The 72089-nt window shown below is 37.6% G+C and overlaps 3 protein-coding genes across 6 annotated transcripts; 1 reads left to right on the top strand and 2 right to left on the bottom strand.

The window, feature by feature from the left end:
• Window positions 1–35566: 35566 nt before the first annotated feature.
• On the bottom strand, window positions 35567–35980 carry LOC138894438 (uncharacterized). Its single transcript, XM_070179136.1, has one exon. It carries the CDS (start codon window positions 35978–35980, stop codon window positions 35567–35569), a length of 414 nt encoding a protein of 137 aa, XP_070035237.1.
• Window positions 35981–45560: 9580 nt separating this feature from the next.
• On the top strand, window positions 45561–51697 carry LOC104105414 (axial regulator YABBY 5-like). 3 transcript variants are annotated; one of them, XM_009613702.4, is made up of 6 exons: window positions 45561–45952; window positions 47693–47812; window positions 48729–48867; window positions 50554–50602; window positions 50708–50783; window positions 51325–51697. In XM_009613702.4, the coding sequence occupies exons 1-6, from the start codon at window positions 45872–45874 to the stop codon at window positions 51436–51438; spliced, it is 579 nt and encodes a 192-aa protein (XP_009611997.1). In that variant the 5' UTR covers window positions 45561–45871; the 3' UTR covers window positions 51439–51697. The 3 variants fall into 3 exon arrangements, with proteins under 3 accessions (XP_009611997.1, XP_009611999.1, XP_009612000.1); XM_009613704.4 differs by having other exon boundaries at window positions 45575–45952; window positions 48735–48867; XM_009613705.4 differs by having other exon boundaries at window positions 45729–45952; window positions 48738–48867.
• A 5935-nt stretch (window positions 51698–57632) lies between these two features.
• LOC104105412 (ubiquitin carboxyl-terminal hydrolase 8) lies at window positions 57633–69319 on the bottom strand. 2 transcript variants are annotated; one of them, XM_009613701.4, is made up of 13 exons: window positions 69048–69319; window positions 67452–67700; window positions 66628–66769; window positions 64974–65033; window positions 64801–64896; window positions 63522–63857; window positions 62944–63084; window positions 62649–62819; window positions 61169–61426; window positions 60820–60968; window positions 59496–60062; window positions 58600–58873; window positions 57633–58158 (listed from the first exon to the last, which is right to left on the bottom strand). In XM_009613701.4, the coding sequence occupies exons 1-13, from the start codon at window positions 69140–69142 to the stop codon at window positions 58042–58044; spliced, it is 2655 nt and encodes an 884-aa protein (XP_009611996.1). In that variant the 5' UTR covers window positions 69143–69319; the 3' UTR covers window positions 57633–58041. The 2 variants fall into 2 exon arrangements, with proteins under 2 accessions (XP_009611996.1, XP_070033705.1); XM_070177604.1 differs by lacking the exon at window positions 69048–69319 and adding an exon at window positions 68353–68545.
• Between the last annotated feature and the right edge of the window lie 2770 nt (window positions 69320–72089).

Here is a 72089-nt window from a genome sequence, read left to right as displayed (position 1 = left end):
GGGTTGTCAGTATTATTCACAAAATAATGTATAAGGGTCACGATCCTCCAAAACGATGGGTGAATTTGCCCGAGGCACACTCGTACCTCTTACAAAAAGCCAGGACTACAGGATTTACCGAGCCCAGCATGAAGGGGTAAGTGTAAGTGCTTAAATACCTCTCCGCGTGGGTAGTAATATCGTCGTTAGGTCCTGGGACAAACACGTATTTACCTTCCTATTTACAGTCCACTCAGACTATGGGAAGAGTATCTTTAGTGACTGAGCATACGTATCTCCATGCTCCCTCGCCTCGGTCTTGTTGGCTAGAGGCCTTCTCGACTTTGAAATCATCCACGATAGAGCAATCCCCGGGTATAAAGCTCTTCATGGGAGGCTCGTGAGCCACCTCGACGCCCATGGCCTGATGGTAAAACGAGGGAGCCGCTTGTTGCGGTACGAACTTGAAAGTTTTAGCCATCGTGATTTGGGAAAATATGAAAATTTGAAGGGAATATGAAGATTCAAAGGAAAAGTATGAAGATTTGAAGAAAGAGTATAAAAGTTTGAAGGTCAGAAATGGAGATATTAAGATCTGGGTTGGAAATCCAAGAAAACAAATGAAGGTTTGAAGGCCAGAGATGAAGATATGAAGGTTCAAGAAGCTGGGTATGGAGATTTTAAAAAGTTAAGCCGTTGGAAAATTTGAAGGTAAAAGCTAGGATCGGAAAGTGGAAGAAATGCAAAAGGTCGAAGTTCGTATAGGGGAAAAATAGTCAATGCGCGATGTTTCACATTCGAACACAGTCAGTCGGTGACTGACACGTGTCCAAAGTAAGAACGACGTGACTAACGGGACGTTTCGTCTTATCCGTCACCTCGGTAATAACGTAGGAAGGAAGGAACCGGGGTTCATCTGTCGTTTTTCATCATTTTGGCAAACCTACTTTCCGAAAAAAGAGGAGACTATCTGTATACGGGCGAAATTGGAGATAACGCACACCCCATTTTTCCGGTGAATAAAACGAAGCGAGGGCATGAACACACGAGATCGAAATCGAAGCTGAGAACTCTTTGTATCGAGACCCTTAAAAAGTGAACGAAGTACTTGCCATCGGACCTGATAAAACCACGCACCCCGGACTTAGAACAAGTTCTAAGACTTCGGAAATCACAATGAACGGTTATACACAACATATAGAAGGCCATGATATTCGCAACCAACCGGATATCACGGCGCGGATCTCGCTCGATGGCGGTTGCGGATCAGTAATTAATGAGAAAGGAAGATTTTTACCTTTTTTAGATTTGTACTAGGGGTGAAACTCTCTTACTATATAAGGGGAGATTTTATTTGATAACACACATTGTAACACGCAAACCAAAGCAATACAAATTTATTTTTCTGCTTTCTAACTATTGTAAAGTTCTTACTTCACTGTTTGTTTTTCATTCATAATTAGCTTCGAACTAAGGGTCCGATCGAGGACAAAACTACTGTTCAACCTAAGTTCGAGCTGGGTCATAACATTACATTTGGTTTGATTATTCATTTTGTCTTTAACTCATTTATCTAATATTCTTGATTATTTGTGTTGAATCAATTCGCATATCCTTAAAACCACGTACAAATTTAATTGTTATCCGTTTTAAGGGTAAACTGAGTGATCCGACCGAATCAGGTACTTATGTTTTTATTTGGAATTTGGTTTCTTTGAAAGATTAGTTTTGGTCTAGAATAAGTGAATTTATTATACAATAAAAAAAGAAAAGAAAATATGAAATGTGTTAGCTACTTAGCTTTAAGTAAGAGCAGTTTCTTCGAAATCCAAAAGATTCAAGACAACATTCAAGTTTATGTTCCAAGTAGTAGCTAGAATATAAGACATACATTATTTCATATACTCTCAAAAGTTCATTTGAAAGTAAACTATAGCTTTCGCTTCATTTGCTAATCTTTAACTATTTATGGACACTTAACTTTGATTTTTTAAGGAAAAACAAAAAATAAATTGTAATCAAATGCCACTGTAATTAAATTAGGTGTAACATGTGTGTGCTGTAAAATCTATAAACTTTGCTATTTGCATGTATGTTGTCATGTTTCATACGTTTCTTTAATCTGCTCAGTCATTAGTCTACATTCAGTTCATTTCTCGAACGTTTGTAGAATTACGCAACAGCATAAAAGTTTTGAACCAAAAAAGTAGTGAGCATGTCCTCAAACTCAAAGTCAGACTCCTCTTGGATCTTTGCACGTACAAATAGCCGATAGTATTCAAATTAATACTTCTTCGGTCACCCAAACTTACTTACTCGTGGCAACCTTTACTTGTTTTAATTATTTTCACTATTTTGGATTATCATCTTTTATTTCTTCATCTTTACAAATTATATAATACTAAATCCATAACATGTATATATAGCTTCTTTTTTTTTTTGGTAAACTGGATATTATAATATTATCACCAGTGCTGCAAAATTACATCATTAGTAAGGGAATCAGAGTTCCCTTGAGTAGTAGCAATACTAGTAAGTGTATCAATATTACAAACATTGACTTTACTCTTAAAAACAGTTCCTAAGATATCTGCCCACACTGCATCGTTAGCAAACACCGGAGGAACTGCCAAAAACTACGCCTACCACTTTATGTTCAGTATTTGTGAATAGACGACAATGGAGTAAAAGATCAACTTAGTATTTTCAAAGCTTCCTTTTTTTCTCCTTCCTTCGCGAGGAGGTCCACCACTTGGTTGTGCTCCCTGTAGCTATGCTCTATGGCTGGATTCCCCAGCTGCTCCATCATTGATCTGTAATCATAAATTATGGAGTTGTGAGTCAAATTTCCATTTTTATCATGTTTATTACCTCAGTGGAGTCAATATCAATCACAGTTGGAGATAACATATGATCAAAAGTAATTCTTAACCCCTGCCAAAGAGCTTGAAGCTCCGCTGTAATAGCAGATGTATTAGTTTAACATTTCATGCAGCCCATAACCCAGTCCCCTCTATTGTTCCTAAAGACACCCCATATACCCTTTTGCCCTGTTGAAACACAAACAACTCCATCAATGTTAAGTTTTAGTGTCTCAACCTCTGGTGGCTGCTATTTGAGGTATTGAGTAACTCTTAGAGGGAGTGGATTCCACATAGCAGCTACATGGCAATATTAAACCGCCATAGCAATTGCTTGTTGGATAGAGATGTGATTCTTTCTTTTTTCAAACACATTAGTGTTTCTGGTTTTCCAGATGCTCCATAAACAGAAGAGGAGCGGCATTTTTCAGTCAATACAGGCATTGAAAGGGATATGCTGAAGTCTTTGCCAAGTATCCTCCCATTTTTGCATTGTGAAAGCATTTTGGGGGAGGTTCTGGCCATTGGTGTTGGCCTTAACCAGGTTAATCCAGAAAGCTTTGGCATTAGGACAATTAAAGAAGATGTGGTTGATGTTCTTTACATGCCCACCACAATAGGAGCAGTTAGGGTTTATATTCAGGAAATGTGGTGGAGATAACTTCCAGTGGGAAGTCTATTTTGATACACCAGCCATATGAATAATTTGATATTATTAGGAATATTCAGCTTCCATATCCAACCATAGAGATCTTCATGGACAGAGTTGGTGTTAAGATTGTTGGCAATTAAGTTATAGGCTGACCTAGAGGAGAAACTTCCAGAGGGGGTGAGGTTCCAGATGAGGATATCATTGTCCCTTGCATTCAAAGGAATGAAACTGCTTTGGATAATGGTGGAGATGTCAAATAGAATGGGGTAGCTTATAGAGTTTAGGTCGCATATATCATTACTATGAACTATACTGGCTTTTCTGTTTAAGTCTGTCAGTTGCTAAGGCCCTCTTATGATAGAGCTAAGAGGTTGTAAGTTGGGGACCAAATAATCCTCTAGAAAATTAACCCTGTCCTTTTTGTGGACAACCCATCTGGAGGCTTTAGTACAAATTCTACAACCCTCTTGAATGCACTGCCATATTCTAGTCCTGGGGCTACCTCTCTTACCAGTTCTATTTCAGTGCTTACCCATGAGCACTCTAGCCCATATGGAGCTGGTGTTATTGTATATTTTCCATGCTAAGCTAGTATGACAAGTTTTATTCTTCATATGAGCTTGCTGCATCCCCACGCCCCCATGTTCTTAGGCTTTGTAATGGTGTCCCAATTATCCATGTGGAGTTTTCTCTTTTCAGCAGTAGTGCCCCATATAAAATCCCTTTGAATTTTATCAATCAGGTTATTTATTTTAGAGGGTATCTTAATGTACTGCATAACATGACTGAGAATGCTACTCATGCTAGCTTTAGCTAGAGTAGTACTGCCAGCCATATTGAGGAACCTTGTTTTCCAACCAACCAACTTGGTGTTAATGTTTTCTAAAATGAATTGGAAGTCATTGCTTGTGGGTCTTTTGTGAAATATAGAAAAACTAAGGTATTTGCCAAAAACTAAGCATGTCTTAAAGCTCAGGATATAGCTACAGTGATTGGCCCAATCCTCTCTATAGTTGGCACTGAAAAAAACCTTTGATTTTAAGAAGTTGACCCTCTGGCCAGAAATATTATTGAATTCCCCTACAGTTATTAAGATAGTATGGGAGTTCTTATTATTGGCCCTAGAAAATAAGGTTAGATCATCAGCAAAATGCAGGTGAGAGATCATAGGACCACTCCTACTGATGCTGATAGGAAACCAGGAGTTGTTCCTAAAAGCCTCATCTATGTTTCTAAAATGAAAGAGAAAAAGGGGAAATGGGTTTCCCCCTTTCTAATGCTCCTAGTTGGGTTGAAGAATTTGGTCTTGTCACTATTAACAAGAACGAAGATAGAACTGGTAGTGATACAAGACATAATCAAAGTGATTAGTCTATCAGGGAAATTGAAGTAGAGTAGGGAGTCCCTCATGAAGGACCATTCCAGCCTATCAAATGCTTTCTCAAGGTCTACTTTTAAGATCATGTTAGCATTTCTCTTTCATTTTCTGGAAGTGGTTAATGTATTCCTGAACAACAATGGCATTATCAACAGCTCTTCTATTAGAGAGGAAGCTAGCTTAAACGGGGCCAATGATATTGTTAAGGACATGTTTGATCCTGTTAACAATGATTTTAGTAATAAGCTTGTACATGGTATTGCACAGTCCTATAGGTCTAAAGTTTCTCAACATAGTAGCATTAGGACATTTGGGGATTAGGCAAAGGTAGGTTCTGTTAACCTCAGGGGGCATGATGCCAAATGAAAACACTGACATGCAGTAGTTATTTATCTGGTTGGCCAGGATATGCCAATGTTTCTGGTAGAAGAGAGGATGAAGCCCATCACGACTTGGAGCCTTCATAGGATTAAATGAGTTCATGGCAAAACTAATCTCAGACATCCTTAGAGGGGAATTCAAAGTTAGCTTGGCTCTGTTATCAAGGGCATGGGGTCTATCTTCACTATAGGAGGGGGTCCTACTGGATTGAATGTGTTCAGTGGTGAAGATATGGGAGAAATACTTAATGATAACTTCTTTGATAAATTGGGGTTCTTGGATTATGTTTCCTACCTCATCTTTCAAATAAAGGATTCTGTTCCTCCATCTCCTATTAAAGGTAGAGGTGTGGAAAAAACTGGTATTGGTATCCCCTTTATTCAATCAGTTAATCCTAGATTTGATCTTCCATAAGTCATCTTCATTCTTAAGGATATCATTAAACTCTTACTGAAGATTAGATTCTAGATTCTGGATAAAGGTGCTAAATTGGTAGTTATTAGATCTTTGAATACCATTTATTTTAGCAAGGATATGCTTTTTCTTGGGGAATATGTTGCCAAACACATGCTTATTCCAGCTGAATACCCTACTTTTAAAGATCTCAGTAGCCCTATAGATGTTATGTTCAGGGGAGAAGCTTTGCTACACAATGAGCAAAAATTCAGGGTGGTTACACCATATAGATTCAAACCTACAAGATCTGTTATGTGTAGTATGGTGGTTGCTCAGTAGGTTGAGAAGCAGAGGGCGGTGATCAGAATGAGTCCTAGGGAGGTGGGTGACAACTGTTTTAGGGAAGGGTTCTATCCAATTATCAGTAGCAAGGCATCTATCCAGTCTTTCCAGTATCAGGTCGTGCCTCTTAGTATATCTTTTATTTGTCCAGGTGTATTTGGAGCCCTTGAAACCTAGGTCTACTAGCTTACATTGATTGAGACGTTGTTAGAATTTATTGCTCTTATTGAAGTTTAGTCAGTTACCTCCAAACTTATCTCTAGCTTTCAGGATTTCATTAAAGTCACCACCAACTAGCCATCTGCCCCTATAAACAGAAGCTAAGTCTTCTAGGAGCTCCCAAAGTCTAGTCCTATCAGCTAAGCAGTTATTAGCATAAATAGCAGAAAATAACCATTTTGTGGAAGATGAAATTACCTGTACCATGACATGTATCCCTTGGGGAGAGGGACACCTCCTCCAACTTTAGCAAATTCTCCTTCCACATTAGCACAATGCCTCCAGACTAGCCAGTAGAGGGGGTTTGTAATTGAGCGTCAAACTGGAGTTCAGCAACGAGGTATTTGTGGTCTGCCATCCTAGTTTCAAGAAGGACCAACAGAGCAGGGTTGTAAAGTTTAACCATGGAGGCATAGTGCCTATGGAACTCATCACTATTAGCACCTTTAACATTCCATATTGTGAAGTTCATTAATAATAGATTTTGAGTAGGGGCCTTCCTTTTGGTTCCCTTCCCCTTGGCCACAAGGGTTGGCTTCATCACACCCAACAGGGGTTTTAGGGATAGTGCTGAGTTTCATGAGCCTTGAGATAAGGGAACTCAGAGATCTATTGAGCAGCTTGTTAGCTTTCTATATCATAGAGCAATAAGCATTTCCCCCAAGGGGTCTTTGAACTCTATTTCCAGTGGCTCTTGCATGAGAAATGCTTTTATTTTTAGGACCCCCAACTTTTCTATGAGATTTTCTAGGTCCACATTGGATTTCCTACGGTAACTCATTGTGTTGTTGAGTCCCCTGCTCAGTTGGTTGATGGGAGATGGTGACATGATGATTGGGGGGGGGGGTACTGGGACTATTGGTGGCCACACAGTGAAGTTGGGTGATGATGTTGGAGTTTCCAAGTTTATGAGAGGAAAGAAGGGCATCATTAGGTTGTTGATCTCATCCATGGACAATGGTTTTTGTATTCCCATGCACTGTGCCTGAAGCAAGGTGGACATCCACAACTGATGTCCAAAGTTTTCCAGACCCTTATGGAGTAGCTGCGTGGCTAGTCTCGCTAAGTATCGAGGGTCCTGGACTGTGATTTCCATGAGGATTGACCCGACCATCAATTGTAATTTTTGGCTGGTCCCCTGTAATGCCATCTCCAACCAAGAGTCCGACGTGTGATCTGGTGGTAGTGGTATGGAGGAGAGTGTTAGTGGGTTGGTTATTGGGGTTTGGGTGTTTGAGTTCGAGTTTTTCATTACTGAACTCAGCCTTGTTGAATCCGCAAGAAAGTGGTTATGAAGAATGAGTCATGTTGTTAGGACTATGGCTATAATCCATGACTGATTCATTGGGAGATGTGTCTGAAGATCTTGCTAGAGCAGTTAATATGTCTCACTGGTAACTATGGGAGATTGATGTGAAGTAGGTAATACATTACCTGTAGAGGGGGTGACACAATCGGAGAGGAGAGAGTGAGAGGGGGTGTGAGAGAGTAGTGGGATCAATGTGTAGGTTCCTTGAGGTGGGTTGGACCACTAACAAGTGGGATTGGGCTGTCAGCGTATCACTTTGAGAGACTGGGTATTATTATTCTGTGTAGGAATACCCGATTTGGGGGGTACAGATAGAAGTCCACTTAAGGTATCTTTTTTCCCTTTGCTGGTATCAAATTTGTGAGTGCGTGTGTCAGATATTATGCCCAAAGAGGCATATTTTATCGGTGCGTTGGGTAGGTGCCTTTTATGGCCAGAAAGTTTGGCGTGTGATGGGTCACGTGGGATACTCGTGTCCAATTGAAGATTTGGGCTATTTTGCTTCTGGGCCACAGAAGGCCATGTGGAGGAATCTAGCCCTTTTAAGTCGGTAGATCGCCCCCTTTGGGACAACTAATTCATTAGGTCATTTTACCTACGTTTGGGTAGCCGCCGTCATTGTCTCTTTCTGTTGCAATTGTAGATGCTTGTTTTCTTTTTTGGAAAGTGATGGTTTTCTATTGGCCTTCTCCGTTCTGAACTGTTTCTTCTCTGATTGGGGAGGGGGGGGGAGGGTATTTGTCTGGAGTTTTAGCGTTGAAGGAGAAAAACCTCATCGTATGCCCAATCCTCCCATAGGACATGCAAAGAATTCCATCTCCCTCATACAATATGAGATGGGTGTGAGTACCTATGGTTATTGTAGTGTTAACTAGGATTTCCAATGGCACTTGAACATAAATCCTTGCATACCTGCCCCTTACGGTGGAGGAGGTACATGTGTCGATCGTTAAGAATTTTCCGATTTTATTGCCAACTTGTTCAAGGATGGCCTTATCGTAAAATTCTATCGGCAATTGGGGTAGCCTGATCCACACAGCTGTTATATCTTAGATTCTGTTGGGACAAAATTTAGTTCCCATCGGCGAACCGATAAGAAATGTTCCGCTACAAATCATGGGCCCTCAGTCAAGATCCTAGTCATGCTCTCTTCGAGAGTGAATTTGACTATAAAGAAATTTCAGCCAAAATCGATGAGGGTGAGGGGTTCTATTGGTTTTCATAAGTGTGTCATCTTTGTTCGTAGCACTTGATGCGGAATTTTGCTCCCAAATTTTTTGATAATTAGGGAATATTTCCAAGGTTGGTAGAGTCTGACTTTGTCTTCATTCGTTAGTGGGATCGGGATGTTCCCAGCATTTAGTTCAAACAAGGGAGTGGAGGGTGATTGGTGCGGTAGTTGGTACAGGGCATATGAGAATTGGTTTGTCTCAAGGAGGATTTCCTTAATAGAGTTCTTTTGGGCCATATCTTCTTCTATGCATATATAACTTTCCCCCTCTTATTATGTCACATTTTTACTAATTAATTAGATAGTGATTTTCTTTCGAAATCTGTCGAGATCAGCTTGAATACAACCATAATAACAACGTACCCAATGTTTGAGATCAGAAGTTGCATTATCAAATAGCCCTCATGTTATTGTCCTTTTTTTAATGGATGATTTGGGTACACGCGCTGAGAAACAAGTGTAATGTTTAGTTAAGTGTTGTTTAAGTTTAATTTTGCATGTCTTTTGTTTTTTAACGTTGCCTCTCTCACAAGGAAGTAGGAAAGGTTAAGTGAAGGAAGAAATTTACTTGCATTTCCTTTCCTAAAATGTCCTTTAAAAGTTTTTAAAAGTCATTTTACATGCATAGTTAAGTTTTTGTTTGTGAACGTTACTTGATGTGATGGCATTTGTACTATAATACCAAGGAATGTGTAGAAATGGATTAGCCCTTGTTTGGCAATAGATTTTGTCAATTTTTTTCAATTATTTTTTTTGCAAATACCTGTTTGTTTATAGATTTTATCCATATTTTGGCAAAATTTTAAATCCCAAAACTCAAATCCCAAAATCAGTTCAAGAGCTGTTTTTTGCCTAAAATATTACCGTTTGGTTTTTAAAAAAAATTCAAAAATTGCCCTAAGCTTTTGTATTTTATAAAAAAGCTCACTTTCTATTATTATGACCCAACTAATCCATATCTGTCCGCTTTTTCCTCATTAAACTCACACAATTTTGCCCTTCTCTATAAGAAGAAGAAAGCCTTCGCCCAAATTGTTGTGCCAATCTGTGGCAATCCACCGCAAAGACAAAATTTGAAGGTAATTTACTAAAATCTGCCAATGTTTATATAAATTTTGTTCAGATTTGTTTCGCTTGTGTTTGTATGAATTTTCTTCAGATTTGTTTCGCTTGTTTTGTATGAATATGTTTTCAGAGTTGTTGGGTATTTTTAATAGTTTTTAAAACTTATGGGTATAAGTCACATTTCATATTTTTTTCAACAAAAAAAAAGTGTGAAATATGTTTTGAAAAGTTATGTCCAAACAGACTTTCATTTTCAAACTAAACTTCACCCAAATCAACTATTTTAAAATAAATATGAGAATCTATAGCCAAACGCGAGCTTAGATTCTTCCCCTTTAATTGTAAGTTCAACTATAAGTCTATGAAATGAAGAAATTCTTATTATTAACTATTTCCCCTTGATGGACCCAACGTGGTCTGAATTAGTTCGGCCAGAGCTTTAAATACCGAATGACTAAACAAAAGAAGATGACATTTGTACCACATATTAATACTTTAATTTAATATGTTACTTTGAATTTTTATTTATAATTTAACTTAGACGCTGATGAGTATTTGTCAGGAAATAATCTATTTCACCATTTAATTTAATTTTTTCCTTTTCATTCGATTCTATCCTTCTATTTTAAAAAAGCTCTACAAAATATAAACATAAAATAAAACACATGCAATTGTTACCTTTGACCAATAGATGCACTACATCAAATTGTCAAGTTGCTCCCATGAAATGAATCTCGTGACAGCAAATATGACATCACCTTGAGCCAAAGCTGTGGATACTATAGTACAGTGGCAAGGCCACCATCACTCTGTCTCTCTTAAATAGTTTATAGAGGCAGAGGCAACATGTTAACCCGAGAGTATTTCAAAAATAATCTCTCTATCTTCGCAAGGTAAGGGTATGATTTGAATATATTTTACTCTTTTTCAGACCTCATAATATGAGAATACATTTAGTATGTTATTGTTGTAAGCAACGAATAATATAGGAGATCAAGTAAACTTAGTAGATTTTCTTCGAGCTCAATATATATTAAGAAACGCATTAAATATTTATAAATATTTAATTATGAACTTAACTATTATTATTATATATTATTTTAAAGTCACCTACACAAATTTATAAATTTTAAATCCGCCTCTATACCGAGGAGTAAGGCCTTTAAGCTCTATCTTTTTCTCTCTATATGTATATCTAATCCGAGAAATTTTATTTTGGGTGAAACTCACCCAACAATACTTGTACGAGGTCATCCTCTATATTTGACAAGTGTGTTTGTTGGACCAGTTTACTGAAATCGAATTATAAATAAAGAGAAATGTGAACTAATTGAATGTGGGCCAAACTAAAGGATTAGATACAGCTAAAAATTAGATATAAATAAAAATAAAAGTAAAGTGGACTGTTGTCCCAATCTCGCCGTCAGAAATGAATTAAAGAATTCAAACACTTAAAATAAGAGCCTTTCGGTTTTTTTACCCGAAACAACTCCCAAAACAAAAAATTTCCTTAATACCATTTCCTCATGTGTATTAATGTGAAAACAATTCCGAGCATTTAGTTATTTCTATAACTTATAGTAATAATAGTTTGTCTTAGCTTGTAACTAAAATGCATAAATTTAGCAAATTTTTGATATAATAATAAAATAACTGTTCATTTCCAACTCTATATCGAAGTTCTAGCACGCCTTCAACTTCAAGTTGCGAAATATGTTTTGATAACAGTACATATACAAGCTCAGTTATAACTATCTCTTTGAACTGTAATTATGCTAGTATGTCCAAGTTATTATTTTTATATCTAAGCTGAATTTCGTTCGAAAACTGTACAATCTTAGTATAATTTATTCAGGCACATGGCCTAAAGCTAAATATGCATAAAAATTCAAATTGCGGAAACTGAAAACTAGAGAAGCAATTGTGTAGTGTATACCAATTTCGACCTTTTCTATAGTCAATAGGAATGAATTGGCATTAGCCTTAATGGATTTTATAGTGAGGGAAAAGTAATTTATAATGTATTTTATAGTGAGGGAAAAGTAATTTATTATAAGGGTAAAAAATTAATTCTGCCAAAAAACAATAAGTTAAGATGATCAAATTATAACTTTTGGCTTATTTTGAATTATTTTAGCTTAAAAACACTTGAATTAAAATTACTTTTTAGGTTTGTCAAATACTAAGACAAGCCATAAAGTACTTCTAAGCTAAATTGGCGAGCTATTAAGTCAATTCAAACACTCTCTTAATGAGAAAAATTTATATTGATCTTATTTTAATTTTATTGTAAATAATATTTTTAAAATGATACAATTTTTCTTACAGGTTAAATATGGTAGCAAATGCATCAATATGCAAAATTACTCAATGCTAGTAACCACAAATTTGTATTTCTATACCAAATGAGGAGTATTTTACTGATAAATTTGTTTACCCGTAAAACGGTACAGTTGAATTTATACGTAGTTGATAGATAAGAGAATTAACTTGATCCTAAAATAATAAATGAATTCGACAAAAATGTAATACTTAGCCTTGAGATGGAGATAAAATAACAGAAATAGTAATTCCGAGAGTAGGGCTTCCGGGGACAATAGCAACGATATCAGTAAACAAGAATATAAAATTATATTGAGCTTTGAATAGAGTGTAGCGTAGGTTCGTTCCCTTTACAATGATAATAGAGCTCACTATTTATAGCTGCAACTAGGAGACAAGGTCCTAGTTGCAAGGCCCTCTTTAATGTCAATTATGAGGGCCATTGAAAAATGTGTAACGATAGACAGTGAATGCCATAGTCCTTGTAACGGGCCGTGTACTTAATGCTGTAAAATATTCGTCATTAAATACTACCGGGTGGTAGGCATTTATTTCATCTTTATGAGTATCATTCTCTCTGGTAACAGATATGATCGTTGCCTTCAGATTCAACTATCTTCTGTCTTCGGCTCCACATGTCACTTCCTCATGCGATCATTTAATATAAACATATTTTACCCTATACAGATAGTCCCCCTGCTTTCCGGTGGTATAACTTTGTGTCACCGAGAAGTTGGTAGAAATACCTTTTTTGGTAAGAAATTCACTGACCCCCTCTGAAAAGTTTCTAACGGTTGATTAGATGTACGTCTTTCCGCATTTAATGCCCCGAACACACTTTATCCCACGATTTAGCATCACTTTTGCCGGTTATCGAGATAATTACGGCCACGATTTTAGCCTCATATACCTTACTTTACTTATACGCATCAACCTCCTTCATTTATACATCATAATACTCTAACTATTCTCAAATTTGCTTTACTCAACTCTTACTTCGTCTTTAATCTTTAACTTTCTTCTATGAGAGAAAACCTTCTTTCTCATAAACAATGGCCTCTTTTTCCAAAAACCCTAGTTCTTCAAAGAACAAGGGTAAAGCTGATGATGTTGCTTCTCCTACGGTGAGCACCATCATCCCAAAGAGTCTAGTCACTACTAAAGATTTTGAAGAGAAGTATCCATCTGCTCACCCACGTACGTGGGCTGTTAGAGTATACCCTTCTTCCATCTATTCTTCCAGTATCCCCGCTGTTAAGGAAGACTGCTACTGTCAAGATTTGGATATATCGCTCCCGACCTGGCGGAGCGGATAACCTTACCCAAGAAGGGTTTACATATTTTTACACGTATCCCTTCACTCTGGGAGCGTTCTCTTTGAGTGGAGAGCTTGACTCCGTAATTGTGGAGTTCTGCCTCCGCTACCAAGTGTGCTTGGCACAAGTAAGTTCTTCCGTGTGGAAGACAATCGCTTGTCTTCGGCGCCTGTACCAGGAGTCGGGAGAGGATCTAATCCTAGCCCGAGTGATGAACCTCTATTCCCCCAACATCTTCCGTGAGGGAATGATAAATTTCAGCAAGCGTGGCCACCATGCTCCGCTATCCAGCATGGATGATGAAAATGACCGTGGGTGGATGGAACGGTTCGTTTCAGTCGCCACCAGTGACATCATCCCGGCCACGACTCCAGCCTTTCCGGAACTATGGAACCACACTCGTAAGTCTCTACCATTTGTTTCTTCTTCTATTAAAGATCATTCCTTATCATTATTGACCCTTCTTCTTTTACTTATTTCAGCGACTCAGTGGGTTTCACCTAGGGTTAAAGGCTTGGAACAATGGGTCCAGAAAATTTTGGACGTTACTATCACGACCCAAAATCTGACATGTCGTGATGGTGTCTATCATGGTACTAGGCAAACCGACGTCTCACACACCCAACATATTTAAATCCCAAATATATGGAAATTGGTTTAAATAAGTAAGAATTTTGTAAAAACGGAATATAAACATCGTAACTCAGTACAAAATTCTCCCAAAAGATCCGGGTGTCACGGAGTACATGAGCATCTATATAACAACACGGTCTAACCAATGGAACACTGTCTATGAAAGTATAAAATAATAAACAAGAGTAAAAGATAAAGGAGGAGAGTCAAGGTCTGCGGACGCCAAGGCATCTACCTCGATGATTTTTGAACTTAAGAAATGCCAGGAATCAGCCACCACCGTGCCCGAAAATACCTGGATCTGCACACGAAGTGCAGGGTGTAGCGTGATTACAACCAACTCAATAAGTAACAAGTCTAACCTGTGGTCTGAAAGCAGTGACGAGCTCAAACAATACAGTTAGGCGTGTTCATAATTCGGTTTGGATCGATTTTTCCCTAAAAACGAAACCAAATCAAGTAAGTCGGTTCTTCAAATATTGAAACCAAACCAAACCAATTATGTCGGTTTTTTATCGATTCGGTTTTAGTCAATTTTTCGATTATATCAGTTATTTATCGGTTATTTTCTTAAATATGAGACATACACCACCAAACATATATTCCGAAGATTACATTTTCAACGTAACACTATCGAACTAATTGCTCTTTGAGAAATCTATTATTTACTAAGATATATTGATGATAATTTAATCAACTAGTGATGAATAATTTAAGTGCTCAATTAAAAATCGATTATTTTTAACATGAAATAAATTCTTGTACTTAACAAAAGAAAACTATCAATCAAACTAGAATGTAAAGGCAAAAAATTAGATTATTATAATAGCAAAAAACTAGAGTAAAAATATAAACGACTAATATGTACCATAAAATTTTAGAAACTGTATATAAAAATATACATATATATAGGTGTAATAATAAATTTACATAGTTACTTCTATAGTTGGTTTGGTTCGGGTTTTTTCGGTTATTGTTTGATTAAAACCAAAACCAAATCAAATTTGATCGGGTTTTAAAATTCAAAACCAAAACCAAACCAAACCTAAAAAGTATCAGGTTTTTTGGTTGGGTTGGTTCGGTTTTCGGTTTGGTTCAGTTTTAAGGGGTTTTATGAACACTCCTAAATACAGTAAAGATACAGAGTTTAACAATACAGAAAAGTAGGCATGCTTCTAGGTTCAACAGTTAAGTTTATCACAGTTAAAATATGCCAAGTGTGACTGATAAGAAGAGTATGACGTCTCTATAGCTACATGCCAATGTGAATACTGTATGTGATGCAACACAGTGAAATCCCAAGTACTCACACTCTTAGAGCACTCAATTTGTCCGTCTCAATTCCCGCTCGTCACGCTCAGTCACTCAGCACTGTACGATACATGCTGCGGCGTGCAGCCCGATCCACATATAGCCATAAGGCATGTTGTGGCGCGTAACCCGGTCCACATATATATAGCCATAAAGCTTGTTGCCGCGTGCAACCCGATCCACATATATATAGCCATAAGTCTTGTTGCGGCGTACAACCTGATTCACATATATATAGATATCACTCACAGCACGACACTCAGGCCCCAAATCAGTCACCATTCTCTCCATCTCTCGGGCATACAACACTTACGCTAAACAACCCTAATCAATGATACGATATGTGACAATATACGATAACAGAGACTGAGATATGACACGTAAAGATGAATCTAACTGAGTACACAACTACAATTAAACAAATAACTCAATAACAAAGAACGACCATTGTGGATCCCAATAGTACCAGCATATAGCCCAAACATGATTTCTAGCATGAATCATAGCTCAAGTGCTCTAACACATAGAGTACATCAAAAATGTTTAGATAAAATAGCTACATAGTTCCAGGGAATCGACTAAATCACAATTTCTACGGTGCACGTCCACAAGCCCGTCACCTAGCATGCGCGTCACCTCAACATCAATCACATAGCACGTAATTCGGGGTTTCACACCCTCAGAATCAAGCTTAAAAGTGTTACTTACCTCAAACTATGCAACACTTTACTCCAACAAGCTATTGCCTTGCGAAATGGCCTCTGAATACCTCGAATCTAGCCACAATCAGTTCGATACAATCCATATGAGCTAAAGGAATCAATTCCATAAGAAAATACTAATTTCTTAATCAAAGTCAAAAAGTCAACTCAAAAGTTGGCCCCATGCCCACGTCTCGGAATCCAATAAAAGTTACAAAATAGGTCAACTGGTGATACCCAGACCTCAGACCAGTTGAATCCCGAATCTTCAACTGGTGATTCCCAGACCTCAAATCAATCTTAGAGAACACCCTCGCTCCCTGAAACTTGTCAAATAGGTCATCAATGCACGGCAAAGGATACTTGTTCTTGATTGTAACTTTGTTCAACTGCCTGTAGTCGATGCACATCTGCATAGTACCATCCTTCTTCACAAACAGAATCGGTGCATCCCAAGGAGACACACTAGGCCTAATAAATCCCTTATCAAGAAGTTCTTGAAGCTGCTCTTTCAATTCCTTCAACTATGTTGGTGCCATACGATACGGAGGAATAGATATGGGTTGAGTGTCCGGCACCAAGTCAATACCAAAGTCAATATCCCTATCGGGCGGCATGCCCGACAGGTCTGTAGGAAACACATCCGGAAAGTCTCGCACCAACATCCCTCACAAAGGCCAAATAAGATAAGCACCCCTTCCCAACCATCTGTTGGGCCTTCAAATATGAAATTACTCTATTGGGAACATAATCTACTCCACTCGATCCTTGGCAACCCCGACATCGCCAATGTCACAATCTTAGCGTGACAATCCAGAATAGCATGGAATAGAGACAGCCAATCCATACCCAAGATCACGTCAAAATCAACCGTACTAAGAAATAAGAGATCAAATCTAGTCTCTAATCCCCTAATAGTCACTACACATGACCGATATACACGGTCCACAATAATAGTATCGCCCACTGGCGTAGATACATGAACAGATGAAACTAAGGACTCACGGTGCATATCCAGATAATGAGCAAAATATGATGATACATATGAATAAGTGGAACTATGGTCAAAAATACAGAAGCATCTGTGTGACATACTGAGACAATACCTGTGATATTTGTGTCTGAAGCAACGACATCTGGCCTGGCAGGAATATCATAGAATCGGTCCTGACCGCCACCTGACCAGCCTCCCCCTAGATTCCTGAGCCCCACCCCGAGCTGGCTGGGCGGGTGGTGATGTAACTAGTGCTAAAGTCAAAGTCAGGCCCCTCTGCTGAACTGGACCTCCCAAGAGGAGGAGACACTCCCTCTTGATATGACCAAGCTCCCCACACTCGTAGAAACCCTGATCCGAGAATGGTGGTGGGGACTGGATCGAGCCCCGTGAACCAGAATACCCTCTAGAAGAACCTAGTACAGATGAACCCTGAACTGAAGGAGCACGAGACGAACTCTGAGAGATGACTGACCTGGACATGCACTGTATGAACCATGGCTAGATGATGCACCACGATGAACTGGACGAGTCATCTGAGCGGGCCTATAAGGACGACCCCTGCTGTGGTGAAACTGCCCTCAGAAGGAACACCACTGAAACAACCCAAACCACGAGGCCTCTTGGCCTCCCTCTCTTCACGCTCCTGACTACAGACTATCTCTATCCACCGAGTAATATCAACCACCTCGTCGAACGTAGCACCTAATACATTCTCCCGAGTCATAAGCAAGCGCAACTTATAGGTGAGACCGTCAATGAACCTCCTAATCTTCTCTCTCTCTGTGGAAACCAACCAAACTACGTGACGAGCCAACTCTGAAAACCTCATCTCATTGACGGAGCAACAATAGCTCTGGAATAGCAGGTCCAGGATGCATTGACGGAGGATCCATGACGATGTCTGTAAATTGAATAATATTAATTAAAGTATTTTTCTCTTTAATCGTTTAACATCTTTAAATATATTGCGATATTTCTTATTTTAATATTTAATCGATAAATTTTCTATATTATTATTTAGGTTGATAAATAAAATATTTATTTATATGTTAGCTTTTTAGATTTTTCGATTAAAATTCGTAGGGCTTTGTTTGAACTGTCAATTTTTTCCAGATGTTTTTGGGTTATAAAAAAAATTAAATATTTAATTTTCTAAACTAATCTCGATGTTTTTTAATAATTATTCATATAAAAAATACTATTAATTTTTTTTTGATTTCATAACGATTTATGTCTTAATTTAATACTTTTAAACAAACAAAAACGGCACAATCTCTTTTACGTACTATCAATTTTTTTACTATCTGATTCCTGATTAAAATAATACTAGAGAAAGAATGAAGATTTGACCACCGAATCGGGCAATAAAAGAGTTTCACTACACGACAACGCCTTGGATCGAGTGTTAGATCGCTAAAATAATCACGGGACAAAATTTCAGGGGAGGGGTGGGCTCCAATGGAATTTTAGCTTTTAAATTTGGGTGGGGGTGTTTTTTGGAGTTCTGCCGTGAAGACGGAGGTTAGCCTTTGAACGCCTTTTGAAAATCGAGTATAGCGCATGCAATTGATACGCTATACCTTAACGGACAAACGTACCGTAAAGGTATAACGCATGAATTTCATGCGCTATATATAAAAAGGTTACTAGATGTTTTTTTTACCTATCTTGGTGCTTTAAGTCCAAAAAGACATCATTTTGGTCTCAGACTCCAAATATAGAAGGTGGCCTCATGAAACGAGTCCGGAACCAAATGTGGTTCTTTTGGACTCAAAGAACCAAAATGTGTGAAAAAATAAATTTGGGAACCAAATATATATAACGCTCAAGCTTAAGGCGCTATACCTTAACGAATTTTGCCCAGTTAAGTATAGCGCCCTAATATAAGGCGCTATATATATAAAGCCCTAACGTACCGCGCTATATATATTATGTGGGCCCACCAATAATTCTTCTGGGCTTAACTGACATAACAATAATTCAAGTGGGTATAGCGCCCATATTTAAGGCGATATACCTCAAATAATTGTACCCCCCATAATGGTTTTTGCCATATTTAAAGAGGTTAAGGATTTTGTAAAACTCCATTCATAAATATTTTCAAGTCTCCTGAAATATTTCTTCGTTAAGTTATTTTGCATTTTGTCATAATGTCTGTAGAGCGAAGAATTAGAGTTTCATTATATTGGGGGGTGAGGTTGTAGTGACGAATAACTCAGTAAGCTATAGTTTATCTCCACAGTGTCATGTTAAGTTGCCACTTACATTGGAGTACGATACATTGGTAAAGAGGTTAAGGATTTGGTGTCCTTCTCAGTTACCACATTGTTGTCCGAATTTCGTCAATATCCCTTGTGAGGGAATCCATATCCGGCATACTTGGCAAATGAACAAGGTAGGGAATCTCCCTTGAAAGAAACGGCACGTGGGACTCATACACTCTTGGTCTAACGGGAGGTGGAGCAGGCTTCCTGGTCAAATCGGGTTCAGCATTTTCTTCCTCCTCGTTATCACCCTCATCAAGGAAGGGTGTGTCATCTCCAGACTCATCTGCATTGTTGTGTCACGACACGGAGTTCCCACCGTCGGGACCGTGATGGCGCCTAACATTTCACTTGCTAGGCAAGCCAACGTTAGAGAATCATTAAACCAATCCTTATTTCATTCAGTAAATAACAACAAATAAGCTAGGATAAAATACAGCGAGTGCGGAATACTATAGAAACTGCATCAATTACTACTACCTGGATCTGGAGTCACAATTCACTAGCATTCTAAAATTTACTACAAACAATAGTCTGGGAGAAATACAATTGTTTGAATGAGAGAAACAGTAAAATAGAAAAGATAGACGGGGACTTCAAGGTCTGTGAACACTGACAGATCAACCTTGAGTCTCCGGATAACGGTCCAACAGCAAAAAGAAATCTCGATCAACCCGAGCCGGTACCAAAATCTGCACAGAAAGTGCAGAGTGCAGTATCAGTACAACCGACCCCATGTACTGGTAAGTGTCGAGCCTAACCTCGACGAAGTAGTGACGAGGCTAAGACAAGGCACCTACAAATTAACCTGTACAATTTTACAGTGTATATACAAGTAACAACAATGAAAAGCTAGACAAGTAATATCGGGAGGGGGAAACATGCTGAGGGGAGTACGAGATAAAGAACTACAACAGAATAATGACTGAAACAACCAATATGCTATGAATCAACAGAAACAGCGAATACAGTAAAGGAAAAGAAATTGCACGGCATCACCCTTCATGCTTTTACTCTCAACCTCACCATAAAAATCAATAGAAACGGCACGACATCACCCTTCGTGCATTAACTCTCATATCATGGCACGACATCACCCTTCGTGCATTTACACTCATAATACGGCACGACATCCCCCTTCGTGCATTAACACTCACAATACGGCACGACATCACCCTTCATGCATTATCACTCACAATATGGCACGACATCACCCTTCGTGCATTAACACTCACAATAAGGCACGATATCACCCTTCCTGATTAATAATCACAATATGGCACGGCATCACCCTTCGTACATTAACACTCACAATATGGCACGACATCACCCTTCGTGCATTAACACTCTCCCTTACCATAATGCAATGAACAATTAACAACAGGGAGATATAATAACAAATACAAGTCTTACTTGAACATTTGGTTCCACAATATCAACCTTAACTTTGAAGTCAATATTCAATTATCACCAGAAGATCCTTAAACATGATAAGAACAATCAACTTAACAACATTAGTCTAAACACGTAGCAATTAGGCATGGGAAAAAGAGACAATATGAGAAAATGAGAGAAAACAGGGAGAACAGGTAAAATGGTGGCGCATAAGTACTCGACACCTCACATATACGCCGCTCACATGAATATCACATAGCAAATAGTCTGAGGTTCCTAATTCCCTCAATTCAGGGTTAACCACGACACTTACCTCGCTCCGAAGGTCACTCAATACTCAATCACAACTATTCCTCTATAATCCACCTCCAAACCACTCATATATATTCAAAAACGACTCAATGATATCAAATATTGCTAAAAGAATCAATTACATTGCATAAATTTAGATTTTCCAAATCCAAAACATCCCGTAGCTTATCCGAAACTCACCCCGAGCCCTTGGGGCTCCAAACCAAACATCCACACATGTCTAAAAACATCATAAGAACTTGCTCGCGCAATCAAATCACCAAAATAACACCTAGAACTACGAATTTAGCACCAAATCCAATGAAATTTTCAAGAAAGCTTTAAAATTCCTATTTTTACAACCGGACATCCGAATCATGCCAAATCGACTCTTTCTCACCAAACTTCACATATAAGTCATAAACATTATATTGGACCTATACCGGGATCCGGGACCAAAATACGGACCCGATATCAACAAGGCCAAACATCAATCAATTCTTAAAAACCATTAAACTTTCAGACTTTTAATTTTCATCAAAAATTCATAACTCGAGTTAGGGGCCTCCGAATTCGATTTCGGGCATACGCCCAAGTCCCATATTTCGATACGGACCCACCAGGACCATCAAAATATGAATCCGAGCCAAAAGCGTTGACCAAAGTCAACTCAATTGAGGTTTTTAGGCAAAAAGTTTTATTTTTATCAGTTTTTAACATATAAGCCTTCCGGGCCAATACCCGGACTGCGCACGAAAATTGAGGAGGGTAAAAATGTGATTTTTAAGGTTTAAGAGCGCAGAATTGAGTTCTAAAATATAAGATGACATTTTTGGGCCATCACATTCTCCACCTCTAAAACAACTGTTCGCCCTCGAACGAACATAGAAAAGTACCTGAGCTGGTGAAAAGGTGGGGATATCTACTTCGCATATCGGACTCGGACTCGGCTAACCTCTCCACTACACTCGAACTGAAGGGTAACTCTTTGATCTTAACTGGCGAACTTGTCGGGCTAGAATAACCATCGGCTCCTCCTCGTAAGTCAAATCCTTATCCAACTGGATAGAGCTAAAATCTAACACATGGGATGGATCATCATGATACTTTCGAAGCATGGATACTTGTAACACTAGATGGACTGATGATAACCCCAGTGGCAACGCAAGCCTGTAAGCCACCTCTCCCACTCTCTCCAGAATCTCAAAAGGTCTGATATACCTAGGGCTCAACTTGCCCATCTTTTCCGAACCTCATAACACCCTTCATGGGTGATACCCAAAGCAACAGTCTCTCCCCGACCATGAATGCAACATCACGAACTTTGCGGTTGGCATAACTCTTCTTCTTGTACTGAGTTGTGCGAAGTCGATCCTGAATAATCTTGACCTTATCCAAGGCATCCTGTACTAAGTTTGTGCCCGACAACCTAGCCTCCCCCGGCTCAAATCATCCGACCGGCAATCGACATTGTCTACTATAAAGTGCCTCATAGGGAGCCATCTGAATGCTCGACTGGTAGCTGTTGTTGTAGGCAAACACTGCAAGGGGCAAGAACTAATCCCACGATCCTCTGAAGTCTATAACATATGCACGGAGCATATCCTCCAAGATCTGAATAATGCACTCGGACTGTCCGTCCGTATGAGGATGAAACGATATGCTCAACTCAACCCGTGTGCCAAACTCACGTTGTACTGCCCTCCATAAGTGTGAGGTAAATTGTGTACCTCAATCAGAAATGATAGACACGGGCACACCGTGAAGACGAACAATCTCGCGGATGTAAGTCTCTGCCAACCACTCCGAGGAATAGGTAACTACCACAGGAATGAAATGCGCTCACTTAGTCAGCCTGTCCACAATGATCCAAACGGCATCGAACTTCCTATGAATCCGTGGGATTCTAACAATGAATTCCATAGTGATACGCTCCCATTTCCACTCAGGGATCTCTAACCTCTGAAGTAAACCACCAGGTCTCCAATACTCACACTTCACCTGCTGGCAATTTAGACACCGAGCTACATATGCAACTATGTCTTTCTTCATTCTCCTTCACCAATAATGTTTTCGCAAGTCCTGATACATCGTGGCGGCGCTCGGATGAACAAAATATCGGGAACTGTGGGCCTCCTCAAGAATCAACTCACGAAGTACATCCACATTAGGCACACAAATATGACCTTGCATCCTCAAACCTCTATCATCTCCAACAGTAACCTGCTTGGTACCACCGTGCCGCATTGTGTCTCTAAGGACAAGAAAATGAGGATCGTCATACTGTCGATCTCTGATGCGCTCAAACAAAGAAGACCGAACAACTATACAAGCTAGAACACGACTGGGCTCAAAAACATCCAACCTCACGAATTGATTGGCCAAGGGCTGAACATCCAATGCAAAAGGTCTCTCACTAATTGGAATATATGAAAAGCTACCCATACTAGTTGTCTTTCTACTCAAGGCATCGACCACCACATTGGCCTTCCCGAGATGATACAAGATGGTGATATCATAATCTTTTAATAACTCTAACCACCTCTTCTGCCTCAAATTGAGCTCCTTCTGCTTGAACAAATACTACAAGCTCCGATGATCCGTGAATACCTCACATGGAATGCCGTAAAGATAGAGCCTCCAAATATTCAGCGCGTGAACAATGGCTGCCAGCTCTAGATCATGAATAGGGTAATTCTTCTCGTGAACCTTCAACTGCCGCAAAGCATATGCAATAACCTTGCCACCCTGCATCAATACCGCACCCTTACTAATACGGTATGCGTCACAATATACTGTATAAGATCCTGAACCTCAGAGTAACACCAATACTGGCACCGTAGTCAAAGTTGTCTTGAGCTTCTAGAATCTCGACCCATACTCGTCTGACCACCTGAACGGGGAACCCTTATGGGTTAACCTAGTTAATGGGGATGTTATGGATGAAATCCCTTCCACGATTCGACGGTAGTAGCCCTCCAAAACCAAGAAACTACAGATTTCTATAGCTGATGTGGGTCTAGGCCAGTTCTGGACTACCTCAATCTTCTTAGGATCCACCTGAATACCCTCTACTAATACAACGTGATCCAAGAAAGCAACCGAACTCAACCAAAACTTGCATTTTGAGAACTTAGCATATAACTGATTGTCTTTCAGAGTCTGAAGAATGATCTGAAGGTGCTGCTCAAGCTCCTCTCGGTTATAGGAGTAGATCAAGATATCATCAATAAACACGATCACAAAGGAATCCAAGTAGGGCGTAAACACCCGGTTCATCAAATCCATGAATGTTGTTGGGAAATTTGTCAGCCCAAACGACATCACTAGAAACTCATAATGCCCATACCGAGTCCGAAAAGCTGTCTTAGGAACATCAGATGCCCTAATCCTCAACTATTGGTAGCCAAATCTCAAATCAATCTTCGAAAACACCTGGGCACCCTGAAGCTGATCAAATAAATCATCAATCCTCGGCAATGGGTACTTGTTCTTGATGGTGACTTTGTTCAACTGCCGATAATCTATACACATCTTCATCGATCCATCTTTCTTCTTCACAAATAACACAAGTGCACCCCAGGGCGAGACACTAGGTCTAATGAAGCCTTTATCAAGCAAGTCTTGCAACTGTTCCTTCAATTCTTTCAACTCTGGCAGGGCCACGCGGTATGGCGGAATGGAAATGGGTTGAGTGCCCGAAACCAAATCAATGCAGAAATCAATATCATTATCGGTACCATCCCCGACAGGTCTATAGGTAATACCCCTGGAAACTCACGAACAACCGGCACTAAATCTATGGAAGGAACCTCCGCACTAAAATCACAGATATAAGCCAAGTAAGCTAGACACCCCTTCCCGACCATATGTCGAGCCTTCACATAAGAGATAACCCTGCTGTTGAAATGGAAAAGAGTCCCTCTCCACTCTAATCGAGGCAACCCCTGCAAGGCTAAGGTCACCATCTTGGCGTGACAATCTAATATAGCATGATAAGGAGACAGCCAATCCATACCCATTATGAGATCAAAATCAACCATATCGAGAAGTATAAGATCTACACGAGTCTCAAGGCTCCCAATGGTGACCACACACGAACGATAAACACGATCTACAACAATATCATCTCCCACTGGTGTGGACACATACACAGGAGCACTCAAAGAATCACAGGGGGGTAACCAAATATGAAGCAAAATAGGATGACACATAGGAGTAAGTAGATCCCGGATCAAATAAAACTGAAGCATCTCTACTGCAAACTGAAACAGTACATGTGACAACAACGTCAGATGACTCAACCTCAGGCCTAGATGGGAAAGCATAACATCGGGGCTGGGCCCCACCACCCTCAACTACGTCCCTGGGACGGCCTCTAGCTGGCTGGTCTCCACCTCTAACGGCCTGTCCTCCACCTTTAACAATATGGCCTCTACCTCTAGTTGCATGACCCCTGCCTCTGGCTGGCTGAGCAAGTGGTGTCGGAACCATGGTACGAGAACCCTGATGTTGTGAGTTGCCCTATGTCCGAGGGCAAAATCTAGCAATGTGCCTCGGATCACCACAAGAATAACATGACCTCGGCTGCTCCTGACCCTGAAACTGACCCTATCGACTTGAGTATCCACCCTGATAACTCTGGAGTGGAGGTGAACTAATAGGAGCTGGTGGTGCACTATAGGCTAGCTAGTTGGAATAAGGCATATTAGGACCATGACCACCTGAGGCATCGTGGGATGCCTGGAGTGCTGAATGAAACAGCCTGGGAGGATGTCCTCTACCAAAAGTACCCCTACCTCTAGACGAGGCACTGTTGAACTCACCGGAATGATGAGGTCTCTTGTCAGACCCCTGACCTCCCTGAGCAAGAACCATCTCGACTCGTCTAGCGATATTAGCAGCCATTTGAAAAACAATCTCACTCCCAGTATCCTTAGCCATCTGCAATCTGATAGGATGAGCAAGTTCGTCAATAAACCTATTCACTCTCTCTCTCTCTCTCTCGGTGGGAAGTAGAAGAATAACATGATGGGCCAAATTCACAAAATGGGTCTTACATTGAGTAACAGTCATACTGCCCTGCTGAAGATGCTCAAACTGACAGCGACGCTCCTCTCTCAATGTGATAGGCAGAAACTTCTCTAGGAAGAGCTGAGAGAACTGGTCCCAAGTAAGAGCAGACGACCTAGCTGGTCTGATCAACAAATAAACTCTACACCATTTCTTGGCAGAACCAGTCATCTAAAATGCAGCAAAATCGACCATATTGGTCTCCACTATACCCATGTTCCGTAACACCTCATGACAACTGCCAAGATACTCCTGGGGATCCTCTAAAGTAGCACCACTGAAGTGAACTGGGAAGATCTAGGTAAACTTGTCCAACCTCCATAAAGCCTCAGAAGATATAGCTGACCCATCACCGGTATGAGGCGCAACAACCGGCTGAACTATTCCGACTGGATGAGCTACTGGAACCTGATACTAGGGAGCTATTTGCTCCAGAGCGGGAGTAGTGGGAGTCGGGGCTCCTCCCCCAGCCTGAGAGATGGATAGTGCCATGGGAAATGTGCCAATGTGGGCCACACTCTCCATAAGGCCCACCAAACGGACCAAAGCGTCCTGAAGTACTGGGGTGGCAATGAACCCCTCCGAAACCTGAGTTGGTCCGGCAGGAACGGTCTGGGCCGGAACCTCCTCACCCAACTCTACCTGAGGCTCCACTGCTGGTACTGCTGCTCGAGCTCTAGGCTGAGCCTTTACCCTGCCTCGGCCTCTGGCACATCCTCGGCCTCAACCTCTGCCCCTCGTAGGAGCTTCCACTGGGGACTTTGGCTGCTGCTCAGCAGAGGAAGCAGTACATGTTCTCTGGAAGATAAGCACATACGTCTCCATACCGATCCTCTAGGCTCTACTAAGCTTGCTCATGAATCGTGAGACCTAGGCAACCTAGTGCTCTAATACCAACTTGTCACGACCCGGAGTTCCCACCGTCGGGAACGTGATGATGCCTAACATTTCACTTTCTAGGCAAGCAAACGTTAGAGAATCATTAAACCAATCCTTATTTCATTCAGTAAATAACAATAAATAAGCTAGGATGAAATACAGCGAGTGCAAAATAATATAGAAACTGCATCAATTACTACTACCCGGATCTGGAGTCACAATTCAAGAGCATTTTAAAATTTACTACAAATAATAGTCTGGGAGAAATACAATTGTTTGAATGAGAGAAACAGTAAAACAGAAAAGATAGACGGGGACTTCAAGGTCTGTGAACGCCAACAGATCTACCTTGAGTCTCCGGATAACGGTCCAATAGCAAAAACAATCTCGATCAACTCAAGCCGGTACCAAAATCTGCACAGAAAGTGCAGAGTGCAGTATCATTACAATCGACCCCATGTACTGGTAAGTGTCGAGCCTAACCTCGACAAAGTAGTGACGAGGCTAAGCCAAGGAACCTACAAATCAACCTGTACAATTTAATAGTGTATATACAAGTAACAACAATGAAAAGCTAGACAGGTAATATCGGGAGGGGAAAACATGCTGAGGGGAGTACGAGATAAAGAACTACAACAGAATAATGACTGAAACAACCAATATGCTATGAATCAATAGGAACAGCGAATACAGTAAAGGAAAAGAAATTGCACGGCATCACCCTTCATGCTTTTACTCTCAACCTTACCATAAATATCAATAGAAACGGCACGGCACGTCATCACCCTTCGTGAATTAGCTCTCATATCATGGCACGACATCACCCTTTGTGCATTAACACTCACAATATGGCATGGCATCATCCTTCGTGCATTAACACTCACAATATGGCACGACATCACCCTTCGTGCATTAACACTCACAATACGACCCGGCATCACCCTTCATGCATTAACACTCACAATATGGCACGGCATCACCCTTCGTGCATTAACACTCACAATACAGCACGACATCACCCTTCCTGATTAATAATCACAATATGGCACGGCATCACCCTTCGTACATTAACACTCTCCCTTACTATAATGCAATGAACAATTAACAACAGGGAGATAGAATAACAAATACAAGCCTTACTTCAATATTTGGTTCTACAATATCAACCTTAACTTCGGAGTCAATATTCAATTATCACCAGAAGATCCTTAAACATGATAAGAACAATCAACTTAACAACATTAGTCTAAGCACGTAGCAATTAGGCATGGGAAAAAAAGACAATATGAGAAAACGAGAGAAAACAGGGAGAACAGGTAAAATGGCGGCACATAAGTACTCGTCACCTCACATATACACCGCTCACATGAATTTCACATAGCACATAGTCTGAGGTTCCTAATTCCCTCAAGTTAGGGTTAACCACGACACTTACCTCGCTCCGAAGGCCACTCAATACTCAATCATAACTTTTCCTCTAAAATCTGATATAGGCCAAACCTACAACACAATAGGGTAGCGAGGATGGTCGATGCAGGTTTACCCAACGAGGTCGGGATCGATTTACATAGGGAGTTAGTTTGGTTTGGAGTTGGGTATCTAACTAATCTAGATGTGAGTGTTGTTACTAATTGCACTTCCAAACATTGTTGCGATTGATTCTATTCTAATTTTTATACTATTGAATGCTGAGTGTAAGCTAAGTACAATATTTTTGGTGAACGTTTTCAAGTGTTAAAAGGTACTAGGGAAGTGACTTCCGCCTAGGTGAGTATCTAATGGGTATCAAGAATCTAGGACAGGCTTGTTATGATTGGGGTCATGATATAACCATCACACATAAGTGCTCACTCTATACCTCTCGGTAGTTTGAGTGACTTTGCCCTATTTGGATTTCTCAAACCCAAATGGGTGTTCATACAATACAAGTAAAATTGGCTCAAGTCGGGTATTACTATCTCTAGGTTTAACCCTTTAATTGGGGCTATCAATCTCTTGAGTTCACCCGAATTCCTTGTTAACCTAATTTTTCTAGACTTAGTCCCTCTTTCTCAAGAAGAGCCTAAGTCATAAAGGCATGAGTCAGTCATCAAATGGATCATAACGATGCTCTCGGACATCAGCTTCTCTGAATCTACTTTCGTGGACCACGTAATAGTGGCCACCTCAGCGGTGGTACTTACACGGACTCGCTTTTCTATCGCTCTCGGCGCTCCAGTCTCAGCCTTGGATTCGTGCAAGTTTGACTCCTTCATGAGTTGATTATGGCTTATTTGCCTCATTTTGAGCAAACCCTGCAAGCAAGCACATTAAGTTAATTTTCAGGAATACCTTTACGCATTTTTTACCCAAAACCTAAGCAAAAGAGAGCAAATAATAGGCTAAAACTCCTAGTTATCAACTCCCCCAAACTTAAGTTTTTGCTTGTCCTCAAGAAAACAAGGTAATTCCCACCTCCACAAGAAAAAGAAAGGAAAATTTCAACTTTTCTAAGGTGACTTCATCAAGCATCAATTGGGACTAACAATTATCCTCAACACAAATGCATTATCAACAACATCTTGCTATGACTTCTTGAGTTCCATAGTTCTAATATGACACAAAAGCATCAAGAGTTGACTAAATTCGTCAAGGAAGCTAGCTCTCTCACGTAGGTCATTTTGGATCCCAGACTCCTCCTCCTCTACTCTCCATGAGCTAATCTCACCTTATAGAATGTGACACTCAAAACAGGGATTGTAAAGAGGTGCGCTCATCACTCTCAAAAGAATGTCACAAGTCCGGTTCTAAGTACCATAAGCTTGCCCCTCATGTAAATCACCACTAATGTAAGCTCACTCAATTTGAAATCCTATAAGGTTTTAGCGGGATGTAATGAAGGCTTTTTGGATCAAGGTAGGACATAATGAACTATGATGGTATCATCTTTCCTTAAGCACTCCATTTTCTCATTTCGGCTCATACTTTCTTGACTCTTTTGAGTCATTTTCTTCTTCCTTAAGGGAACTAGAGAGACACATTGTCACTTTTTCTTCTTCATGACAATCATTTTTCTCCTTCTTTTTTTTTCATTCATTCCATGCCTTTCAACATTGTTTTCTTGAATCTTTTCAACCTTTACTTTCTTTTTGACATGCTTCTTTTTGGTTTTTCATCCTTTTCTTTGCCTTTACTTTTCATCAATTCTTTTTGTTCTTTGAACCTTTTATCACTTTGAAATTCCTCGTCTCTCCCCCAAACTTATGTTTTTTGCCAAATGTTCATCATAAATGCTAAGGAAAGATTGGGTGCCAAGAGAGGGTCATTATAAAATAAAGGAGGGCTTGTAATGTGGTTATTGAATAAAAAAGGCTTAGGCTCAAAGGGGTTGACTAAGGATATCATAATGGTAGGCTACGGAAGTTTTCAAAGTTCAAATGGTACCAAAGAGAGCCTATAATCACTTCTCAAGTCGAGCTACACTTAGAATTTTGCCTAGAAAAACATTCAGGGTAAGTTCTAGACTTATTGGCACGGGACTTGGACTTGCCATTCAATACCTCACCTCTCAAGCTACTGGATTGTTAAAGAGAATAGAGTCGAGGGCCCACAACAACCCTAGCTAAGATTGAAGATCACAGATGGCTCACATAAACCACTTGATGATAGTTTTAGTCAACTCAAGAGTCTAAACGTCACAACTAGAGCTAATCTCGTCAACAAACTTGTCTCTAACCATGAGGTCAAAGGTAAATGTGTTAGTGCCAAGTGAAGCCTACTTGAGACACTTTTATTCATTACTACTATATATCAAAATAGAAAGAAAAACAAACTCAATCCCTTAAGAAGGTTGTCACGCCATCCATCGTTGGGAAGAGCCACCCGGTTCACACAACATCCACCTTTGGAAAGAACTATGGCATTAAGAAAACCAAAGGCTTATTGATCACGCAGAAATGAAAAAAGAGGCTACAAACTCAAAAAGAAGCTACTAAAGGAAGTAGGAAGCTAAGCTATTAAGGAAAATTACCAAAGAAGTTATAAAGTAAAATGAATATGTACAATAGGGGAATGAAACGAATATACACAAAATGGGGATGAATATATACATGGAATGGTGAAGTTATATACATAACAAAAGTGAAAAATAACGAAAATGAAAATAACGATAAGTAAAAATAAAGAATAATAGTATCATAATTATTACATGCCAGTCATCAAATCAAAATAAGACCACCCCCCCCCCCCAAATAGAAGTTAGCATTGTCCTCGATGCTAAAAGTAAAAATAAGATAAGGGGAGGGATAGAGAGTAAAGAAAACTCCTTATGTGGTCTCTCTCTGCATGGGATCAGGTACTCTGGTAGGGTCCTCAGACTGTGTAGGTTCATCAGCTCCATCAGGATCCTCTAACTGAATCTCTAAGTCCTCGGTCTGGGGTACCACAAATCTTCTCACCGACTCTCTGTCGGCCTCCTGCTCTGATGCCAGTGTTGTTTGTGCTGCCGGGGCAGTCTCCTCTATAAGGAGGTCTAGAGGAATATCTCCGGCGGAAGTAAGCTTCTCCACCTCCTTCTTTAACAGCTCTTGATTCTTCTTCACCTTCTTGACCTATTTACCCATCTCATTGATTACCTTCTCATGAGTACCCAGAGTCTCCAGAATTTTCTTTTGGTTGTCAAGGATCTTTTTCAATAAATCCTCCACTGACGGAGGCATCTGAAGATGTGCTGGAGCTACCTGTGTTGCAACTGCACTGATAAGGCATATAGCTTTGATGTAGCTACCTGCATCCTGTTGTTGATGCTGGATAAAGTCTGATTAACCTGCAGTGATGTATGAGGGTAAGCTGAGGAGGAAGGCACATATAGTGGGGCAGATACAGATGACCCTGAGGAAGGAGGTGGCATAGCAGCAGATGAACCTTCGGTTATGGAAGGCTCGGTCCCAGTGGCCACAACCCTTGGCTCTTCAGACTGGCCAGCGGAGGTAGTGGCTTTGCCTTTGAACTTGGGATTGTCTGCTCCCTGAAGGTTGTACCAAGAGAAGGGACTTTTTGGCTTCACCTTGATGGAAAAATCCCTCCCTTCTACATCTTGGTCCTCTAAATACATGGTGAGGAAGTTGGGGAACGGGTATGATGTTTCTTCTTTCCCGATAGCTTTGGTGATGTTTCTGGCCATGATGTTTCCCACATTTATCGGGCACCCCGCCATGATAGAAGCCACAACAATTACCCGGGAGACTGGGATATCACTGTCATGCTGAGATGGGTCTAGTCGGCTGCAAACGAAGGTGCACCACCCTTTAGCTTCAAAGCTCAGAGTGTTTCTAGCAATTTGGATCCCAGGTGTAAGCCAAGTCGATTTTGTCCTAGGGATGGCTATCACCTCTACAAGCCATGGACGGGCTGCCTCATCTAATGCCACCTTCTCCAAGAACAGGGATTCATCCACATCCTCGAACCCGTCATATGTTTTTAGTGTCTTGCCATCAAATCTGATCTTCCGGTTCCGTACCTTAGTCACATAGGTTCCCTTTTTTATGTGAGTGACATTGGCGTAGAATTCTTTGACGAAGTACTCATTGGACTCCGGTAGCTTGCTAGTGAAGAATTTCAACCCCACTCTTTCATCAAATTGCTTCTTCATATTGGGATTGTGGGGTAGAAGATCTCTTTCTATGAAATCCCTCTCGAGGGTGAGCGACCTTTGTGGCCAACATTCCCGGAACTTGTGGTAGGCTTTCTCACTGACAAATCTATCTTGCCATACTATGGGCTTTCTTGATCTCACCAAACCTCCAACCCTGGTATCACCACCTCTCCCGGCATCCGGGACATCCTCTTCATCATCAATATTAATTGGAGTCGTTGTTGAGGCCGGAGTTGTAGTAGGTGGGGCAGGTGGTGTCGAAGTTTCACTACCTCCTCCTAAGCCATCAGACGACCCAGACAAGGAGGTAGATTCATTGACGAGGCGGTAGGGATGTGATTGAGCCTCTTGTTGGGGTTGTGCAGCTTCCCCTTCAGAAATATCTCGAGGGGACATATTCACTAGTATTAGAAGAGTCAGGAGTGGGTCTTCAGAGGGTTTGCTTCTTGCAAATGACCCTTTGAGGTGCTAAGGATGCAGTTTGTTTCCCTTTGCCCCGGCCTCAGGGAGGATTCTCCCCTCCCTTGTGATTTCTCAGGACCTCCACGAGATCGCACCATTATATGCATACACAATCAGTGAATGCTCATTAGTATTGTAGTTCAATGAATTAGCAAAGGAGAGCAGATGAAAGGATCACACTGTTTCTCAAAGCAGGGGTCAACTGACAACATAAAAAGGAGCGCGGCCGCGGAAGGGTCATCGTGGTCCGCGTAAAAAGTAGCGCGGTCACGAAAGAGTTGGGACCAGACTACCAACTCTCTAAACATAGGTTTTCGTTGACCGTAAAAATGAACGCGGTCACGGAATCAATTTGTTAATTCTCTGAAGCTCATGAACGCAGTCCGCAAAATTATGGCCGCGGCCACGTAAAGTCAATTGATGACCACGGAAAAATCACCGCATCCGCGAACATATAAGCCTACCCAGTTTGCACAAAAGCGTGAACGCGGACCGCGTAATTTGGACAGCGGTTCGCGAAATTCAAATCATACTAGCACTGATGAATTATTTAAGACCTAGGATTTCACTTAGTGCAAATATTTAGGTAATTAACAAGCATAGTGAACAACCTTATCCCCCATTAGGCATTAAACATTATCCACATGAAAATTTAGCATCAATCAAGCATCATTTCGAAGTCATGACATGTGTTAAACCCTTAAAAAGAAAATCAAAAGATGAAATTAATGTAAAGATTTGAGCATACCAGATGTGGATTTGTAGTAGGAAATTGCTTCTTGATTAATGAGATATGAAATTGAAAGTGTAAGAAAGGGAAGATGAACAGTTGTCTATTTCGGTGAGAGTGTGGGGTTCGAAAAGTGTAAAAGTCCTAAGGACTTCCTATTTATACCAACCCCAGAGGTCCCACCGACTTACCTAAGCACGGTCCACGCTTTTTACCTTTCGAAGAGCCTTTTCAGAAATAGGTCCGCTGAGAGCGGATTACCGGGCGCAGCCACGTAAGATCAATGTGGAACGCGAAATTACGAACGCGAACACGAATTCAACTTCAGAGAGTTGATATTATGGAATTTTCAAGTCTGCGTCCGCTGACAATTTGCGCCCCCGCGAAAAGCTCTCGCTGACCGCAAAATTTTGAGCGCGGTCCGCGTAATTCCCCATACTTAGGCAAATTTTTCCAGCAACAGTCCTATACTACACAAACAATTCCTACACAAAGCTCACAACCAGTTAGTTCAAAATAAAGCCTGATCTAAGAAGAAAATCAAAAAAGAAAGAAAAACACATGCGTTGCCTCCCAAGAAGCGCTTGATTTAACGTCGCGGCACGACACATGTTACCATCATCATTGGAAATTGATCAAGGCCACCACATGGCTGTCATCAAACTTGCTGAGGTAATGCTTCACTCGGTGCCCATTAACTCTGAAGATTTCGACATTTTTGTTTTTCAAGTCAAGAGCACCAAACGGAGTCACGTGCACCACCTCAAAAGGCCCACTCCATTTTGACTTGAGCTTTCCCGAAAACAGTCGTAACCGGGAGTTGAAGAGAAGAACTAAATCACCCTCCTTGAATCCCTTGTTCCGAAAATATTTGTAGTGCAAGTACTTCATCTTGTCCGTATACAAGGACGAGATGAAATAGGCATGAAACTAGAACTCATCTAGTTCATTGAGTTGCTCCACCGGGAGATTGGCTGCAACATCCCACTCAAGATTTAACCTCTTCAGTGCCTACATGGCTCTATGCTTTAATTCAACTGGCAAATGGTACGCTTTCCCAAATACCAACCAGTACGGAGACATACCGATTAGAGTCTTGTATGAAGTTCTATAAGCCCACAAAGGATCGTCAAGTTTCCTTGACCAATCCATCCTTTTTGCATTGACAATTTTTGATAATATGTTCTTTATCTCCCTGTTGGAGACCTCAACTTGTCCACTGTCCTGGAATGATAAAGGGTTGACACCTATGATTGAAACCATACTTGGAAAGTAAAGTGTCGAAGGACTTATTGCAGAAATGAGAACCCCCATCACTGATGATTGCCTGAGGAGTGCCAAATCGTGTAAAGATATTTTTCTTTAAGAACGCCACCACACTCCGTGCCTCGTTGTTGGGCAAAGCCATGGCTTCAACCCACTTGAAAACATAATCAACAGCCACCAGAATATAAGTGTTACCAAACGAACTCACAAAAGGCCCCATGAAGTCTATGCCCCACGCGTAAAAAATATCGATCTCAAGAATAGTGGTGAGAGGCATTTCATCCTTCTTGGAAATTCCACCAGCTCTTTGCCATTCATCACACCTCTTAACAAGCTCACTTGTATCTTTATACAGGGTAGGACAATAAAATCCATAGCTAAGAACCTTTGAAGTAGTTCTCGCCCCACCATGATGACCACCATAGGGCGAGGAATGGCAAGCATCAAGAATATTCATTTGATCCTCTTTCGGGACACGTCTCTAGATCACACCATCATTGAAAATCTTGAAAAGATAGGGGTCGTCCCAATAATAATTCAAGTTGTCCCATTTGAGTTTCTTCCTTTGGTTAGAAGAGAGCTCACTCAGGACAATGCCAGTCACAAGAAAGTTAGCCACATCGGCGAACCAAGACATACCATTCAAAGACATGGAGAGGAGTTGTTCATACGGGAATGAATCATTAATTACAAGGTCATCGTGGGGCCTCCCCTCCTCTTCTAAGCGGGACAAGTGGTCCGCCACTTGATTATCACTTCCTTTTCTATCAATTATTTCAAGTTCAAACTCTTGAAGCATAAGAACCCATCTCATCAACCTAGCCTTCGAGTCCTTTTTGGTCATCAAGTATCGGAGTGCCGCGTAATCGGTGTGCACAATCACTTTGACACCCATGATATATGGCCTGAACTTTCCATGGCGAAGACAATAGATAATAACTCTTTCTCTGTCACCGTATAATTGATTTGGGCGTCATTCACCATTTTGCTTGCACAATAGACCGGATGAAATATCTTGTTGACCCTTTGGCCCAAAACCGCTCCTACTGCAACATCACTAGCATCGCACATGAGCTCAAATGGTAAGCTCCAATTGGGTGCGGTAATGATGGGAGTGGTTGTCAATTTATACTTGAGAAGCTCAAAAGCTTTCATGCAATCTTCATTGAACACAAACTTTGCATCCTTTTCTAGCAGCTTGCACAAGGGGTTCACCACTTTTGAGAAATCCTTGATGAACCTTCGGTAGAACCCCGCGTGCCCAAGAAAGCTCCTAACTCCCTTGACGGAAGTAGGAGGAGGGAATTTTGAAATAACTTCAATCTTCGCTTTGTCCACTTCAATACCGTTCTTTGAGATCTTATGGCCGAGGACAATGCCATCCTCGACCATAAATTGGCATTTTTCCCAATTAAGTACTAGGTTGATCTCTTCACATCGGGCCAACACTTTGTCAAGATTATCCAAGAATTCTTCAAATGAGTCCCCCACAATACTAAAATCATCCATGAACACTTCGAGGAAGTCCTCCACCATATCCGTAAATATTTCCATCACACACCGCTGAAAGGTATTTGGTGCATTACACAAACCAAACGGCATCCGTGAGAATGCAAATGTGCCATACGGACATGTGAAGGTGGTTTTCTCTTGGTCTTCCGGTGCAATGAGAATCTGGTTGTACCCTGAGTACCCATCCAAAAAGCAATAGTAGGCACGCCCGGCAAGTCTGTCCAACATTTGATCAAGAAAGGGCAATGGAAAGTGGTCTTTGCGGGTCACTTTGTTCAGCTTTCTGTAGTCCATACATACCCTCCATCCGGTGACAGTACGAGTGGGGATCAACTCATTTTTCTCATTTATGACCACAGTCATACCCCCCTTCTTCGGCACACATTGTTCCGGTGAAGTCCATGAACTATGCGAAATAGGGTACATAACCCCTGCATCAAGCCACTTGATAATTTCCTTCTTGACGACCTCTTGCATAGCCTCGTTCAACCTCCTTTGATGTTCTACGGAGGGTTTGGCATCATCCTCTAGTATAATTTTGTGGATGTAAAAGGCGGGGCTTATACCCCGAATGTCAGCCAAAGTCCATCAAATTGCCTTTTTCCTTCTTTGAAGCACCGCAAGAGTGGAGTCTACATGCACGTTAGTTAGGCATGCAGAAAGAATAACAGGTAATGTGGAAGAAGGGCCTAAGAATTCATACCTGAGGTGTGAAGGAAAAGGCTTCAACTCCAATGATGGTGGCTCCTCGATTGAGGGATTTGTTGGTGGAGTCTTCCGATTTTCCAAGTCCAAGGAAACTTTACGAGGCCCATATGAGTAGGATCACATTCCTTGTAACGCAATTGCACATTCAACCAAGCCTTCCTTTTCATCATCCTCATGGTTTAACAACGCAGCTTCCAAAGGGTCTTTCACATTGATCATGGCACTCGTGTCATCAACTATCACCTCCTTCACAAGATCCACAATATAGCAAACTTCATTGCTACTTGGTTGCCTCATTGATTTGCACACGTGGAATACAACTTTTTTATCGCCCACTCGGAAGGTGAGCTCCCCTGCTTCCATGTCAACCAATGCCTTCCCTGTTTCTAGGAAAGGTCTCCCCAATATTATAGGCACCTCATATTTGACTTCGTAGTCGAGAATCACAAAATCAACAGGCAAAATAAACTTGTCGACCCGGACTAGAACATCATCAATAATACCAAACAGCCTTTTCATTGTCCGATCTGCCATTTGTAATCTCATGGAAGTAGCTCTTGGTTGACCAATATCTAGTGTCTTGGACACGGAATATGGCATCAAATTAATACTTGCTCCCAAATCACACAAGGCTTTTTCAAAATCGACGCTACCAATAGTGCATGGAATTGTAAAGGCACCGGGATCTTCAAGATTTGGAGCCATCGAGTGCACAATGGCACTCACTTGATGAGTCATTTTGATAGTCTCACAATTTATAGATCTCTTCTTAGTTACCAAGTCCATCATGAACTTGGCATATCCCGACATTTGTTCGAGAGCTTCCACCAAGGGTACATTGATTGACAAACTTTTCATCATCTCAATAAACTTCTTGAATTGGTTTTCATTACTTTTCTTTGCAAGCCTTTGAGGATACGGTGGAGGAGGCCTTGGCAAAGGGGCCTTGGCTTTAAGCACTACCATTTCCGGTATGTCTATCACCTGTTCCCTAGACGGGTTCACATCTTTTTGAGTCTCCTCCATGTTATCGTCAATATCAATCCTCACTTCATCATTAACATTCTCATCATTGGCTTGAATCTCATCATCTTATTGCAACACAACATCACCGCTCACAATCTTCTTTGGATTAGAGGTACTTGCATCTCCACCTTTAACGCTTCTTGTGGTCACCGCCATAGCATGGCCTGTATTGTTTCCACCCTTCGGGTTTACTACTGTATCACTTGGTAGTGCCCCCTTAGGGAGAGTATTCAATGCTTGAGAAATTTGACCCATTTGTACTTCCAAGTTGCGAATAGAGGTAGTATGGGAGGCTATTTGGGCATCGGAGTCAGCATTCCTTTCCATCATTTGTTTGAACATACTCTCTATCCGCCCCATCTCATTATTTGAAGAACTTTGTCCTTGAGACGAATATGGAGGCGGATTGTTGGGTTGTTGATACATCGGGGGCCTTTGAAAGCCCGCCCCCGGGTTGCCTTGATTATTATTATTCCAACCCCCTTGGTTTCCATTGCCGCCCCAATTGTTATTGTTGTTCCCCCAATTGTTCGAGTTGTTCCCCCAATTGTTCGAGTTGTTGTTGTTGTTGTCATTGTTCCAATTCCCTTGGCCTTGGTTGCCCCAATTTTGATTGTTCCCTTGCGATCTCCATTGTTGATTTGGAGCATTGCTCCATTGACCTTGGTAGTTATTGGCGTGTAACACTTCCTCACTTTGATCATCATAAGAATCGTCTTGATTGTAACCACTACCACTTTGCTCATATAGATCTTGATTGTTTTTCACTTACTGACCACGCTGTCTCCTCTTGTTGACCATGACATTTACCCCTTCCATGGCATTTACTTGCTTTGTCCCTTGAACTTGCTGAAGCTGGTCCTTTGCTAACTGATTCATAGTAGTTGTCAACTGGCTATGGCTTGTCCGTGATCATGAAGTTCCTTGTGAAGATGGATGACATTAGGGTCACCCTGAGAAACATTTGCCCAACTCTGCCAAGCTGAGGATGTGTCATCCATCTCATCAAGTATGTCACAAGCATCATCATAAGGCATTTTCATAAAATTTCCCCCAGCCAGCTGATTCACCACACTGGTTGGTCGTGTTGATGCCCCTATAGAATGTCTGATGAATCATTTCTTCAGTCATATCATTATTTGGGCATTCCTTGACCATTGTCCGGTATCGCTCCCAGATTTCATGTAGGGGTTCATTAGGTTCTTGTTTAAAGGCTAAGATCTCATCCCTCAATGCTACCATATGACCCGGTGAGAAAAACTTGGCAATAAACTTTTCTTTCAACTCATCCCACGTGTGTATGGAGTGGTTGGGTAGCCTCTAGAGCTAGTCCAAAGCTTTCCCTCTAAGTGAAAAAGGGAAAAGTCTCAATCTCAGAGCGTCCTCTAACACGTTCGTCTGCTTGCTCCCCCAGCATGTGTCTATAAAACCCTTTAGATGCTTGTATGCGTTCTGATGCGGAGCTCCAGTGAAGAAGCCCCTTTGCTCCAATAGGGTCAGCATGACATTTGTAATTTGAAATTTTCCCGCCCGAATCCGGGATGAGACAATTGCATTTGCGTAACCTTCATTGGGTATTACCCGGTGTGCTGCCCGTGGAAGAGGTGGGGGAGGGTTTGGATTGTTGTCATTAGACTGGCGGCCTCTTCTTTGGACTTGAGGTTCTAGATTAACCTCATCCTCACCATTGACATCTACCTCCTCCCCCGGAAGAACATGTCCGAGAGCATCGTTATGATCTATTCGGTACCTAAAGCGATTGATACACAAAAGTTAGAAAATCAGAAGGAAAGAAAAATAAGACACACAAATAGTTAGATAGATAGCCAACACCATCTAACTCCCCGGCAACGGCACCAAAAAGTGATCGAGGCCAAACCTACAACACTATAGGGTAGCGAGGATGGTCGATGCAATTTTACCCAACGAGGTCAGGATCGATTTCCACAGGGAGTTAATTTGACTTGGAGTTGGGTATCTAGCTAATCTAGATGTGCGTGTTGTTCCTAATTGAACTTCCAAACATTGTTGCGATTGATTCTATTCTAATTTTTATACTATTGTATGCTGAGTGTAAGCTAAGTACAATATTTTTGGTGAAAGTTTTCAAGTGTTAAAAGGTACTAGGGAAGTGACTTCCGCCTAGGTGAGTATCTAATGGGTATCAAGAATCTAGGACAAGCTTGTTATGATTGGGGTCGTGATATAACCATCACACATAAGTGCTCACTCTATACATCTCGGTAGTTTGAGTGACTTTACCCGATTTGGCTTTCTCAAATCCAAATGGGTGTTCATACAATACAAGTGAAATTGGCTCAAGTTGGGTATTACTATCTCTAGGTTTAACCCTTTAATTGAGGCAATCAATCTCTCGAGTTCACCCGAATTCCTTGTTAGCCTAATATTTCTAGACTTAGTCCCTCTTTCTCAAGAAGAGCCTAAGTCATAAAGGCATGAGTCAGTGTTTGCAACCACTAATTCTACAATTTTAGCATGAATTAGGCTAAATATCACTAACCCATAAATAATTAATCCCTAAAATTTAAGACTCATTAAATACCCATAATAGGGTTGGGTCACAACCCTAGCTATGGGGTCTAGCTACTCATCATAATAGCAGAAATCAAAGATAAAGATGAAATATAAGCCATAATATTAAAGTTCAAAATGAAAATCTAAAGTTTGAAGGTAAATCTACTCTAAAATTTCCAAAAAGGGGAAAAACCAGTCGTTCACGTGCTCTGCTAAAAAACACTTAACCTAAAAATGTCAAAAAGGGTCTATTTATACACAGCTAAAATTTCCGGACAAAAATGACCCTGCGGAGGATTCGCGGACGCGTACTTATGACCGCATCCGTGCTTGAGCTTTCGCGGTCCGCGTTTCTTCAATATTGGGCTTAGTTTCGCGGACCGCATAATTTCAACCGCGTCCGCGTGTGCTTCCATTGCGGCCGCATAATTTGGACGCGGATCGCGTTCTTCAGTTAAGCCCGACTTGCAGGGTCTCTGAACCTCAAGATGCGCTCTCAGCGGAATTCCCTTCGCGTCCGCGTAATTTGGACGCGGGCTGCGTTCTTCATTTGAGCCCAAACTGTAGAGTCTCTGAACCTCGAACCACGCTATCAGCGAAAATCCTCTCGCGGCCGCGCTCTTCCAATGCCGTCAACGGTGATTTTAGTACTAAAAGCAGCTTCTCTAAATCTACTTTCGCTGACCGCGTAATAGTGGCCACCTCAGCGATGGTCCTTATGCGGCCGCCCTTTTCTGCTGCTCTCAGCGCTCCAGTCTCAGCCTTGGATTCGTGCAAGTTTGACTCCTTCATGAGTTGATTATGGCTTCTTTGCCTCATTTTGACCAAACCCTACAAGAAAGCACATTAAGTTAGTTTTCGGGAATACCTTTACGTATTTTTGACCCAAAACCTAAGCAAAAGAGAGCAAATAATAGGCTAAAACCTCTAGTTATCAGAATCCACCTCCAAACCACTCGTATCTATTCAAAAACGACTCAATGATATCAAATATTGCTAAAAAAATCAATTACATTGTATAAATTTAGATTTTCCAAATCCAAAACATCCCGTAGCCTATTTGAAACTCACCTGAGCCCTCGGGGCTCCAAACCAAACATGCACACAAGTCTAAAAATATCATACGAACTTGTTTGCACGATCAAATCGCCAAAATAACACCTAGAACTATGAATTTAGCACCAAATCCCATAAAATTTTCAAGAAAGCTTTAAAATTCCTATATTTACAACCGGACGTCCGAATCACGTCAAACCGACTCAGTTTCTCACCAGATTTCACAAATAAGTCATAAATATTATATTGGACCTATACCGGGATCCAGAACTAAAATACGGACCCGGTATCAATAAGGCCAAACATCAACCAATTCTTAAAAACCATTAAACTTTTAGACTTTTAATTTTCATCAAAAATTCATAAATCGAGCTAGGGACCTCCGAATTCGATTCCGGGCATACGCTCATGTCCCATATTTCGATATGAACCCACTGGGACTGTCAAAATACGGATCTGGGCTCGTTTACCAAAAATATTGACCGAAGTCAACTCAATTGATATTTTTAGGCAAAAATTTTTATTTTTATCAGTTTTTAACATATAAGCCTTCCGGGTCTATACTCGGACTGTGCACGCAAATCGAGAAAGGTAAAAATAAGTTTTTTAAGGCTTAAGAGTGCAGAATCGAGTTCTAAACATAAGATGATATTTTTGGGTCATCACGTGTTGTCATATTCACTATTCTCTTCCTGACTCTGCGCATCTGCTAGATCCCGATTAAATATGTCGTCTTCAGGCAATTGAGTAAGGACAGGACCTTCAAGTTGCTCGTTTTCACTACACAACCAATAAAATAATGAGTTACTCAAATTGATCCAAACTTTACATATAGCTTTATCACTTCACTTACAAATCATAATGTGTTGATATCTCATGATGGGCATTATCCTGTTGATGATGACTCCCTGATGGACCACCATGATCCAACACACCAAAACTAGTAAAATTCATATCTGGCAGGTACCCCCTTGTGGAATATATGAGTGTTAATACAAATTCAATACATAAAAATAAACATCGTAACACAAAGAAAAATTGAAGTTTACCACTCGGCTTGTGGATTATGTAAACTAGGTGAGAAATTATTTCCTCACTCCTCATTCGCCCGTGGAGATAAGTTTAGATCAGGCCAAACTCTTTCACCTGGAACCTGTTCGGCTAAAACTACTCCAAAATAACCACCCGATGATTGAGGGATATCCCTACTTTGCGCAACCTCATTATTGTGAACGTCTTCAGCCTTGACGTACATTTCCAACAGTTTTATCACAAGAAATTCCCGGTATTCATCTGAAGTCCTCAAAAAATCTCTCAGAGTTTCATCGTATTCAATGTTAAACTCAGCATAACAAGAAACCTCTTGCGGAGTCACGGAATACGGATATCTTCCGGTTATTTTAATACTCATCGAACGTTTGCTCACACTCATTTTTTTTACATAATAACGATACCAATGTATCGTACTCCATTGTAAGTGGCAACTTAACATGACACTGTGGAGATAAACTATAGCTTACTGAGTTATTCATCACCACAACCTCACCCCCTAATATAATGAAACCATAATTCTTCGCTCTTCAAACATTATGACAAATGCAAAATAACTTAACGAAGAAATATTTCAGGAGACTTGAAAATATTTATGAATGGATTTTTATAAAATCCTTAACCTCTTTAAATAAGGCAAAAACCAGTATGGGGGTACAATTATTTGAGGTATAGCGCCTTAAATATGGGCGCTATATCCAGTTAAATTATTGTTATGTCAGTTAAGCCCAGAAGAATTATTGGTGGGCCCACATAATATATATAGCGTTGTACATTAGGGCTTTATATATGTATAATAGTGTATATGAGTGTATAAACACATCTTATACAATATTATACACTTTTATACACCTTTATACAAGCGTCTGTAGACGAACTTCTTCCATGATTTTCAGTTACAATTCTTGTTCAAAATAAGTCCAAATCTCCATTAAATGACTTCAAATTTTATATACAACCTTCTTATACTATTTCTAACAAGTCTAAATAACACCCACTCCAAATTTCTCATAAAATCAAATTCGAAATTTAAAATTAAAAATCTAATTTTTGCCATCCAAATAGATTTAGTTTGTTGAACTAATATTTGAGTTGCAGATACTGATTCGAAAATTAATTTAAAACCTTGAGCAATCTTTTTTTTAAATTAAATAGTAATTTTGAGAACCTATTGGAGTTGGATGTTGAATCTTAGCCTATTATTTTTGGGCTAGTTGGTTATAAATTGAAATGTGGGCTATAAAATTAAAAAGTAGGGACCCAAGTTGTTCTTATGTGAAATTTTTCCTTTTTTTTCATACATTTTGATTATTTGAGTCCAAAAAAATCACATTTTAATTTCGGATTCATAAAACTATTGTTGGATGAGTCTCGCCCAAAATAAAACTTCTCATCTAATCCCAAAACATTCCAAATGCATTAATATCTTGTATCGCCCCCCTCGTCCGCTTCACATTATCATAAAGGAGAGACGTGGTCATTTAACCAGATGATGACTGATGACTCCCACCCACTCATTCCTTCAATCATAACCCCCCCCCCCCCCCAACCCCCCCAAAAAAAAAGAATCCAATATCTAGTCCCCCACTCTCTCTAAAATCTAGAATCTCATATCCTCCAAACTAACCTTTTCTATATTTGAAAGTTAAACTTTCTTTTTTACTATTTAACTCATACTCACTGGAAATATTTAATGCAATATCAGTAACATGTTATACAATCATAATTGCCTTAACTTCTAATTATTTTATGTAATATCATAGATTCTTTTATGCTCTCTGTGTAATAAAGTTAGTAAACACTTTCTTTATATAGCGTATAAATATTACACTCTTTTATAAAAAGTAGTTACAATAAACTCTTTATTTTGTTGTGATTCTGTTCATTTTTACTTGTCTATTATACTAAACATATACTTTCACTTTTATTTATTCATTTTAGCAAATCAAGAAAAAGATAAAAAAAAATTTCCGTTTTACCCTTATCATTAACCGTTCATTCCCCAAATTATTTTTCATGACTTTTTGAAATGGTATTATTTATTAGGGGTAAATTTATAAAATACATGCTCCATTTATTTTTTTCTAAAAGGAGTATAAAATCAAAAGTGGACAATTAAAAGTAAAAAAAATGAGTATTGTAGTTAAAGTTGGTCGTCTCCGCTTTTGCGTACTCCATTAATTGATACTACGTAAGTACGAATAGATATGCATGACAACAATACCACATATATACCACTATGGATCTCGTACTCCCACTACTTCCTTCACTCACTTCTCATCCTTCATTCCAATCCTCCCCTCCCCTTCCCCACCCCACCCCACCCACACCCCAAGTTGCATAACCCTAGGGGCAGATGTAGTGTTGATTACGAACTCATCTGTATATTAAGAAATTCAAAATATTTATAAATATTAATTTGATAGTGAACTTCGTTAATACTATAATATTAATTTAAAATTTATAGAAATTCATAAACTTTAGTATTTTTATAGAAATTCGTAAATTTCAAATTCTGGATCCGCACAACTTTGCTCCAATACCGACCAGACCAATTCCATCCTATCCATCTCTTCACTCTAATATGTGTTGTTTTGTACCCTTGCTTTCATTCATCTCCCTAAAATCATACCCATATTTATCATCCCTCCTTACTAGGTTTTTCTTCCCTTTACACTTTTTTCTTTCCTGTCTTTGTGAACTTTATCTTTCAGCTTTTTCTATAGTTTAATACTAACAAACACTACATATGTTCATATTTCTTGATTTGGACACTTCAATTCTAACTCATCTTCTTCTTCTTTAGCTTCTTTCTTGATTCTATTTTTCCTTGAACCCTTGATCTACCTCGTCGATCCGCGATTCCCGGCCAAAAACCTTAAAAGGACAAAACGAAAAAATGTCTCTAGACATAACATATTCGCCTTCCTCGGAACGTGTTTGCTATGTCCACTGCAACTTCTGCAACACCATGCTCGCGGTACACTTGTCATTTTTCTTTCATTTCTTGAAATATTTTGTTCCTCTCCTCAATTTTACAACCTTGTAAAAATTTACCATGCATGCTGGCCAAATATTTAGATCAAATCATGAGGAAAAAAACTCCATTTTCTAAGCTCATGTAGATAATGATAATAATATATAGTTCAGATCCTTTTCTGGAATTTATTTTTATGTGAAGGCAAACCTTGTGAGAATTTACAAAATTATATATATGGTGAAATGAAGTCTTTTTTTGAGTGCAAGGGCTAGAAAAGTGTTATAGGGTTGGAGAGAATTTGCTTGAAAGTGGAGTATATAATTGCATATTTTATGTTATTCTTCTACTAATTGAAACCAAGTTTTCCTTGTTTCCTTTTCTGGGGGTCTTCTCTTCAGTTGGAAAGTTTAAACTAGGAAGTTAATGGAATGGAATATGAACTGAGATCCAGTTTATTCCAAAACCTGAGTATGAATTACTGATTATTCACTTTACTTTGACTATAAAGCAAGTTTTTCTATTTTCAGCAGATGCATATATAGGACTTGATCCCTATAACAATAAGTAGGGCTCCAACTAAATACTTCACTATTTAACAAGTTAGTTACTCGTACAAAGATATAATTGGATTTGCTTACTAATTGGTTAACGTTTCCTTTTAATTCTTCAATTTATGCTCCTCTTTTAATTTCCCTTAGGTTCGTACTTCTGGGCTGATCATAAATAATTGTGTACTCTAATCTTCGATGCCATTAAATTCGTTTCCTGAATATAAAACAGTAAAGATCATGTGGGGTGGGGTTTTTTCCTTCAGTCTATCGTACTATTCATTTGTCCATTGGATAATACTCAACTCAAAACATATCTTTTTCTTCTCATTAATCTACTTTAGTTTCTGTGAAAAACAGATTGATAGAAAGAGTTCTCTTATTATTCTTCTTCCTATCTTAGGCTAGTTAGATAAACCCTTTCGATTTGGGCATATACAATGAGTAGTTATTCCGCTTGAAAAGAACTAATGTATGCATTACGGTATATAAACTGTCTACGTCGCGCTCCTTGGGTGAGGTTCTTTCGTTGATTCTATGTGAACGAGGAATATTTTGTGCACCGGAGTTACTCTCGCCTTCTTACATTTGAAAAGAAATATGAAGAGGGTAGTGTGTCATCTTTTTATTTTTTTAAAAAAAGGAAGTTTAATTGCCTCTTAGTCATTATGGAATTCATGATAGTTTCTGTTCTCGTCATGTCATTGTCTTTGTTCAGTACTCTCTCTTTTCTCACTTTTCTGGTGACTGAGCAAAGGTCAGAAAAAGTCAAGAGCACCGAAAGGAAAAGGAAAGAAAAGGAAGAGAGTCCAAGAGGTTCCTTTAAAAGAAGATCCTTATAGTTATAACCCATTTAAGGAATGGGAGTTGTAGAGTCTAATATCTTAGCCTTTTAGTAACAGTTGTAGTACTAATTTTAGTAGTAGGAGAGAGATGGATATGTGAGCCTTTGTGTTTTTGCACTGTGAAAGCTACACTAACAAAATACACCATTTTATTGTAAACTCCATTCTTTGAAGTCTTAGCTATTAGAAAAATAAACTAGATTCATCTCAAACATATGGATTTTCTAGTTCATGCATGTGTTTGGGAAAAGGGAGTTTAATAGAAATTAATATGACATTAGACTAGGTATATATATATGTTAAGAAAATACGTAAAAGTCTTCAGTATTAATATGTATTGTTGTCAGGTTAGCGTTCCATGCAACAGCATGATGACAATAGTAACAGTAAGGTGTGGACACTGTGCAAATTTGCTTTCTGTTAATATTGGATCTTTGCTTCAGTCTCTCCCCCTTCAAGATCTACAGGTATATATACATATATACTACTAGTAGTAGTTAGTCCATAATCTTTTTAGTGTTTGTGTTCTCTTTCATTTGGTTCTTTCCTTGGATGGTCAAACAAGAATGTGGAAATAGTGCTTTTTACTTATATTCTACTCCCTCTGTCTTATTTTGTGATGTATTTTTGACTTTGCACTAAATTTAAGATAAGAAGAAATTATTTTGAAACTTATAGTTAACAAATCCGGGATGGTTAATCTAGGATGAAACAACCAAATGAAAATAGTGTCTTCCAACACCAAATACATGTATTATATTTTTAATACAATAAACCATACATCTATTTAAAAAAGTATATTTGCTAAATAATTTCATTATTATTCAATTTCCGTATTGTAATCATAATCACAGTATATCGTGTTTTCAAACCAAACAACCACTAAAGAGTTTAACTTGTATACACTGATCGCGTGAAGAATTGTTACAATATTAGGTCACATTTACCTATTAAAATAGGTAACCTACCTTATTTTTAAGATTATAAATTCTGATTTTACAAGGAGTTACCTGGATTATGACCTGTTTTACACCATTAGTGCATATAGACAAGGGAAGCAACATTCTACAACAAGTCAAATTAAGTAGTATAAAGGTATTATAGTCAGTGTATAAATGAAATCCATTTAGTTTGAATATGGTTTAGTCCCTAGTTTCACATCTTCTGTTTTCTTCCTTAACGAGGCCAGCCTTTGATACTCTACTTGATTATAAATACATGCAAATTACATAAACTAGTAAATCATCAGTACTTTACTGTCATTAATTAGTCTATCTTTCTTGAATTAATCTTTTGTTTTTTGGGGTAAGGGAGGGAAGGGAAGTGTCATATTAATTAATGCTCATATATATATATATGGCTCTGATCTCATTTACTTGAAAGAAGCAGCAGAGACAACAGTCGTCAATTATTGAAGATGCTAGTAAAGCTTGTGGGTCATCCTCTTCTACCAATTATCACAGATTTTCTGCCATTGCTACTACTCCTGAAGATGATCAACCTAGAACCATGCCTATACGCCGTAAGCTCTCTTTCTCTCTCTCAATTTCTTTTGATCTTATGTTATATATATATTTCCTGTGTTTGCCTTGCCGCGCCAATGTAACCCACCAACATATTTACCTACCAGCATAGTCAGATCCAGGATTTAATATTTATGGGTTCCTGCAACAATCTCGAGTAAATTTTCAATAGTAACTGGGTTCACATTCAAACATTTATAGATATTTAGTAAATTTTTCGAACACATTTACGCTGTTTGAACAAAAACTATTGGGTTCACGTGAATTCGTAGTTCGCAAGCCCTTGCCTACCGGACATTATTAAATCTCACTGTATTTTGATGATAAGATTCCTAACTAAGTGAGACTTGATTAGAATGCATGTCTTGTCCTACCGTTGGAATTGATATGACGAAAGTCACAGAGACAGACACCTAGCTTAGTAGTAGTACTCTTTGTTTTGTAATATGAACGGAATACCCCCATTCTGATATTTTTCTTAAAGGATGCTACACTTATCTCTCACTAGTTATCTAAAGGAATCCGAGAGAGCTTAATTAAAGGGTTTTGGATTATTCCATCCATAACCTTAAAGTTTCGGATTCTTTCACAGTTGTCAATATAAAAAAAAGAGTTTCTAGGTGTGTATTGTTATCAAAACTCTCCTTCCGTCCCAATTTATTTGATGCATTTCGGATTTTGAGTGTCACATGAGTTTTTCTTTAATTTGATCACGATTTTCTTTTGTATGCCTTCTAAAATATTTTAAATTATTAAGTATTATGACTTGTAGTAGTACTTTTGAGGTAGCTTTCAAATATATATATTTTATTTCAAAATAGTTAAAGATTTTATATCTGAATTCATAGTGAAATTTGCTTGAAATCTGAAATACATAAAATAAATTGGGATCAGATGGAGTAGAAGGTTCATACTTCATAGTAGTAGTAATTTAATGTAATATGTGGAGTACAGTTTTTATTTTATTTAATAGGAGTTCGTGGAAATAAATCTGAATATGAGTATGAGTTTTAAACCTACCCTTTCTTTGTCTTACAAAATTATGCGCAAGTTTACCTTCACGATAGGGGACCAAAATCAATTTAACTTCAAAGAAGAGCAGTTTATACATCTTAAGAATTCTGTACAAATAGAAAGGCCACTTGTCATGTTGTGAATTGGGATGATCAGTACCATGACAAATTTGCTAAAGGGGAGTGCCTGAAGTGAACTATCTGCTTTAATTTACTTAGGATCTGAAGTTGATTGTGACATTACTCTTCTATCCAACTTATCATTAATAAGTATATTGAAACATTGGTTAAGTACTTCTGTATTATTTGCTGCACCCCTTTTTCTCTTAGGTCTTTTCTTGGAATAAATAGGTTTAGAGCTCAACATTTCTTGGAATCTTGGAGTATATCGTAGTTTTACCTAAACCATACCTTTTTTAATTTTAATTTTATAAAGGACCATTATATTGGTGGAGGTTAGGCCATGACTCCTTGGCCCTTGCTGTTTATAGCTTAACATTAATAACAATAATTATGCTTCAATGTCAAACATGCTATATATATATATATATATATATATATATATATATATATATATATATAGCCTGAATCAAAGAGTTAAGGGTTCATTTACATTATATTTAGACAAGTGACTATGAAATTACGTAACTCCATTTAAAAATCATGTTGCAGCACCAGAGAAAAGACAACGTGTTCCTTCCGCCTACAACAGATTTATCAAGTAAGTTCAATTATTATTTTAATTACTGTAGTATGTAGTGTACGTAAGATGTGTGTTTGCTTATGTATATATATCTATATATGATGCTGTATATTCAATGTGTAGAGAGGAGATCCAAAGGATAAAGGCCAGCAATCCTGATATTAGTCACCGTGAAGCTTTTAGCACTGCTGCCAAAAATGTAAGCCGTAGCATAAAAGATAAGTATATAGATTTTCTGTGACTGATCAGAATTAGAAATAATTATTTCAATTTAAAGTAACTTTTGCTATGTGGATAAGTTTAGTCGTATGAAGATATAGAATGAAATGATAAACACTGCATGCATGTAATAATATATATATATATATATATATATATATATATATATATATAAAATCAATATTTAGGTGCAAAGTGTTTTATTAGTTAGACAAATCAATGCTATAAAATCTTGGGATACTTCTCTTGCTCTTCTTTCTAGCTTATCTGTTACCTTTGTGAAGATATGGTTTAGTTGAGGAAAATAGTAGAACCCTGTACAAGTTTCAGCTAACTATTCAAGTTTTTAATAAAAAATACTCCAGCTTGAAAAAGGCAAATTTAAAAAAAAAAATTAACCTTACTATGTGGATTTTTAGGTTTTCCACAAGGACAAACAGAAGAGGCACTAAATAGAAAACAGTGACTAAAGCTTTATCTATCTCAAGATTTTACCTTTTGGAATTTACACTATTTTGCAGTGGGCACATTTCCCTCACATCCACTTTGGACTAAAGCTGGAGGGCAACAAACAAGCCAAATTGGATCATGCAGTTGCAGGAGAGGGTCCTCAGAAATCTATTGGTCTCTATTAAGATCTAAATTATGATGACAAATAGTAGTATACTTGGAAATAAAGAAGAATTTTATATCTACAAATATATAGGTGAGATAATCTCTCCAAACTAATAATCTTTCATTTTTTTTTCTTTTTTCAGAATGATCCCTTCTAGGGCTTGGATTCTTTGTTTATTTTTTCGTTGCTTTAATTTTGTGTTTTGAACAACATATATATGTTGTAATATGTAACTAGCTTTTATGATTATTACAATGATACACGCTTTATGTTTATAACTCTTTTCAATTGTTTGTGTGAGCACACTTAATATTTTCTTTTTAATCTTGACTTTTAGTTTCAATTAGTTGAACAACGATTAATTGTGCTGCAGTGAGAGTATCTCTCATTGATTTGTTCAGGAGAATAAAAGGTAACGCACGTTAGTGTTAACTGGGGATCTATCAAAAAATAATGATAGAAAATCCCACTACTGTTAGAATGTAACCGAGTCTAATCGGGTATTTGGGGTTCATACGTGTAGTAGATATAATTACTACATAAATTGTACCTACGATAATGTTTAAATTTTTAGATATGAAATGGTCACGTGATTTAATGTGGTTTTACATCAAATATAAATTATGGTTTCAAGTCCTATATATATAATACTTTTTTCTATGTAGTTTTGAAATATATAAATTTTGTTTTTAAAAATGTCAAAATTAATAACTTTCACCCTATATATTACATAAAGTGAAATAAAGGGAATACTAAAATATATTCGAAGGTATCAAAAAATATACGTTGTTGGAAAGATACCAAAGCACGTTCACCAAGTTAGCACCAAGTCACTATACCCCTTTCATTTTGAAGGGTGGTACTTATTTCTTAACCAATTTGGCTTTCCTGAAATAAACATTACAACCAGTAAATTGAGGTACATATATAGAGCATACGAGTGACCTTTTTAATTTTTATTTTTAATCATCTGTTATACGAAATCCACATATTTGACTAATTCGAATAACGACGATTAGAGTTACCAAGGAAATTAAAGTAAAATGTTTTCTGTCGAAAGGTGGGGGTTGAAACGGAGTTGATAGTAACAGTTGAGGTGTTCATCAGTCACAATCAGAGAGGAGGACAGAAAATTAACAAATCAAGAAATGGGGACCAATAAAACACCAAATTTGATAGCACTGATAAACAAATGAAAACCTCTATTGTTAAATCACGTTTCTTCAGCACAAACACAAACACAAACCAAACGTACTACAGCAGCTTTAAACGAAAGATATTATTGTTTGGTTTTATGGCAGCAATAGTCATGCACGCTACTACTTCCAAATATGGTATGAATGAAAGAGAAAACTCAGTTAAAATTTTTGAAGATATGTGATTGCGTGTCACAACAAATTGCTTATAAAACACATTTGTGGATGTGTATCTCTCTGTGTATTTTGTTTCTCTAGGGATCTAAGAGTAATTTTTTGTGGAGGTTTTCATTATTATGTCATGCGTATGAGATATTGCGAATAGTCAGATAAATATCTTTTTTGTATGACAGACAGTGACCTTGCGCGTAGCTCGACCCATTCCATAGATACCCGTCACCTCTTACTAGCAACAGATATTAGGTAATTAACTTTATCCATCAAGGTTTGAACAAATAAAAATAAATCACCTAGTATTTTTGTTTTCGCTAAAATTTGAACAAGAAACCTCATGGTTCTCACTCATTTCATTGACCACTAAACATATCCTTGAGTGTTAATCAAATAAATATTTATAATTTATTTTAAACTATAAATTTAAATTTTTTTATTTTTTATTAATCATCGTGTCTAGTCAAAATATACTAATATATAAAATGGGACGAAGGGAGTAATATTCTATAATTTATTATGTTAGTCCTGATTCTGCCACTTTAAAATAATTCAGCAATAGAATTTTGAGCCAAAGAAGACTGTACCCCGTATAAAATAAAAATGTGTCTTAATGCAAAAACCATGCTCCACTAACAACAGTAAAAATATGAAATAGAAATTCTAAACTTTTGGATGTGACATTCATGGCCAAGATCTATCGTGATCAAATAACCCTAGCCATATTCAACAAATAATGAAATGATACCAATAAACCTTGTCGTGGAATAGATAATATTTCTTTGCTTCGCCTTTAATTTAAGAATTCAAGTTCGAATTCTAAGAGTAATAAAAATTCAATAGAAAATATTTTTCTCTTTTAATATAGGAACTTATGTCGTATGAAACTGAATTAATCTGGTCTCATGCAAAAACAAATCTAAGTAAAAATAAAGTGGTAATTAGTATTTGACCGTCGGGGGTTTAGGGAGATATAGCACCCTTCCTAGAAGGTGGTTATATTCCTAAGTGCTCTCTAGGTATATTGAAAAGTTAGTTGTTAATGGTAATTTCACAGTTATTATTATAAAAAATAAAAAAAAATGAAGTGACCACGTACTATAGAGTGTCAATGACTTCTAACGAATGGACACAATCATGAACCGGCCTCAACTAACTTTTACAGTATTTCTTTATCAAGGGTTAAACTGTCAAAAGTTGCACTCCCTTTTAACCAAGAATTTAAGGACCCATTCGGCCATAGATTTTGTCAAAAAAAAATCAAATTTTTTTTGGCAAATACATCTTTGTTTATAAATTTTATCTATATTTTGGCAAATTCCAAAAATTCAAAACTCAAATCCCAAAACCAGCTCCCAAAATATTACAATTATATTTTTAAAAAATTGCTCCAAACTTTTGTATTTTATAAAAGAGCCCACCATTAATATTTTGTAATAATGATGCTTCGTCTTCTCGGCCATCTGATAGTGTATTATGTAGTTCATTATAAAAATGATAATTTTGTACCAAATTTATTTATGTTCAGGACTATGGTTTGTGATAATGATAATGAATATTATTGATGAAGGTACTATTGGGTATTTGTGATAGTTTTTAGAATTTGTGGTATAAGTCATGTTTCATGTTTTTTTTCAAAAAACAAAGTCAAATATGTTTTGAAAACTGATGTCCAAAACACATTTTCATCTTCAAACCAAACCTCACCTAAAGAACTTGTATGCGTGGAAATTTTAATTTTTATGGTTTAGTATTATTTAGATGTAGACTTTTACCTAAAAAAATCAAGTAGATAGAAATAATCATCTATTTAATTTATGTGAAGCAACAACATAAAAAATATTATACTACCAACGTAAAAAGGCAAGTTTAGTGCATAAAGTATCTCGCATTCACCCTGGGTCTAGGGAAGGGCCGTACCCGGAGGAGTGTGATGTAAACAATCTATCTAATGCTATTTTCATGGCTCGAACTCGTGACCTATAGAACATATGAAAATAATTTTACTGTTGTTTCAAGGCTCCTTCTAACTACCGAGGTATATTATAAAAGGATTATTTTCATATTACTTCCCTCATTTGCTGCACACTAGTTATATGTAGTTCTTTTTTAGATAAAAAATATTTTACAATATCTGTATATATAATAGAAAATAAGGCAAGTTATCGGGCTTCTACCTGTTAAATACACTTTTGTAAATTTCTTAAATTATTTGTTTTTCCTTAAAGGTGACACGGTGTTTTTAGTCTTCTCTTATTATATGAATGAAGTTGCTTGTGAAAGTGTTTTTAAAGGTTTGGCATTAAGCCTACAAAAGAATCTGTAATGTCAAATCATGTAGTAGTTGGTATTTTGGAAGTTAGTGAGGGGAAATACTCAGTGTGTAAAAGATAGGTGGTTTTCTGGCCTATACTTGCTTTGATTTCATTTACTCTCTGCGCATTTACTCAGCAGTAATCTGTCATGTCAACACACAAATCGAAACTCCGAACCTGTTTTTTTTGCTGCAGCCAATAGTGTTAACTTTATAAAGACAGTGGAAACCCAAAGGAGTAGCTGGTTTTTCTAATCCTTTTTCCATTTGTCCACTTCATTTTTTTTTGCTGTTTTTTAATCAGAGTTTTTCATTATCCTCAGTTTCTCTTTACTACTTTACTACTGATATCAGGCAACAATTCATTTTCTTTTCTATCATAATATACTCCCTCGTTCAATTTTAGTTGTCAAATATTTTAAAAATAAATTATCATTTTCACTTGTTACTTTTCACATATAAAAAAAATTCTGTTTTGTACTTCGCATTAATTACTTATTTCAAATCTATTAAGACTATACACCAATTAATATGGATATCATGGTAAATTATACACTTTATTTATTATTTCTTAAGAGGTGTGTAAATTTAATAATGGACAAGTAAAGGTGAACGACGAGAGTAACCTTTTTATCTTCAAAACGGAGTTGAAATAAATAAATTTAATGGTAGTGTTAGGTTTTCGAAACCTTTTAATTTCCTAGAAAAAACTAAAGAGGATCATATTTGTTCGTGTACTAGAAGAAGATTAATGACCCTACCGTTATACTTTTGTCTCTAATTACCCTCACCCATAAAAAACTTGAATTCAGCTTAAAAGTTACACGTGGCCATTTTCTCTAAACTTAATTGTAGTGTTTGGTTATGATTAGGTTTTCGAGAACTATTAATTTCCAAGAAAATGAAAAAGGATCATATTTTAAATTTTGCCCAGGATTGATCAAGAACATTTGGAACTTACAATCTGTCATTACGATAAAACTTAACTGCTTTGAACTCGCATTGCCCAATAAAAAAAAACCTTAATCATTTGAAGGAAAGATTTAATTTACTCATCATTACCCAAAATGGCTGCTTTGTAGAGGAATATTTGAAGAAAGAATAATAAAAATTACATTCTAAAGTCACGAAAATTAGATGCGTAGATCAATGTCACCAAAATCAATGAGAAGGCAATGAATCATTCTCCTTCTGCCGTTAATTTTCTAATATTTCCTCTTCTCAATTTGTTTATTCTGTCGCTGAAGAAAATCAGAATGGGAGAAACTAGCAAGTGTTCTTTTATTTTTTATCTTCCTCTTTATATTGATCATAAGAACCATGAGTGTTTACAATAATATACGCTTTTTGTGCGAGCAAACTTGCTTATATTACCAGCTTTCTTGAACTCTTCTCGCATTTGCCCACTTCATTTCTTTGCTCTTTTCATTCAGAATTGTAAAAATAACGCTCCAATCCCCAATGACGTTCAAGATTCGATTTCCATTTGTTAGTGTCACTTACAGAAACTAAAAGAGCAGCCCGATACACTAATTAAGCCTTCCGCTATACGCGGGGTCCAGGAAAAGGCCGTACCATAAGAATTTATTGTATAAAGTGTTACCCTGCATTCCTGCAAGAGGTTGTTTTCACGGCTCAAACCCGTAACCTCACGGTCACATGACTCCCGCTTCCGATTGTTGAGAATTTCCTTCACCCTTAATCAAAGGTCTTAAGATCGAAATCTGAGAATAGATAACCTTTCAATAAGGAGCACCACCGATACCCCCTTAAGTGGCTTATCCACCGTGAATCCAAAGTAAGATTAGTGAATTAATTCCGAACAAAAAAGATAAGTTTGCAAGATTGTTGTTTGTATATGTAATCAATCCTAAGGAGAAGAACAAAATTAAGGAGGGGATCCCACATGCATGTTACGTAATTAATATCAAGACGGACGGTGGTCCAAACTATTTAAAAGACAGCCGAGAAAAATAAAGATTTTGTAGTGCCTTTTGGGGTTTCCTATTATAGTATAGACCCACCAGATATAGAAGATAATTAATTTAGATTTAATGACGTTCAACAAGCACCGCCAGTATAGCTAGGGTTTAGTTTCTTTCCCAATACGGCTAAACCCTTACTCATAACCAAGATTAAGCACCAATAACAATAATGTACACCTATATACACATACATATTCACTTGTCTCTACATAATATACTTTCAATTCCCTCTTTCCAAATAATCTATACCTGTTTTTCACTTCATCCTATATTAATGTTTCATGTTTTTTTCCAAAGGATTAGTAATTAAAGCTCCATAAAAAGTTATAATTAAACTCACATTTACATTTCATTTATTTTTTCTTTCTGCTCTAACTGAACATTAGATAGGACTCAATCAAAGTACAATATAAGCAACTGTTTCTCAGGCCTCTTGGATCTTAACTCACCATCAAGAAGCTTGCTTTCTCACATTACTAGTATAAACCATATGTTTTTAAAGGTGAAAATGGAAGTTAGAAACCCAAAGTATAATATACAGTGAAAATTATCACCAGAATTGATAAATGAAATTAATATAATTTCTATCAAGTAATGTTCAATAATTCATCTCAGAAAACACCTTATCATTTTGTCCTCTCCTCAAAACTATAATTACAGCCAGTGCATAAGCAATTTCTGTTCCAGGCTATTTTCTGATCTGCTAAGGACGATAAAGGAAATTATCTTCTATAAAAAAACAGCTATGTAAGTAAAAACCTTAATTTCTTTCCCTCTTCGCTACGATGCTACATAACCCTTATCACCACTCCACTAGATTCTTTTTGACCCAACATTACAACTAAACTAGGTGATGCGAAGGTCAAAGAATGCTCTCATCAATGCTATTCCTGTAAGGCTTGAGAAAAGATAAATCAAGCCTTGATGTTTAGTACTGTAACAACTATCATCTAATGTTAGATTTCTTCAACTCGTCTATAAAATAGAACATAGGCGGCCGAGGTTTTGAGCTTGTCCTGGCTGATGGAATACACATGGCTGTCATCGAAGTCATACCACCGATCAGCACCTTGCTAGATTATTAGAAGAAGAAAAACACAAAGTTAGAATATCTGGATTAAACTAGGAAGACTGTAAAAGTCTGAATATTTGACCTTCTTGCATATTCTTCATGATGAAGAAATAAAAAAAATGAAGACGCATGACCAAAGTTAAATATATAATAGATGCACATGTGTGCAATATGTGATTAATTTAGATGCAGATGATGCATTGGAACTAAAAAATACATCAAAGGAACACTCACTACGAACAATAAGAATAAGACCAATAGAGGAAATTTCTATATTTGCCCTTGGAGGTAGGTTTCAGTGACCGCCCACCACCCACCCTTCTCCCCAAGTACTGATCTTAAGATGCCATTTTTATCAGGTATAAAAGAATCCTATTTACCATAGAATAGAAACAAAACCAAGAAAAAGAAGCAAGGTAATCCAAGTCGCAGCACCGCTTACATGAACAAACGCAGTGTAGTGACCCCCTCCCATGCTTCCATAATGGTTGCTAATTGCATAAAGCATATACCGATAGGAAGATTTGCCATCCTTGTAGGCCAAATATGAGGATAAATCAAGATCATGAGTTGGGAAGTCAACATACGTCTCCAACTTGTTCTTCAGAAACCGGTTGTACGAGAACCTCTTCAGGTGGATGACCAGAATCTCCGGCAGTCTCCAAAGATCCAACTTTTTAGTAGCTTGGCGATGCTGCTTGCATGCAGGGCAGTACCTAATGTTGGATATAAGACAAAGAAAGTTAGGCAGATTATATTCATACTTCCCAAGCGAATGACACAAATAAATGATTAGATGATAAGATAGAATACTAGAAACATTTCATGAAAGAAGTCTTTTCTCCCATTAGTGGCCCCAGGTAAATAGCTGAATATTATTATCTCAATTACTGTCTGTAGTTGCTATGAATATACAAGAAACAAAGAGCAACACATAAAGCATTTCAGAAGCACAATGTGCAGAAAATCAATAGGTGTTACATAAGATCATCAGATGCTGTCATTGTTTCTTTAACATAACTGAACTAGAAGTTGGAAGGATACTACTCATGCCATGTTGCAAAGTCAAGGTCCAATTTGGTTGAGGGGAGGCTAATAAGAATGGTTTATCCACAATAAGCAATCACGACGCGGTGGAAAATATTGACAGAAATGAAATAAAATGGTATAATTGGAAAAATACAATTATGTAATTACAAAAGTTGAGGGTTTATAATATTAGCACAAACCAAAGAAGAAGCAAAAAGGGAAGCATTACGAGAAATTTCATATGTTATGAATACATAGCTTGCATATGAATGGTGTACAATCACAGAAGTGAGGGAGTTGCATACTTACCACATATCTTCTGGCCCTAGAGGCTCTTCCTTCAGAAATGCCTCAAGACATTTATACAGAGAGACAGATTCTTGTGGTCTTTTGGCAAAAAAACCAGATTTAAAAACTTCTGGCAGTGAGCTGAAAAGGCCTGTATTGTACTGTTCAAGAATTTTAGGTGACCAACTTACAAGTACATTTAACCGTCCAGAGATATCTGTGGACTGTAATGGCTCATTCATTACAATCTCGGAGCCTTTAAAGGTTGCCTTATCATCTGATAGGTAAAATTGAAATTCCATGTCTAAAGGTTCGGCAGTATCTTCTTCAGCAATGCTTTCTGGAACCCCGTTTACTATTGAGTTGCCAGGTTCCATGTCTGTGATGACTTCTGAAACTGTACATGCTTCAGTAGCACTTCTATCACAGTTAAGATTATCTGCTTGGGCTGTATTGTGGACTAAGAATGGTGTAAGTATCTGTAGATAAAGACTACGGATATCAGATCCTGTAAGAACTCTACTATGCGCGGCAAGCGGAATGCCAAATGTCTTCATGTTTGAGGTCAGCTTTCCGTATATATAATGCCTGCACATGCAGTCTTCATAAGATTGCTAGAATGGAAGAGGAAATCAAGAAGGAAATGATATTTTGCCAAAATAAATATCAGCCATCTCATTTAATGAGTCAAGGACCACTATGAGAATCTTTCAATGGATCAAAAGTTAAACTAAACATAATCAGCAAACAAAACAGCAGGAAATTCCATATCATATACAGCTTCAGCAGTAAGATGCATGGAAGAAGCAATAGTTTCATGATTGTCCAAATAATCTAGAAGGATCACACACATCATCTGAACTACATGTTGCTCGACGAACCATGCATAACGATGATTTGTAATGTATTCAAGTGAAGCGAATTGAGACTGAGGATGCTCAACAGTACTAAATAAACCACCTCACATTTTTACTTTATACAAGATAGAAGTATATGACAACTAACAGCCTACTCTATTAACTAACTGGAGTTGTGTCGATCATGAATTAATCACCCGATCTCCATAAAGCAAACTAATAGACTGAGATATTACTACATATGTCATCTGCGAAAATATTTTGTCAATTCTTTTAAGCAATGTAGTCATCAAGTACGCCCACATCCAAACCCTGCCATGATTAAGAGTGATGATGTGGAAGCACCACCCTTGGAGTACTTTTTCCCCCAACTTATTACTTATGAAACATAGCTGTGCATGCAAGACACATCTGAGTAATGGCTAGTAATGTTTGATGAACTTTAAAGCAAAAAAAGATAATGCCCAAATTATGAAGTCAAGACATACTCATCAATCTGTTGATGCGTAAACACAACCAAGGGGGCTTCTTCAGTACCCTTGTGCAACCGATAAGCAACAAGTCGGTCACCATCTCTTATTAAGGATAATGAATCGGCTGGCTCCTCAAGATAACGTATAATGCGGTTGTTGTATATCTGTAACATTAAATGGAGTAAGAGCTGGAAATACAACAACAACAACCCAGCAAGAGCTGGAAATAAAATTTTGGAAATAGGAAAAAGGACTCTACTTGACTATCCAATACACAGTATGTAATAAGTTCTATTTAGGAAACAATAAAGCAACAACTTGAAATCCATAACCATTTCTCATCACTGGAAATTCTGCACTTTACCTCAGCCACCAAAAGGGTCTCATCAGCGTCCAAAGAGCATGCAGTGCTTAAAGCACGAATAAGATCTTCAAGTCTTCCATCCTTGGAAACAGTGATTGTAAAGGCAGATATCTGAATATCACTGCCATTTTTTATAACTGTGACAGTCATTGACCTCATAGATGTAGATGGAAGAGGCAGTGACAAATACATGAAAGGATCAAACATGATGGAGACCTTTTTGCAAACAGGACAGACCAATGTGGAACGATATTGACCCTGCAACAATCGAGATAAGCTCTGAGAAGCAAGACTAGAAAAGAAACTTGTATAAATGTGCAGAAAAAGGGAGTCAGATGAAGTAAACTTTTAAATCCTCCTAAAAGTCATAGACAAATCACGACCTGCTAGGAAACATGTACTATGTACATGGTTTCTAAAGTGAAATTTCAAAATTTACGACATCTAGTGATAGACATGGCTAAGAGTCAACTTTATTAATGCAAAAAATTACAGAATAAAAAAACTAAAAAAAATGACAAGCTATCATCAATTGGTGGTATTCGAAATTATCTTAGAATTGCAGAGCTTTATCTCACAGATGATTGGCCAAAGAGGAATTTAGAAATTACATACCGCCATAGACTACATAACGCATAAAAAGACCAATTACTTCCAAACACACCTATAGAGTGCACAAATGTCAGAAACATTCACAATGTTCAAGGTTTTCACATAATTCTTTTTCTTTTTTGATAAGGTAGGTTCAAGTTTTTATATAATTAAACTTGTAAACTATGGAAGAACAAAAATTTAACTTTCTTATGGAGATTAAAGGCTGGAATATTCTTCTTCTTTTAGGAAATTTCAGTAAAACTCAAAAAGACATCAAAGATAAAATGCGGAGACCATATAGAGAAAACAGGGAGCACTACAAATAAAACTAATTTGTTTTAAAATAAACCTGAATCCAAAATTCAGCTCTTAGTTCAGGACTGCATTCTAGGAAAATAGTATGTCAGTTGTTAACAAATAGTACTCCCACTATTCCGAATTATTGAACCAAGTTGGTTATCGGATTGATTTGAAAGGGACGACTAATTCAATTTCCATTACTTATGGTAAGAGTTGAATTCAATTTCCATTACTTACAATTTCTTTTGAGTAAGGTAAGAAATCTTATTGATGAAAAAGGCAGAGAATCTAGACAAAAATATCTGAGAAATTTGAAGCAAGCTTTAGGAACACTGGTTAAACTTCCCCAAACAGTTGGGGTATAATTACTCTCTCATCCTAGAACAACTCTTGCAGCACAAATACAGTAGAGTTCAGATATTTTTAAAAAATATGCCACTTCATTCTTCTTGCTTTTTCAAGTCAATGTTGAAATGAGATCAATAATTCACATTTGCCTGTGAGAGACGAGAGACCACTGAGTGCCGGTGATATCAAATGTTTCCTACTTCTAGTGAGATACAAGAGACCATCGGATGTTACTCACCTGGCAAACGTCCACTATGATGGAATCATTACGAGCCAGATGATTATTCCAGTATTCATCAGCAATTTCTTCATCTGGACGATCATCTCCATCCTTAGCTTCAACATAAGGTTTATTCTTGACACGGTTCAAATCTTCGTGGAGTCCATCCAATAGAAAAGCTAGGAGCTCCTGCAGATATAAATAGGAGAATTAGATGTCAAAAGATGCCCACAAAATGAGAGGACAGAAAAGAGAGCGTTAATAAGTGACCTAAAACTGGGAAACTAAATCCAACAGGAAGGACTGAAAGGACCTGAGAATCATGCTGATTAAAGCCGCTGAATTGAGGAGCAAAATGAGCAAGCTTTAATTTGAATGTTCTAGGTGCCACAGGAGTCGCTCCAGGAGCCCATAATTTCTTCAAAAGGTCACCAAAAGCAGATGCAATTTCACCCTGAAAGAATTTAAAGAGAGGAACTTAGACAATAAAATATGTAAGGAGACAGATTAGAACACAATGTTTGATTGGGATGAGATGAGGTGGAAGGAGGAGGAAAAGTAAAAGAGGTAAAGTTTATTCCCCTTGTTTGGTACGAAACAAAAAGTGGAGATATTGAATACCCTCCGAATCAATTTTCTCAACCCCTACTAAATTGAATGGAACGGATAAGCATATCGTTTTCTTTTGTCCGGGCTAACAAAACAATTGGAGGTAAATAAAGAATTCCTCACCTGGAGAGTAATCAAATGAATTTCTCTTTTTCTTTTACTTTTCCAACCACATATAATGTAGAATAGGTTAAGGGATGTCAACATTGACTTATTCAGAGAGAACTGAAGAAAACATCTAAAGCAGCACGTAATGATCTTGAAATATTCAAGATTGCTTACATTCATTCCCAAAGGGTTATCATGATTTATTTCTCTCTTGTAGTCCCCGAGAAAGTAATCAACAAGCTTTGGCGTATGTGCAAGGCACTGAAGAGCACTGTTCATGAAACAGGTGTTCCCTAGGTTTTGCAATCCAGTCAAGCCCAAGGTACCAGCTTCACATGGACCTCCAGAAAATGATGAAGAACTGCTCCTAGTGAGATTAGAGGTTATACCACTGCCAGTACCATTCATCAGAAAAGAAGAACCATTAGGGTATTGCATTGACATCTCATCTTTTTTCACTTTATTTTTAACAGAATCTGATAACCCATAGACCTGCAACTCCAAGAGCATCTGCAAGCAAAAACATAAGAGGACAAAATAAGAAGTTTGTCCAAATCATTTCTTGCTTACAAGCGGTGCGAACCATTAAACACTAAATTCTAGAGTTAATTCAAGAGTCAGTAATAAGACTATAAGGCAACCCATAACCAGCAAAATGCCTTCAACAGTAAAGGTTTACCTTGCTCTCAGTTAAATGGTAACCCACAAGGAAAAAAGAAACATAAAACAGATAAAACTTTGGCATCTCTTTCAATTTGTTTCACAGATAAACAGCCTAAGAAAATACAAAAACAATCAATGATGAACCACACCGGTAATAACTGCCACAAATGGAAAAAAACAAAAAACAAAACAGTTGCTCTTTTTGTAATCTTAGATCCAGCTGAAAAACAGCATAACTAAGCTGAATTTACCCGCCTGTTCTCCAAGACGAATGGGTGTATAAGCTGGTCGTTAGACATGACAGTCCCGTTTATTATGTGTTTCTTTTGTCCCAGGGTAATAAAAGAGCTAAAGTTTCTTAGAGTGTACATCATTGAAAGTACAAGGAAAGAGCACATCTACTGCTTATAAATGAATAACTCCAGAACGAACCCTAAAATGAAAGAGAGTCGCATAAAACTGAATTTTGGTGGGCTTAGCATTGTCCATGCTCAAGAAAAAACAACACTTATATAGAAAATGGAGAAAAATCATTGTCTCACTTCATTCCTAGATGAAGTGTTAAGTAAGCATATTCATCACCTCAATCATTATATATCTTTTTACGACACAAACACTAGATAAAGAAATGGAAAAATCTGCTAAAAACACTTAATTAGAAAACAATTAGAAAAAAGCATAACTAAATTATTTCCTTAGTAAAGACAGGAAAAATAGTGAATGCCGCAGAAGCATTGGTCGACTTGTTTATTGGTTAGTCATGAAGTATGACACAGTTGAAAGTACATACATCTTGCTCTGACTGTTTCTGAGAGTCTTTGAGGATCTTATTGTTTTCATCTGAAAAAAACAATGCCGTCTGCCCAGATAAATCCCAAATCCGTAACTGCAGAGAACAAAAATACCATTAATCTCCTGAAAGAGATACCATTGCAATTGATTAACAACAGTATTGAAACTTACGGGTTCTGTATCGACACTAAAAATTCTGCAGGCTCTTTTAAAGCATTCAACTGTATTGTCCTGAATCAAATGTGAGAAGACAAATGTAAAACTAGACTCTAAAGGAAATAAAGCAGCTTAACTGACTCCAAAGCATCGGTGAGGATAGTTAAAAAAAAAAAAGAACATCGGTGAGGATATTATTGCAAGAAAAAAAAAAAGAAACGTTGTCCACCGCAATATTGCAAATGTTTAACATGCAACAGTTACAAAATACAAACAACATTTTGGAAACTACATTTTTATGTACACAAGCTGAGACAGTAAACGGACAAGTCAGCAATAACATTGTTAAGAAAAAAAGAGCTCAAATTAACATCAACTTTCGGGTAAATAATAAATATGAAGTAGCATTGAAGGATCATGTATACACAACGAAATATGTAGTAACTCTAAGAGAACTTTGTTCGAATGAGCATCATTCTTTTGGCTTATTTTCACAAGTGATCAAATTATTTCCTATTAGCTTTATGAAAATTAGAACTCTAGCTATTTTATTTCTTCAGACCAGGGTTTGCATGTAACCGCTTGGTACCATTTCCTCTTAGCATTTGGCAGTCAAGAAAGAGAATTTCTCAAAAACAGATAAAGATGGAGGAAGTCAGGGCATCCTTGAGTATATAAAAAAAGCTAGAACTAATTTCATATCTGATCTAATAAAAAACTAACTTCATCTCCGATGTCTTTCGGCAAGTAAAGACCTCAAATGATATATAGTTCTTCCAAGCTATTAGAGGCAGAATAAATGATTCTGCTAAAACTTTAGATATAAGACAACTTGTTAGTTTTAAATTAAAAGAATAAAACTGTCACATAGTCTACTATGTTATCTCAAAACTAAGTGATTCCCAATTACATAGTTTCTTTCTGCTCCACAAACAGGGGAGGGGTGTCTGGATGAAAATACCGCTTATATTGTTTATTCCTGTCAATACAATTTAACTCTAGATTAATTTACTTTGCTAGAAAGACAATCTAGAGAAAGGAAGCGCTCTTTCTACTATCATTTTCAAAAGACTCACTTCTCTAGAACTCACTGTGGTCAAAAATTGCTGATGAGCAATTCTGTAATTGGGAAATAGAAGTATTAAATGCTTCAAGTGAATTACATAAATATCAATAGGATTGATATCCTTGTCAACAAATTCATGTAAAGCCAAAAATTACCATGCAAAATTTATCCCATTTTGTCAGCAAAAAGATACGTATCCAGCTAACATACTTGTCCTCTTTTTGCACAACCCAGAACCATAAAAAGCTCTTACTGTTAATATTTAAATATCAAACAAAAATGGAAGCACTTAACAGCTATGCCCATTCCAAGTAATTAATATGAGGATGAGAATAGAGGGCTTCATGCATAACCCTTGTTCTTAAAGTTGATATTTTGGACTTGTCCATCTTAGATCCTTCAGTTTCAACAATAAACAGCAACAACAAAAGTGAAGGATGAAAGATGGCAAAGCAGCTGATGAAAAAGAAAGTCAGCTTCACAAATTGTGGCAAGGTCTGTACCAAAAAGATCACATGTGATTATGCACTCTATGGATATTATGACAGTACAAATCTCATGGGAATTGTAGATGAAACTAGAAATTCCAAAGTTATTATTAACCTTTTTGCTTATCCTGACTCCCAAGGAACTGGTTTCCCGCAAAACAGAAAGCCTCAGCTGTAAAGGATAGACATCTGCAATATCCTCATCTGTAGCTGAAAAGCTTTTTCCATTCTTAGCCGCAGCTTTAGAGTTACTGTGCCTGGATGGAAAGGAGCAATTCCAATCAAACTAATCAGAACTCTATAATCAAAAGATCAACTTTTACATAGTGCCAGATGTATGAAATTAACGTGCTAAATAACATGTTACTAGGATCAAAAGACAAATTCCCTTTCTTAGATGTGCAAAAACACCAAAAAGGAAAGTGAAATAATCAGTTATAAGTTAACACCAATCCCCACCCCCCACACACACAAAAAAAATATATGAAAGAGACAAAGAAAATAAGGAAGCGAATTAATAGATTGAGCTTAGCACTTTAAAGCTGAAAGAATAAACAGTGGTCTTGTTAGAATGAAATCTCAAAATGCTTTAAAAAACGAGCTTCCATATGCATTCACAAGGCATTTAACAATATATATTTATAACTGGGAATTGCCATCGGACTAGCAACAACAATGAAGCCTCGAAAGGCTTGAGGCCTCTTTCATGTGAAATGAAAATGTGAATGGTCTGAAAAGCAGAAGAAACCAAACAACAAATTGCAAGTGGTTGTTGTAACCAGAAGTGAAAAATCAATGTTTTATTTGAAGTCGAGAAAAACACATATGCAAATGGTATCCTCAGAATGCTCAACAACTATGGCGTAAATCTCCGTCAGAAGAGGCTTTATCTAACACACTTCAAGGAATACAAATTGGAAACTGCTCTAAAATACTGACCATTTGAGTGCCTGCAGCCAAATGTCGCCAGGGACCAAAGCATAGTCCCGACCAGATACCCCAACTTCACCATTCTCCTGACTCTGTGATAAAGATTCCTCCTCTCTCCTCAAGTTAAATGCGACGTCTGGGCTAAATATGTTGTTAATGATTTTCATTGGCCCTCCATAAGATGGAGCTGGTGCCGCTGCGTACAAAGTCACTGACTTCCCATCTGATGGTGATGACTCCTGTGCTTCTTTCCACCACCTAGAACACAAACACGCTTTCTTATATAGTACTCTAAACATATACGTGTCTGTGGCACCTGTAATATATGTGTGTGCAACACTTTAACCCTCTACTCGGGAAAACACAGACAAAAAATTCTTACCTAGAGAAGACGCTGCAAAGGGTAACTTTTAACTTCTTTCAATTAACATTTCCATGCTATTTACCCCGTCCTTCCCGCTCAAACATTCTCTCTCTTCTTAACAACCACTAGCAAGTGGAAAGCATCATTTGTGTCATTTTTACCACTCTCCCCTACCACCGCACTAGCCCGCGGAGCACTTCTCCACAGATATGCACTTTTTATAATAATTGCGAGAAACAATATTTGAACTGACAACATAATGCATAATCAATTGATATTTTATCGAGATGGAACATTTTTTAAACAAAAAATTTGATAACCGTGGTGTCCGACCAGCTTGTGTGCACCTCTATTAAGGTTGACAAATTGTAGATGGAACAATTTGTCAGCTTCTTCTAAGGTTTACTAAGTTATTAAACAGGTCCTTATAACCACCACTTTCAGATCTTGCCGGCACTTTGCTATACTACTTCTCCATTGTTAACAACTGATAGCTAGGTGTCTTTTACTTTTATTTAGTTGGCAAAACTATCTATTGTAACTTACCCTGTTAACTTTCTGGACTTTATCAGCTCCTTAGCAATCTAGGCCAATGTAATTGAAGCTGATACTCTCTGGCCTAATCTTTCGTAATACTTGCATCTTCTTGATGACATTGGTGAAACTATTTACTTCATCAAAAAAACACAACTGAAAATCCAAGGCCGATACTTTCTTATGCTTAAGCTCACAAAACAAAAATATACAACCCACAACATGATTTGATCCACCGGTTAACAGATAACAAAAACCAACAACATTGATTAAAAACCAACACTAGTTCAATGTACAAAAGCTAATACAATTACCAATCCAAATGGCAACTAATAAAAAAAATAAAAAAACTCACAACACGATTTGATCCAGATAATAAGACTTGATTAAAAAAACTACAACATTCCAATGTAGGGAAGCTAATACAATTACCAATCTAAATGACAAGTAATACAAATAAAAATATAAGTAATTTAAACAAAAAGAAAAAAGAAAAAAAAAACTAGAACTTGTTTCGACTTTCTCGTTATCTCATGGGTTCAGATTCGGGTTTAGCTGAATTGGATCAAACCAAATCATAAAATCAATTGGGAAAGCAAAATCCGAGAATTCAATTCTTTATTTTTATTTATTTTTACTTTTATGTTGATATACATAAACAAACAGTTGCATGAGGAATGGGTCAAAACGGGGAAGTGAGATTTTACCTGTAAGGAACTAAATAAACACGTTGGTCATCGTTTACAGGAGATTCGGGCAGCTGTTGAGGAGAATCCGAGGAATCCTCCGATGGGTTATCCATTTGGACTTGTAGAGAGAGAGAAAAGGTTTTATAGAGAGAGAAAGAAACGGAGTTTTCAGAAATGGCGGAAGAGATTTGCAGCAGAAAAAATGCACATCACTTTTTGGGTGGAAATATAGAGGAATGAGGAAATGGCGGATTTTGCAGAGAAACAAGTGGAGCTTGGATTCAGGGAAAGAGAATATTTATGAAATTATACAGTAAGTAATTAAATGCTTATATATTTACTTATATTGATATACTTAAATCTAATATATATTTGTTAAATTAGTTTTTTTGAATAATACAGTAAGTAATTAAATGCTTATATATTTTCTATTTCTTACTGTTATTATTAATTATATTAAAATACTGAAATCTAATATGAATTTGTTAAGTTAGTTTTCTTGAATAATATAGTAAGTAATTAAATGCTTATATATTTTCTATTTCTTACTGTTATTAATTAAATTAATACTTAAATCTAACATGAATTTATTAAATTAGTTTTCTTGAATAATACAGTAAGTAATTAAATGCTTATATATTTTCTATTTCTTACTGTTATTACTTATATTAATACACTTCATCTAATATAGATTTGTAAAATTACTTTTTTTTAATAATACAGTAAGTAATTAAATGCTTATATATTTTCTATTTCTTACTATTACTAATTAATTAATACTTAAATCTAATATGGGTTTGTTAAATTAGTTTTCTTGAATAATACAGTAAGTAATTAAACGCTTGTATATTTTCTAATTTTTACTGTTATTATATATTCTCTATTTATTATAGTAAGTAATCTAATGTAATTTTGTAAAAAGTAGTTTTTTCTTCTAAAATTAATTAAGAGAGATGGAGAGAAGTAGAGGAGGAAAAGTAATCTAAAAGACAGATCAGATGGATCTTGACTGTGCTCCTTATCTTACTACAGCTAATTCTCTATGTCCTTTATGTTTTTCCCCCTTAATTTATGATAATATAATACTACATAAAAACAAGAAGGGAATTTTGTGTTTGATGCAAATGAAGTTGGGAATGTAATTAATGAAAAATATTGTGGACATTTAGTGATGCTTTTGAGGTGCTTCCTCGTATATAATTAAAAGAACCACTTTAATTATATTTGATTCAAGACATTAAAGAGTCTAGCGGTAAATTTCGACGTCAAATATTCGTCTCAATAATAAATTTAGTTGGGTCTTATTCTTGCGTCCTTGTAGTCTAATTGTTCTTACCGAACTAGCAAATTTAAAGTCTTTCATCTATGGTTAGGCCTTTCTTTATTGCCTCTTTATTTTACAAGGATAAAAAAATTTCGCTGTATACTTTTATTCCTCTTTTAGTAGCTAGTATCTCAACAACAACTATATTTTAGACGTCAAAAATTTATATTTTCCATCATCAATAAATTTCTTTACAATATTGTACTAAGAGAAATATTGATCTAAGAGAGACATTTATGAAAGTTTAGTAACACGTTAATCAACAAATAAAGTTTTATTATGTGATATCTCTCAAATTAGCACCCGTGTCAACGTATAATAAAACTCAATTGTAAAGAGATTTAAAAACAAGAGATACTCAATTCTTTATTACCAGTTTCATATTAAAACAAGAATGTTATAAATAATATTAAGAATGAATGTCCATGTATTATGAAATTACTCGGGAGCAAATTAATTAGTCATAAACTAGTCTAGTTACTTGGCTAATTGGTCATCAAGATTTGTTACTTGGCCACCAAACAACTTTCTTATAAATAAGAGACTTCTCTGCTTATTTGTAGATATCATCAAGAAAAGATCTAGTATTATCTCTATCTAAATTCTTCTTAATTTACTTTATTTTATATTATTTCATAACACGGTATACGCACGAAACTCTGATAAATTGAAATTGTCTACTTCAATCTATTTTCTTGAGTGTGGATGTATTTTTACTCGTCCGTTCTTGTTCGTTTCTTTTGGCTTTCGTTTTATATACTCATATATTTGCTTCACTTTTGAGTTATGAGTATGCAGATATATTGAAGAATGCCTTGAGGCTGTGATTTAATATTGAAGTCTCACCCCAAATCTTAACCTTGGTTGTCCCTGATTAGAACATGATGAAAAATATACATGCCCTGGCCACGGAGACATGTGACAAAATAAACATAAAGTTGATATAAACAGAGGTGGTTGAAGTATGATTTATCTTTTCTTCTCTTTACTGTTTCACGTAATATCCTAATGCTAATGCAATTTAATTATATTTTATTAATATGTATAATTTATTTTATAGTATATTAAAATATATACTCCTGCTCTAGTACAGTTTGCAAGAAATTATAATCACACGAAGTGGTAAAATTTTTAGGTCTTGTTATGACCAGATTCATGTATGATTATGATCACCAATAGTGGAAACCCGTCCTATAAATCTAAAATAAGACATGATGTTACTGTGGAGGTATGAATTGATGTGGACGTGGTAATGGACGAAATTATAATCGTCATCATTGTGGTAACGAGAACAATAATGGTTCTCAAAATAATCCTTCACTTTGTGAAAGTAATATTTTTCATTGATTTGGCATGAGATTTTATAAAGTACGTATAGATTATTATGTTCCTTTCCTGAAGTAAATGTGAAAGCAATGTGATAATTATTATGAATACATATTCATTCTTGGAAGAATATGAACGTGCTAGTGGTAGTGAATATATCACACTCACATCTAGAAATAGTTTTGAGATGAAATAAGAAAATAATGTCATTATTTTGGCATGAATGGTCATTGGTCACGTACCTACGCCAAAATATTTTGGCCATGTGATTATGAAAGGACAACAGTAATGCAAGAAACAGATCTTGCATATAATTTTGACCATGACCATAATGGTATAACTTTCTCTTTAAAAGAGATATTCACTATATGGATGTTGATGAATATGCGGTAGTACAAAATTAATTGAGA

The sequence above is a fragment of the Nicotiana tomentosiformis genome, chromosome 6 (genome assembly GCF_000390325.3).
Source record: "Nicotiana tomentosiformis chromosome 6, ASM39032v3, whole genome shotgun sequence".
Taxonomy (NCBI): domain Eukaryota; kingdom Viridiplantae; phylum Streptophyta; class Magnoliopsida; order Solanales; family Solanaceae; genus Nicotiana; species Nicotiana tomentosiformis.
Note: the sequence above shows the minus strand (reverse complement) of the source record. Positions and strands in the feature narration are given on the sequence as shown.

Coding starts and splice junctions, on each gene's coding strand:
- LOC138894438 (XM_070179136.1), bottom strand. CDS start 35,980: ATGGGTGTCAAAGTGATTGTGCACACCGATTACGCGGCACTCCGATAC.
- LOC104105412 (XM_009613701.4), bottom strand. CDS start 69,142: ATGGATAACCCATCGGAGGATTCCTCGGATTCTCCTCAACAGCTGCCC. Junction 65,034..66,627: donor GAGTCAGGATAAGCAAAAAG/GTTAATAATAAC, acceptor CATTTGATTCAG/GACAATACAGTTGAATGCTT. Junction 63,858..64,800: donor AGAAACAGTCAGAGCAAGAT/GTATGTACTTTC, acceptor TTTTGCTTGCAG/ATGCTCTTGGAGTTGCAGGT.
- LOC104105414 (XM_009613702.4), top strand. CDS start 45,872: ATGTCTCTAGACATAACATATTCGCCTTCCTCGGAACGTGTTTGCTAT. Junction 45,953..47,692: donor TCTGCAACACCATGCTCGCG/GTACACTTGTCA, acceptor TATTGTTGTCAG/GTTAGCGTTCCATGCAACAG. Junction 47,813..48,728: donor TCCCCCTTCAAGATCTACAG/GTATATATACAT, acceptor TTTACTTGAAAG/AAGCAGCAGAGACAACAGTC.